The 68260-nt window shown below is 55.1% G+C and overlaps 3 protein-coding genes and 1 pseudogene across 4 annotated transcripts; 1 reads left to right on the forward strand and 3 right to left on the reverse strand.

The window, feature by feature from the left end:
* Positions 1-1845: 1845 nt before the first annotated feature.
* On the reverse strand, positions 1846-8483 carry LRRC8E (leucine rich repeat containing 8 VRAC subunit E). The gene is made up of 3 exons (XM_054583364.1): positions 8413-8483; positions 5019-5161; positions 1846-4181 (listed from the first exon to the last, which is right to left on the reverse strand). The coding sequence occupies exons 2-3, from the start codon at positions 5154-5156 to the stop codon at positions 1938-1940; spliced, it is 2382 nt and encodes a 793-aa protein (XP_054439339.1). The 5' UTR covers positions 5157-5161; positions 8413-8483; the 3' UTR covers positions 1846-1937.
* Positions 8484-14414: 5931 nt separating this feature from the next.
* On the forward strand, positions 14415-18082 carry PRR36 (proline rich 36). The gene is made up of 8 exons (XM_054583351.1): positions 14415-14685; positions 14801-14900; positions 15129-15241; positions 15335-15761; positions 16037-16187; positions 16294-16524; positions 16627-17104; positions 17269-18082. The coding sequence occupies exons 1-8, from the start codon at positions 14415-14417 to the stop codon at positions 17781-17783; spliced, it is 2286 nt and encodes a 761-aa protein (XP_054439326.1). The 3' UTR covers positions 17784-18082.
* A 2487-nt stretch (positions 18083-20569) lies between these two features.
* Positions 20570-50577, reverse strand: EVI5L (ecotropic viral integration site 5 like). 2 transcript variants are annotated; one of them, XM_054583340.1, is made up of 20 exons: positions 50423-50577; positions 39259-39442; positions 36771-36960; positions 36100-36324; positions 35899-35973; positions 35094-35219; positions 33546-33689; positions 33330-33419; positions 32152-32249; positions 32008-32068; positions 28231-28284; positions 27312-27344; positions 26187-26327; positions 24448-24576; positions 22982-23122; positions 22717-22872; positions 22469-22615; positions 22291-22386; positions 22112-22207; positions 20570-21975 (listed from the first exon to the last, which is right to left on the reverse strand). In XM_054583340.1, the coding sequence occupies exons 2-20, from the start codon at positions 39393-39395 to the stop codon at positions 21697-21699; spliced, it is 2418 nt and encodes an 805-aa protein (XP_054439315.1). In that variant the 5' UTR covers positions 39396-39442; positions 50423-50577; the 3' UTR covers positions 20570-21696. The 2 variants fall into 2 exon arrangements, with proteins under 2 accessions (XP_054439315.1, XP_054439316.1); XM_054583341.1 differs by lacking the exon at positions 27312-27344.
* A 14358-nt stretch (positions 50578-64935) lies between these two features.
* LOC129078580 (ATP synthase subunit g, mitochondrial-like) lies at positions 64936-65248 on the reverse strand (annotated as a pseudogene).
* Positions 65249-68260: the final 3012 nt, after the last annotated feature.

Genomic DNA, 68260 nt, shown 5'->3' on the forward strand with positions numbered 1-68260 from the left:
GTGGGCGGGGAAAGCGACGCGCCGGCGCACTGAAGGGGAGTGTCTGGTGTCTGCTGCGCGTGCGCTGGCTGTTCTCCGGCGCTGTCGCGAGTTCCTAGGTTATGTCCTCAGTCTCCTCTTCGCTGTTCTTGGCTGGGCCCCTTCTGGCCCCGACTCCCTCTCAGAACTCCTTTCTCGCTTCGGACATGCTTCATTAGGAACTCTGTTTTGCTTAATTGCTCCCTCCTCGTCATAATTTGGCACCCGTGGGGAGCTCCTTCCATTTCAGCAAGCTCAGGGTTGGCCAAGGGCAGGTTGGAGAGGGAGGGGTAGGTCTCCGGGCACTGGGAATCCTGCAGCGTGACCCCCGACCTCGGCGACTGGGCCAAAGTCAAGGCAAGGGTTTCCCGTCATATTGGCCTGGGACATCTTAAGACTTTTCACCCCCGAGACGTCCCGCCTTCAGAATGTGAGCCCAGCTCCTGGACAATGCAGAAGACTGGCCGTGGAGTTAGGTGCTTCTGCCTGGCGTTCCTGCAGCCTAAATATTCCTTTAACAGGTCTGAAGGGCGCTGTGAAAATGTCCCCATCTGAACTCCTGGGTCCCCGAAGAGTAGCATGACTCTGTTCTTAAGGTGCCAGGAAGAGAATTGCATTTTGCAAACACGTGGCAAGTGGCCAAGCTCAGGAGGTCAGGGTCAGGCAGGCTGTACCAAGCGCCCTACAGACTCCTGGTCCAGCCTGGGGGACTCCTCTGGTGATTACTTACAGGCGAAGCAGATACAAAAGTATGGAGTCAGGAGGATAACAGGGAAGGTATAAGAAAGGGGGTTGTCCAGGAAAAAAGCTAGACAAGAGATGCCACGTAATTTCTCCAGATTATCTGAGGTCTCCAGAACAGAGACTTATACCCTTGATTGTGGTACCTGTGGCCACTTGCCTATAGTCTGGTGACATGGTCTAGACAGTGACGGGTGGACAAAGGACATCAGAAGGATAGTTCTGATAATTAGTATTGTTTATTTTTAAAAAATGTACCTTCCACAGCAGGTGTTCTTAACCTGGGGTCCACAACCCTTAGGATATCCACGAATAGCCCTTGGGGATCTGGAGGAATTTGTTGACTGTCTGAAATTGTTTGCAGAATTGTGCGTGAATGTATACACAAGCATTTTCCTGAGAAAGGAGGTGCTCAGCTTTCATCAGATTCTTGAGGATCTAGAGATCTAAAAAGGGTTCAGAATCCCTGCTGTAGATATCCAGATATCTCCTCTGTAGGTCATCATTTCCTAACATGCAGGCCTAGGACCACATGCATCAGAATTACCTGGATTGCTTATTTACAGGCAAGTTCCTGGCTTCCAGCCAAAGCTCCTGAGTGAGTCTTTCAGGGGTGGGGCCTGGGATGTTTCTGGGAATGTTGATTTTGATGCCTAGCCAAATAAGAGAACCTTGCTTCTGAATTCACGTGTCCATAGCAATCAACTTATATGTAAGGGCTTAACATCAAATAGGGGCAGTGTGTCCTGGTCGCTTGTATCTGTGTCCTCTTCTTGGCAGCGAGCCCCTGAGGTGAGCTGTTTGCGGGGTGGGGAGAGGATTGAAATCCTATTGGGACGTGTCCCCACCCTTTTTGTGGCACTGATTGAGCTGCACTGTCCAGAGGGAAGGCAGCCGTTCTGGCCCAGAGCTGGGGGCAGGCCAACCAGCCAAAGACAGAGGTGTGGTTTCGGTCTAAAAATCCTATGACTGAGTTAATCCCTCCGTGCCGTTCCACCCCGAATCCACAGCCTGCCATCTCACCAGATAAACCAGTCCCAGGATCTTGCCTGGGCCCCGCAGGCTGACATGTCAGCTCCTCCTCCTTGGCAGGGGCCCACCTGCCTTGAAGACAATGGTAGAGATTTTGTGACTGAAGCATCCAGAAAGCCTCTACCCCAACCTGCCCCTCCCTGGCTTCATTCCTCTTCCATCTTCTCCCGAACCTCTGCTGGCAGGCCCTCATAAAGGGTGTCCTCTACCAGAAGCCCCACCTTCTTGAGCCCTCTGCAGTTGCCCAGTTCTTCTGGCAGTGCCTCCAACCTGTTGCCCTTAAGCTCCAGGCGGCTGAGGACCCTGAGGGTCCCCACCTGGGGCGACAGCTGACTCAGGCGGTTGTGGCCCAGGAGCAACGTCCGAAGCTTACCGCAGCAGAAGAGCTCATCAGGCAGGGCCTCCAGGGCATTGTAGGAGAGAGCCAGGTGCTGCAGGTTCTGGAGGAGACCCAGCTCAGGTGGCAGGGAGTGCAGCCCGTTGTGGGTGACATCCAGCAGGCGGAGGCCAGAGCACATGCCCAGCTGAGGGGGTAGGGTCTCCAGTTTGTTGTGGCTGAGGTAGAGCTGCTCAAGGACCCGCAGTTTACGCACATGTTCAGGGACATAGGCAATCTGGTTGTGCCATAGCCTGAGTGTGACCAGCTTGCGACAGTGCTGGAAGCTGAGGATCTCCTCAATGGACCGCAGGTGGTTGTCCTTGAGATCAAGTTCCTGAAGTGCACCCAGGCTAAAGATGGCATGGGGGATGCGTTCCAGCCCACAGGCGACCAGCTCCAGCTCCCGCAGCACCGCCAGCTTCTTGAGGCTGTTAAGGGCCAGAAGGCGGGACCCATCGTTGTGCAGGCTAAGCCGCTGCAGGTGGCTGGCTATGTCGGTCACGCTGGCTGGGACCTTGCCAGCATTGCTCCGAAGAGACAGCACCTTGAGCTGCTTCAGCTCCCGGAGGCTCTCAAGGGTGGCAGCCTGAGCCAGCTCAGGGGGAAAGAGCCCCTCAAGGTGCAGCTCCTCCAGGCCGCGCAGCCCAAACACCCAAAGGGGCACCTCACGGAGCTCCTCGCATTTGATACGGATGACCTTCAGGCGGTCCCGCAGAAAGATCTGCAAGGAGAAGGGCAGCTTGGCAGGAGAGTGGAGCAGGCTGAGCTCCTGCAGGTGCACCAGCTGTGACAGGCTTGGGGGGAAGGTGATATCGGAGATGGCCTCCAGGCGGAGTGCCTCCATCTCTCGGAGCTCAAACACCGTGTCAGGAAGTCCTGGGAGCATGCAGAGCGCCAGCTCCAGCCGGCCCTTGGCGTTGCGCTGCAGTTTCTGCCGAAGTTTCTCAGGTGTCCACTCATGGTTGAGGTTGAGCTGCTTCAGTCGGCTCTCACTGACCTCAGAGAGGAAGACAGCAAAGCGCTTGGAGTAAAGCGGGTCATACTGGTCAATGAGGTGCAGCATGAAGGCAAAGTCGTTCTTGACGTCAGGAATGTCGTTCATGCCAGTCTCCTCCCGCACAGAATGGAAGGAGTACTCCTTGAGGGGCCGGTGGAAGAGCCAATAGAGTGTATAGAGGCAGGTGATCCCATAGACACACACAAAGGAGATGTAGCAGAAAGCCAGCTTGGAGAAGAGGTGGGCCTTGGTGTGGTTGCAGCAGAAGCTGGCGTAGCCTGTGAACCTTGAAGTCTCCACTGTGCAGGCCACCACGAAACTTATTTTCTCCACGTAGACGAGGTTGTAGACCAGGATGGCAAAGAACTTGCAGACTTTGAGCACTGTCTGCCTGATGTACATGGTATATAAGATGTCCCCCTCTTCCACATGTATGCGGAACTTCTTGACCTTCTCAAAGAGGGCTTTGGCCTGCTCGCCCTCCTTCTTGTCCAACAGGGTGACAGCAGGTGGCTCAGTCACCACCTTCTCAGGCTCTGTCAGCACCTTCTCTTTCTCACCCTCCCCTACCTTTCCTGGCCCTGCCTCAGGTGCCACGGTCACTGTTGCCCGTCCAGTGGTATGGCCTTTGCGGTTCTCCCCTGAGACCTCGGACAGGGCCCGCGTGGTCCATGGTGAGTCAAAACACTTGCCCAGGATGGAGGTGAAGTGTTCAATCTTGGAGCTGGTCCCAGGGAACTTGAACCAGAAGCTGGTGCAGACCATGAAGATCAGTGTGTGAATGACCACCAGGTAGGGGAAGTACTTGGGGTACCAGTGGAGGGCCTGCTCGTAGCAGAGCTGGTTAATGAAGCTGTACTGCTGCAGGTCCAGGTTGTTTTTGAGGCCGCTCACTTCGTGGAGACTCCCCATCTGTTCAGGGGCCCCCTGCAGCAGCAGTTGCTGACATGGGGTCTCAGATAGGTTCTCCTGGGGTTCATGACTGGGCAGACAGATGATCTTGTCCTGCGTCACCTGGGGATAGGGAAGAGGATGAAAGAAGGTGCGGGAAATTGGGAACTGGGAGAGAAGTAGGCTGAGATGGGAGGCCCTGATCCTTGACTGTCCCCAACTGGCTGCGACTTGTAGGGTCACTAAGCCTGAGCATCGGTCTTTGTCTGAAAAAAAAAAAGAGGTTGAATTGTGTCCCTCCTCAAAAAATGTTGAAGTCTTTACCCCCAATACCTGTGAATGTGGTGGTGTTTGGAAATAGTCTTTCCAGAGCAGGGAGGGTCCAGGTAAGATGAGATCATTAGGGCTGGCCCTAAGCCAATATGACTGTGCCCTTTTAAAAAGGGGAAGTTTGGACACACACACACAGAAGGAAAATGCTATGAAGATGTTGGAAGAACATCACCTATGAACCAAGCAATGCTTGAGGCCACCGGAATCTAGGACAGGCATGGGACGATTTCTCCCTGACAGCCCTGGGAAGGAACCAACCCTGTCAAAACGTTGATTTCAGACTTCTAGATTCCAGAACCATAAGACAATAAATTTCTGTGTAGGCTACCCAGTTGGTGATGCTTTTTGACAGCCCCAGCAAACTAATACGGTAACCGCAGGTCTTTCTAGGTTCTAGGGAAGTAAGTATTACACTGTAAAAGTATGGGCTGCTGTAGCTACGCGAAGGACTTTGGTGCTGCTGCCAGTGGTGGAGGGGATGGGAAGGCATCAGAACTGGTCCAGAGTGCAGGGGTCTCGGGTTTCCTCCTCCTTGGGGTAAGAGGAAGACTTCCGGAATTCCCCAGGCCCCTCCTCCGTCCCTCCAGACCACGCCCAAAGTCCCGCCCCTCAAGCCCCTCCCCTTACCTGAAGAGTGCAGCCGAAGACCCCAATCATGAGCATAGCCACCGTGAGGTATTCGGCCAGCACGTCCCACCAGGGTTTGAGTAACTTGAAGGCGGGCTGCTGCTCTGAGAAGTGCTTGAACTCGGCCACTGGAATCATCCTGCCTATGGGAGAGGAGCAGGTATAAGTGCAGAGACCTCAGGCCGGGGCACCCGGTGGTAGGGCCGGGAGAGGCCAGACAAACCCCTCTGCTCTGGATCTGCGCTCTGCACTGCCCAAATCTGGCAGAACCCAGGAGCTGTGCGTCCTCTCTCCTGCTCCCCCAGACCTCACCTCCTTCCTGGAGCCAAGCCACTGCCGTTCTCCCGGGACCTCTGCCCCAGTTTGAACCTGCTTGCCCTCCCGGAGCTCAGGAGGGGCTGTCCATCCACAGGGCCGCTGTCCCCCAGCCAGCCCGTGTGTCCTTTCAGAACCGGGGCATCTCCTCCCACCCCTAACTCAGAGCCAGGAAAAACTTCCTCTGCTCTCCAGGCTCCAGACACCAGCTCCCTCCACCACTGGACCAGAGGATGGCCCAGGGCTCAGGACTTCCGGGGCGTGGGCTGCCACCTCCTCGAGGGGAGCTTGGGGCACCACCTCCAAACTCTAACCGGAAAAGCCGGCTGGAGCCTGGCTCTGGTTACAGGCCTCAGGGGCAGGGAGTGGCAAAACTGGAGGCTGGTCAGCCCTGGGGCTGGGGCGAGGGTTGGGGTGGGGGTGGTGGTGACTAGGACACCTGGGTTTCTGGAGGGGCTAGTGCCCAGGATCTGAGGCAGGAAACAGACACCTGGGCTCTGAAAGGCAGAGGCAGGGGGTTGCCAGGGCAGGTGAGGCTGTGGCGGAGGATCAGGAAATGAAAAACTCTGGAGAGAGCCAGCGTGACACCTACGACCAGGACAGGACTTGGCTGCCAGGCCCCTGGGCAGCCAGCCCACTGTCTGTCCCTTGGTTTCATTTTAGACCAAGGTATCATTATTCCCGATACAGATGGCCAGGTGCAAGTCACACGAAGGCCACAAGCTGGGACCCAGCAGCCACCCTCTTCTTCCCTCCCTGAGGCTGGAGGTGGAGGGAGAGGGAGGCAGCAAGGCCACCACTGCCTCTGAGGGGGCTCCTAGGCTGCCCGCCCCTCCCAGTGTCCACGGTCCCCAGTATACAGCCCTCATTTCTCCCAAAGAGTTTCTGGAGCCTGCTGTCCTCATCCTGATAGCCTCACTGAATGCAGGTGGGGCAGGCAAGGGAGCGCGCAGGCCGCCAGCCGGGTCCTCCAGCCCTCTATCCATCTCTAGGGGGAGCCTGACCCAGTCCCACACCCGGCCAAGTGCCCTGACACCTCCATACCTTCACTTTCTGTCCCTTCTACCCTTGAAAGCCTTGAGGTGACTCCTGGGTGAGGACTAGGTAGGAGTGGGTGGGGGTGGAGGATGCAGGCCCCACCCACTTGATCCCATCAGAGACTCCCACCACTGTACCAGATGGGGATGAGCTAGAAAGGAGTGGGCACATGCCTGTTCACTGGCCCCCTGACTCAGGACTGACTCACCCCGCACCAGGCACACGCGAGGAGCTGCACAGAGAACACAAGATCCCTTACACAATGGCTCACCCTTCAGGCTCAGCTTTATGCTGACCAAAACGAAAAGCCACGTAAAAGTGCCCCAGTGCGTTCCAGTTGGCCTTCCCAGGGAATCTGACAGAAACACACCCAGAGCCTCTTAACAGCCCCCAGTGGCCAAAAGCACAAGGCAGCCACCTAAAGGGTCCCTGGGGACACCGGTGCACGCGGGCAGAAGGGCACGCACACAGTGGAGGGGAGGCCAGGACCAGGGAGACACCATACGCCCTTCTCCACTCCCTGCTACCCACTGTTCCCCCTGCCCTGGCTATCTGTCCCCGCAAGGGACACTGCTCAGCTGCTTAATCGAAGAACAGTAACTCTGGGGGCTGTAGCAGAAATGCCACACGCAGAGTCAGGCACTAATTTCCTACCTGAGCCTCTGCCACACTTCAGGATCCATCTCACAACAGTGGAAGCTCCCTTCTGGGGTCCACAACCAAAGGCAGCCAGGCAGAGACCTCCAGTTGCTCAGCAGATGGCCCGGTGGTTCCCATGGAACAAGGCGCATACACAACACCATCAGAGGCAGACACGAGACGTTATCATTATGTGTCTCCATGACTCAAACTTGATTGTCGCAACCTGCCATTAAGCTTCCACAGACACAGTGCTGGCCCCCCTCTGTCTGAATAGGGTGGGTGGGAGGATCCAGAGAACCGGACCTTTGGGATGGGGAAGGACCCTAAGAAAAACAGTGGGGCCACACACGCAACTTAAAGCCACCCGATGCTCTCAATGCCCTGGGAGCATGAGTGTTGGAAACCCTCTTTCTCCAGGCTTAAAGGGAGAGGAATAACTTGCTCAAGTTTTCACAGTCACAAATGGCATTTGAGGCCCAAGCCCCAGGTTCCACCTGTCTGATTGCATCCACTCTGTTCCATTCTGGGAGGAAACCTTTCACAGACACCAACCAACATCTCTGCCCAAAGACCCTCAGGAGCGGGTGCGGGGATGAGATGAAGGACGGCTGCTCTGAACTCCAGATTCCGGAGAGGCAGTCCGTCGGCCGAGCCCCGGGGCCAGGCCCCCTTCCCAGCCTTAGCTCCCACACCTGACTCGGTTCTCCTCTCTCAGACCCTCCCCAAGCTCCCAGATTGTCTCCCAAAACATGGCAGTGGTGGGTTCTCCTGGTCCAGCCCCTGTCCCCACTCAACAGTCCACACTGAGGGGCAGGGGAACACGGCAGCCGTCGTCAGCCCGAACAGGCCTTGGAGGGCACGGGGTCCAACATTTGGCTTTTACACAAGGGAGAAACTGAGGCTCGGTTTTGGGGGGTGCCCTTTAGTAGCATATCTTGGGTGGAGGTCCCGCACCTGGCAACTCCCGACCCAGTGCTTTTCCAAGCTGCCTTGCCAGGACTTGGGGGTCTGGGGAATCTTTAGGTTCAAGAGTCCTGGAGGGGGCAGCCTGGTGAAGACTCCAAGTGGTGGTTCTGGGGCCTTGAGGGGCTCCCAGAGATGAGTTGTTGCTGTTGTCTCGCAGCCAAGGAGAGGGGAGCATGAAGAAGACCTCCGCCACCCCAGCCCAGGGGTGGCACCCAGCCTGCTGATCCTCACTCTGTCGTTGTCCTGTCCTGAGCCCTCGGCCCGACCAGGGCCTAACCTCTTCCTGCCCCCACCTCCTCCCCAGCTCCTTCGCAGCCGGGCGGGTGGCGGTGGGCCCAGGACACAGTGCAGCCGTACTTGGGGCAGTCCCCCCGTGGGCCCGACCCTCACCCTGCAACCTGGTTCCCAGCGGTGGAGAGAGCCACCTACTCACCGCTCCGGGCGGAGCTGGGCCCAGCTCCTGGGTCCCTGCTCCCGCAGAGTCAGTCCCGGGCCAGGCTGGGTGAATCAGGGCGGGCGGGCAGCAACCCGGGGCCGCCCCGTCCCGCCCCGCCCACCTGACGTCTCAGCCCTGCCTCTCTCCCAGGTGTCCCCCGACTCCGGGCGCCCGGGAATCGCCGAGAAGCGGGACCCTAATCCTGCTCTCCCCCGGTGGCCTGGGGGACGGCCCTAGGAGCAGGGTCCCCGAGCTCTGGGCTCGGCTGCCGTCAGGAGGCACCTGGCCTGGGGCACACGTATGAGGTGGATTGGAGGCACTGCGCACCGGCCGGGCGCTCTCCTTGGAGCCAAGCTGTGTAGACGCGGTCAGAAAGCGTGGAAGGGCCTCCTCCTTCACCCACCCCAAGGTGCAGCCACCTGGCTTTGAGGTCTAACCAGGGAACCAGTGACCAAGGTCCAGGGGAGAAGAAGAGGGTTTCTCGTTCCTGCTCCCAGCACTCAGAGGAGCCGGGCAGAGTGGGGTGCTTACCTGTCACACCCGCCCGGACTGGAGGCGGGCTGTCCACCGGGGGTTACATCTGGAGTGAGCTGAAGCCAGGTCTTTGGGTGCTCTGTGGGTGGGTGCAGGGGTCAGAGGGCTCCGGGAGATGGGGCTGGCGTCCAGGCTGAGAGGCCGTCTTCTAGAAAGAATGACTCTGTCTCTCCATGTCCAGCCTTTTCTCCCCCCGCCCCCCGCCCCCAGGGAGGACTGGGCTGGGTCCTAGACTCGCCAATTCCCAATTCAGCCTGGAGGTGCAGGCAGTTGAACCTTGGTCTGTTTTGTCTACAGAACAAGGAAGGGGATCTAGACTAGAATGGGAAGGGGAGACCCCACCCGCACTGGGACAGCCCAGTCAGAGGCCCCAGAGTTCACCAGATTAGACACCTCCTGAGACCCTGAAACCTTGGAGGTTGGGACTCCCTACGCTTTAGGTTCCTCTGCAAAACTCTGCAATGGGCGCCCCTTTCAGGACTCCACCTCCATTAAGCCCTGGGCTCCCTCTGAGGTGCCATCTGAGACAAAGCACTTTCTGCCTTCCACTCAGTGGCCTCTTCCTGCTCCAAGAAGGCCCTTGATATCCAGGTCCTGGGCTTGTTTCTGGCTTTGTTCTGGAATGAGCACCCAGCTTGGCAGACTTATGCAAGAGTCTGAGTTCGCTGGGCTGGAAGCCCCGTTAATAACCCCAGGCAGGAGTCTCTTCTGCTCCCCGTAATGTCCCCAACACTTGGAATGGTGCCAGGCACCCAGTGGTGGGCATTCAGTTCACGATGGATAGGTGGATGATTGAGCTGTTACCTTAATTCAGGCTCTTCTGATTGCAGACAATGAGACAAAGAACTGGATGCAAATAGTTTATCTCAGGGGTGATCCCAGCCATCACCGATGGTGGGGCGGCGGGGACATGACCGTGGCAAGGGAGGGAAGCCAGGAAGCCTTAACGAGGGGGCATCAATGAGGGTGAATGAGCAGGTTGTCACTGTGGGAAACTGGGGCTCCTTCTGGGGAATGCTGGGAGATGGTGGGAGGCACCTCCTAGTTGGGGCGCTGATGTCCAGGCCTGGTTTGCCTTGGCTGAGGGCTGCTCTGGAGAAAGGGGATGGAGGGGCATTCACTCTTGGGTAGTTTTGACTTCCCTGCATGTGGGAACCATGGGTGCTCAGGTGTTACAGAGGGGCCCTAGGGCGTCTGCCATAGGTATCGACACTCAGGAGGAATGGCTGGGTCACGGGACACGCATACTCCCAGTGCTTTCCAGTGGTTCTCCAGAAAGACTGCCCACTCTATGTCCCCGCTGGGAATGCGGGAGGTTTCCCATGTCAATAATACCCAACTTTAAAAAGCATTGTGTTAAAATACATCTAACAGAACTTAGCATCTTAATCATTTTTGAAAAGATTTTATTTATTTTTCGAGAGGGGGAGAAAGAGAAACATCAACATGTGGTTGCCTCTTGTGCACCTCTTACTGGGGACCTGGCCCGCAACCCAGGCATGTGCCATGACTGGGAATTGAACCAATGACCCTTTGGTTTGCAGACCAGCACTCAATCCACTGAGTATCTTAACCATTTTTAAGTGTACTGTTCAGTGGCATTAAGCGCATTCACAGTGTTCTGAAACCACCACCCTCATCCATTTCTAGAACTTTCTCATCTTCCTAAACTGAAACTCTGTCACTGTTAAACATTAACTCCCCTTCCCCCTCCTTCCCAGCCCCTGGAATCCACCTACTACTCTCTGTCTCTATGGATTTGACTCCTTAAAGAACCTCTTATAAGTAGAATCATACAATATTTCTCCTTTTGTGGCTGATCTAGTTCACTGAGCATAATATCTTCAAGTTGCATTCATATTGTAGCCTGTTTCAGAATTTCCTTCTTTTCGAAAGCTGAATAATCTTCCATTGTATGGCTAGACCACATTTTGTTGACCCCTTCCTCCATCGACAGCACTTGGGTTGCTTCCACCTTTGGTCATTGTGGAGAATGCTGCTGTGATATGAGTGTGTAAACATCTCTGGGAGTCTCTGTTTTCACTTCTTTTGGGTGGGTTGCTGGATCATATGGTAGTTCTGTTTTTAACTTTTTGAGGACCCTTCATACTGTTTTCCACAGCAGCTGCACCATTTTACATTCCCACCAACAGCGCTCAAGTTTTCCCATTTCTCCACATTTTCACCAACACTTGTATTTAATACTCGGCTTCTAAGGTTTTGTGAACCTGAGGTGAGTGGTTAGCTATTGCCATGTAACAAATCACCCCCAAGCCTACCAGCCTAAAACAACAGGTATTCATTGCCTCACAGATTCTGAGAGTCGGGAGTCCAAGAGTGGCTACAATGGGTGGTCCAACAGTCTCTCTCCCCCAGCAGCTCCCAACAACCGCTGTTTTGCTTTCTGCCACCAGAGATTAGCTTGCATTTTCCAGAATGTTCTATAAATGGAATCATACAGTGAAGTGTGTGTGTGGCTTCTTTTGTTCAGCAGAGTATTTCTGAGATTTGTCCCTGGTTTGAGTTTCCTGGTACTGTAGTCTGTTGCTTGTTACTGCTGAGGCATATTCCATTATAGGGGTTGCAGGGTGTGTTTGGTTTGCATAATGCATCCCCTTGTTGATGGACCAAATCTGAGGAATGTTCTTATGTGAGGGCAGAGTCCAGGTCTCAGTGAAATGCAGGATGCACTGACTTTCGCCTTGGAGGGACCCTCGTCCTGCAGAAGTCAGCAGGTCAGGCCTCAGAGCGGGCAGCTGTGACTCAGGAGGGCACTGCAGCTGAACAGACGAGCAAGCAAGGCGGGGGGCCCGGCTGCTGCCCTGCCGGGAGGGACTCACACAGGCGACCCTCAGTAGACCTGGGGATGATATGAGGCCCGGAATGATCCAGTCCAGAGGGCAGCATCCTGGGGGCTGTGGGGAGCATCTCTCCCAAGCTGGAGGGAGGGCTCCTTGAAAAGATGGATTTTCAAGGTTGGCTTCCACCACACAACGCAAGGCACTCAGTTCTGACCCTGGCCTCTCTCTCTTCCATCCCCTGAACCTCAACTGCGGATACAACCCCTGACTTGAGAAAACACAAACCCCTGCTTTGGGCACACCTGAAAGTTTGGGGTTGGTCTCAGCCATTTAACACCAACGTGTGCCTGGCCCTGCCCCGTGGTTCTTATCGTGGTTGCAGGGAGCCCCACAGGGCCTGGGAATTACATGACATGCCTGGGGCCACAGTGTGGCTCTGGGTGTGGAGGGGAGAGGGAAAGCGGCCTGCGGTTCTTTCACTGGGGTAGAGGGTGGAGGCCTTGGGTTTCATGAGCTCCTGAAGTCACTCTTTATTGGTGAATTTAAAGCGTGGAAAGAAAAAAGGTCAACCAAGATCTTTAAAACAAAGGAGCCTCAGTGGGGGAGGTAGCCTTGCTCTTCATGTGCTGTGTGGCTGGCAACATGTTGGTTGGAGGTGGGCATCCTTGAGGTGTATTCCTCTGCAATCGAAGTTTAATCAGGCCCCTGCATTACAAAAAAAGAACCCCCCCCCACAAACTTGCATGGCTCACATACACCTAGTTAGGTCCACTCTTCCCTCCCCCGATGGCAGGCTCACCCTGGTACCAAGTGCCACTCTCCCTGGTCCTGTGCTCAGAAGCCCCCTGAGTTCAGGGAAAGGGCGAGCTGCTCCTGTAGTGTGCGTGTGTGTGTGTTGGGGGTGGGGGCACACACACGTGATGGGGAAGAAGGGACGGGGCATAGGGAGCTGCTTCTTTGGGATGGGGATAGAGTGGCTGAGCGTTTGGACAGATGAGACATGGGGCAGAGAGCACAGTATGTACGTGGGGGGAACAGGAAGGTGTGGGAGGGCGCCCGGCCTCAGTTGGCCAGCATAGGACACCTGAGGATGGCCACCTCCCTCTGAATACTCCCATGCCTTCCACACCACAGCCCCCTACCAAGCTCCTCCACTGAGACCCCTGCAGGAGCTGAAGTCACCAGAATGAAACAACCTACACCCCGCTGGCTGGGCTGGGAAACCTCAGGGGGAATCTTCTCGGCTCCTTCAGGCGCCTGTTTTGACACCTCCCAGCCTCTGACAGTGTTGGTTTCCCAAAGCCTCGCTCTGCTCGGAAGCCTTTACTGACCTGACCTTGCTCCTTCATGTGACTTGGGAGGGTGCGTAGGGTGGGTGTACCTTGCCCTGCAGAAGACTGGGTCACCTCTCACCATAGGTTTCTCTCTCCCTCCTGACCTTCCTTCCTTCCTCTCTTCCCCCAAATTCAGGGTTTGCCCCTTAATTCCCAGGCCGCATTCTCCCAGTAGTCCTCTCCACCACCAGGTAGGGGGGTTCCTGGGGTCTGGGAAAGCCTTTGGGTATGAGAGGGGCGGTTGCCTCCGGGGACTCTGGGGGACCTGGCCTCCTTAGTCGCGAAGACCAGGACAGTGACCAAGGAAACCGAACACCCGGACTGGTCGATGAGGCCGAGGCGCGATGGTCCCGCCCCCTGGTTGCCAGGGCTGTGTGTGTGTGTGTGTGTGTGTGTGTGTGTGTGTGTGTGTGTGTGGTGGTGGTGGTGGTGGTGGTGGTGGTGGTGGTGGTGGAGGTGGAGGTGGTGTGGTGGGGAGGCCGGATCGGTGACCTCAAGAGATTCCCTCCTCCTCCTAGTCCCCTTGGGTTGGGTCGCGGGTACTCAGGCGCAGCCGCCCCTCCCTCCAGCGCGCTCCCGCCGCCTCCCTGGTCTGGATCCGGCGCGTGCGCCCCCCGTCTCGCAAGCCCGCGGTCTAGGGGCGGGCCCGGCTCCCTGCGCCACCGCCCGCAGCCCCCTCCCCTCGCCTGCTTGCTGCTCGCGGCCGCTTAGGCGCTGCCACACAGCCCCACCCTAGGCGACCCTGCGTGGAGCAGCAGGAGACCCGAGACGGAGGTGAGCGCGGCGCTAGCAGGTGGAGTGGGCGCGGACTGGGGCTCTGCTGGGCGAGGGGGATGAGCTCCGGACGCAGTTCTTTGTCTCCCCGAGCCCGTGCGCGGGCAGCTGGGGCCGCTCCTCCTCCCGGCAGGTGCCGGCGTCCCTCGAGGCTGGCGAGGGGACCCGGGCGTTCGCTCTCGTCCCCCAACCGCATCTGGAGCCTGTGTCAGTCCTCTGTCCCCGAGGCTGATGGTCTGGGTCCCTACGGGTCGAGGGGTAGGGTCGTGGATCTCCGGTGCTGAAAGAGAGCAGAAACAGGACAAGGGGGAGGGGTGGTTGGGACAGGCAGGGTCTGGAGGAGAGTGATGGGGGTGGGACTTGGGGACAGCCAAGAGCAGCTGGGCTGGTGAGTGTGTGGTTGGGTGGGAGGGAAGTGGATCGAGGCCGAGGTTTGCGCGCCCATGGGCGGCGAGTTGAGGAAGGAGCAGTGAGGTACCAGGACCCAGGTCCCTGCAGGCTGTGTACGGTGCAGGACCTGGGATGCTGACCGGTGTGTCTCCTCATCAGGTACGGGATGGACAAGAGGGACAGGGCCAGGGCAGGGGCAGCTGCGCAGACCGCGGCTTCTCGCCCTCCTGGCCTTCGGAAAACCCCCAAACCTCCAGGGTCTCCTCGACCGCCTCCCCCAGTAACCCCCGCGGCCCTCCGAGTTCTGGGAGCGGCAGGAGCTGTGGGGCGAGGGCCCCTGGCGGAGCGATCCGGGGCCGCCCGGGCAGCCGCTCTCCTGGAAGCCGCTCCTCCCGGGAGACCCGCGCGGACCGCTGGGACAGGTCCCGGAAGCCCAGGTACCCCAGCCCCTTTTCCTGATTCCGACCCCACCTCCCTGTTGCCCTCTCCTTCTGAGGGACCAGACTCGCTCTGCTTTCTGGGGCGCCGCTTTGACTCAGCCTCTTCCAGCAGCCTCCAGACCCCCAGGGGCGGAGAGAGGGGCGCGGACCCCCGCCAAGAGCCCTGGCCCAGGCTCCATCTCTAGCCCGGGACGTGTCAGCGGGACCACCAGGTAACACCTCCCCCTCCCCCGCCAAGGGTTAGCGTCACTCTCTGGAATCATTTCACACATGGCGTGGGAACACTCGCAGATCACTGGGCGCGAATTGGGGGAAAGCCACTCAGGCGTCAGAGAGCCCGTATGCCCCATTTCGCAGATGAGAAAGTGTGAACTTTGGAGGTTAAACAAGGAAGGGGGGCTTTGCCCTGAGCACGCCCCCCTCCCCACCCCCGCCGCCAGGCTAGGCCCGCTTGGGCAGAAAGGGCTCCGGCCCTCAGCTGAGGAACCTATGGGCAGAGGAAAACTCCCAGAAACTTCCAGAAGGAGTGCCCTGAGTGCGGGGGCACGGAGAGGTATGTGACCTGGGGAGAAGTGGGGTTCCTGGGCAATGAGGAGGACCAGCCTGGAAGTATCGATGACCCTTTGGCCTTCCGCTTTGTCCCTAGACTCTTCTGAGCCCACCACAGGCGCCTCTTCCCCAGCCATCTCCAGTCGGTATCGGGGTGTGGGTGCTGAGGTGGGGCCCCCCCGGGCAGCTGCGAATGCACGGCCGCGACCGCCGGCCGAAGTCCCCAGGAAGTCAGTGAGCAGTGCCCCGGAGCAGCGTAGTACCGCGGAGCCGAACCCCGCTGCCAGGAGGCGACCCAGTTCCGGCGGAGGCCTCCAGAGGCCAGCCTCGCGCCCCCTGGGATCCGGCGCCACCCCTTTGTCCTCTCCAGCCCGCTCCCGGGCCTCGCTGGGTGGAACATCCCGGACGCTGGGGCACCCCTCGCAGGCCAAGTCGAAAGGACTGCAGGCTCAGCGTCCCCCGCAGGCCGCACCCCCAAGGAAGGGCGCAGCCATCCTTCAGAGCCTTTCCCCTCCTTTGGCCGGGTCACCTCCACCGTGTCCGACCGCACAACTGGCACCTCCTGTCCACAACCCAGCCACTCTGCGGAGCACTCCTCTCTTTCCACCGACCGCGCCTCCCTCCCAGGCCCGTACCTGTCCGTTGGCCACGCCCTTCCCACTAGCCCCTCCTCCCTCTGCTCCACCCTCTCCACAGCCCCTCCCCACTCCGCCAGCCCCACTCACACATCTGGGTACATCCTTTCCTGAGGCACCCGTCTCTCCCACGGCCACTTTTCTGCCTTCATTCTCTCCTTCAGGTTCACCCCCTCGGCAGAGTACGTCCCCCACCCAGGTCTCTATGGCTTTGCACCCTCTTTCAGCTCTCGCCTCTCCTTTGACTGCACCTCCTTTGTCAACTCCTCTGTCACCCGCCACGCCCCCTCTACAAGCGCCTGTCACTCAGGCAAGGTCTCCGCGGAACTTACCCTCGCCCGTAGCCACGGACGCACCGCAGTTTTCTCCTCTGACCACGCCCCCTCCATTGGCCTGTCCTTTGTCTCCGCCCCCCCCTCAGGCCACGCCCGAGGTACTGGCCACACCTCCCACGCAGGAGCCTCTTCGGGCCACATCCACCTCGCAGGCTCCTCCCCTGGGCACACACCCTCTTCAGGCCACGCTCTCTCTGGTCCTGCCCCCTCTACAGGCCCCACCTTCTCTGGCCTCAACAGCTCTGCAAGCCCCACCCTCTCCTCTGGCCACGCCTCCTGAGCAGAGTGCCTCTTCTTTGGCCACACTTTCTCTACAGGTCACTCCCTCTTCTCAGACCCTGCCCCCTCTACAGGGTTCTCTTTCTCTTGCCTCATCACCTTTGCAGGCCACTCCCTCACCGGCCGGGTCCCCTTTGCAGGCCATGCCTTCTTTCCTGGCTATGGCCCCTGCGCAGCCACAAACTCTGTCCTTGCCTCCTCTGCAACAAGACCCGCCCTCTCCCATGGCCACCCCCCCTCCTCCGGCTCCCCCTTCTCTGGCCTTGCCCCCTCTGCAGGCTCCTCCCTCTCCTCCTGCTTCACCCTCTCTTCAGACGCCACGCCGGCCCCCGACCCCGGGTCCCGATGCCCCGATCCCGGGACCACGGCTGACGCTGGCGCTGGCCTCAGCCCCGCCGCCACCGCCCTCGCGCAGCCCGTCCAGTACGCTGAGCGGCCCGGACCTGGCGGGCCACAGCAGCAGCGCCACAAGCACACCGGAGGAGCTGCGCGGCTACGACAGCGGGCCCGAGGGCGGCGCTGCAGCCTCCCCGCCCGCCGACGCGGAGCTCGCCGCCTGCCACCCGGCTGCCTGGAGCCGAGGTCCCGCTCCGCCAGTGGCCGTCCGCGGCACCCCGGGTAAGCAGCCCTCCAGCCCGGCGGAGCTGTGCCGTTGGCCAGGTACCGGAATGTGGGTGGGCGGGGTCGGAGGCGCGGCTGCGCATCTAGGGGGCGGGGCAGGCGGGCGGGGGCAGGGCTGGGCTCCACTCTCCCTCCACCTAGCTTCCCGCTTCTCGCTGCAGGAGTACCCCTGCCTTGGCCTCCGGCTGCTGGGTCCGGCTCTGCTGACGGCCTGTGCACAATCTACGAGGCTGAAAGGCCCGAGTCGACGACCTCCGCCCCGGGACCGCTGGATCCCGGGCCCGGGCCCGGCGCGGGTGGTGGGAAGGCGGCGGCCGGGGCAGGGGCGGGGACGGCCTCGCGCGGCGTGAAGCCCGCGCGCCTGGGGGAGCTGCCGCTGGGGGCTCTGCAGGCGAGCGTCGTGCAGCACCTGTTGAGCCGGACGCTGCTCCTAGCGGCGACCGAAGGTGCCGCTGGCGACCGCGGCGGTGGCCCGGGGACTGCTGGGGGTGGTGGCGGCGGCACGGCGGGTGCCCGGACTGCGCTCAGCGATGCTGAACTGGGTCGCTGGGCCGAACTGTTGTCTCCCCTGGACGAGTCCCGCGCCAGCATCACCTCGGTCACCAGCTTCTCCCCGGACGACATGGCTTCCCCGCAGGGTGACTGGACCGTGGTGGAGGTGGAGACCTTCCACTGAGCCTGACCACAGCCCCGCTCACCGCACTCCGCCCCTGCCTCTGCGTCCGCCCCGCGGCTACGCCTCTTTGTCTTAGATGCTGGTCCCCTCCTTCTGCAGTCCGAATCTCCGTGCGTTGGTCTCAGCCCCTTAGAGCGATGCCCTAGAATTTTGTCCCAGGTTCGCGACACATTTACACCTTCGGCCAAGGTCCTCCCCTCGAGCTTCGCCCCTTTGGCCTAGGACATGCTCGGGCTTTCCCTCGAGCTCCGCTCCCTCCCTAGGCTTAGGCCCCATCCCGTGTCCAGTGTATTGTCTGCCGCGCGCGCAATAAAGCTGGGACACGGCAGCCTGTGCGCCTTTGCTGTCGCGGGCGTGGGGTGGGGCCGGAGATGCCGAGCCCGGTCTCGCGCGGCATGTCCCCTCCCCACCACGTGCGTGAATGTAGGTTTTTGACTCTCTGACCTCTAGTGGACACTTTAGGCACAGGAGGGACCCAGGCGAGTCCACACCACCGAGTGGGTAAGCTAGTGCGTGGCCAGCCTGGACGAAGGACTCACGCTCCTCTCACGCTGGGCCGGGGGAGCCAGCACTCCTGGGGAGACGCGGGAGACCGTGGGAAGGGCCGCCCCTCCCCACACCCCTCCCGCGGACACCCTCTTACCTTAGGAGGGAGGGGTCGCCTGCGACAGCTGGCCTCTCTCTTCCCTCCCCGGCCATCTTACCCAGGGCGCACTGCCCTCTGCTTGGGAGGAGGCTGCAGCGCAGGGAAGGCCTCAAGCCGGGCAGGAGCCTCCTCAAAACGCGCGGGCACAGGGAGGAGGGCCCTCCTGGGACAGGATGGGGAGGGACCTGTGGGGAGGAGCAGCCTCTTCCAAGGCTGAGTAGGCGACCAGGGTGTCCTCACAGCACCCCATCCTCTCCAGGTGTCCTCGCCATGCCCCTTCATGGCTCCCAACCCACGGGCCTCACCTTTTGTCCCCACTTAGGGTGTTCTCCTCAAACCCCTCCAGCCAGGCACCTTCACCTGTGCCCCACAATCAGGGGTCCTCACCAGAGCCAACCATGCCTGTCCCCCATGACCATAACTCCTTGCCCTTCCTCCCATAGCCCAGCCCCCCCAGCCCTGGACTCCTCAAGCCCCAGCCCAGGCCCTTCTTTGCAAGTGCTCCTTCAGGAAACGCCCCCAGGCCCTTCCTCTCCTACTTCACACCAAGAATGATGGAGGCCTGGCAGGGACCACCATCCTGGGACAGGTAAAAGGACAGAGCCAGACTCTGTGCTGGGCCCTCAGCCGTGTTTCTGCCCCTAGACCCAGTTCTCACAGTCTGCCCTGTAGCCAGGTTCCTGTCAGACACAGCTCGCCCAGTCCTGCCTGTTCCTACCCTGGATGTGGTGGCCTCCCTGCTTAGGGTGTGAGGAGAGACGGGCCTTGTCCCAGCGGGCACTGCTTCCACCCCTGGGAGCAACGTGTCCTAGGCACACCGCGTGCTCCCTCACTCAGGCTCCAGGTCAGTGGCAAACCAGAGCTTCCTTTTCTAGTTGAGCCATGGCAAGGACCCACGAGTCTTTCTTTCCAGAATGCGAGACATGCCCAAAGGCAGGGGCTGGCTCGTAACCTACTGGGCAGCCAGGGCGTCCAGGCCAGCCCCAAGGGGAGCGGCGCAGAGCCTCCAACAGTTCCCCCGGGGGCCCCGTGCCACCGAGGGGTGGGACTTACCCTGTGGGAGCAGCGGAGGCAGAAGCCAGTGGGGTCTTACTGTTAAATCTGTGTGATGGGAATGGTGTGTGGGCCCACAGGAGCTGTTGAATGGTGGGACAATATGTGGACTATGTGCATAACTAGCACCGGGCCCCGCTGCTCAGCAGGCCCCCTCCCTTGAGGGGAGCCCCCATTCACTTCCCCACTCCCTGGCTTGGTTTGGTCTTTGCCCTGGCCTCCTCGCTAACCCCCTACCCGGTGGTCCATCTGATGGTGCTCCCCTCACCTAAGCCCCGCATGGCTGCCCTCTGTCCTCAGTTTCCAACTGCAAACTGGCTCTTGACTGGCAAACCCTTTCCTGGTCTGGCCGTGCCCACTTTCCCCTGTTCCTTCTATCACCTGCCTCCTCTGGGCCCTGCCATGTCTTACCTTTACGCCTTTGCCTTTGGAGCTGGCTCTGGCCCCTCTCCTCCAGGAAACCTCCCCTCTCTCCTGCCCATTCACCTAACTGGGCACTTGTCACATCAGCATGAAGCCTCAGCCCCCATCCCCACACCAGTGTCTGTCACCTCCACTACCCTGGGGACCACTTAGAGACAGGCACGGGGCAGAGCCCCTGGAGGGCCTCAGGGAGTACGTGCCGAATGAACACAACTGGATCCTAAGACTCCAAACTGCGCCCCTTGTCTCGGGGGAGGCCCAAGCTGCGTGGCCCAGGAGAGAAATCACACGCCTTGTCCTCGCAGTCTCCAGAGCTGCCCTTCTGAAAATGTCAGGCTATCCACATCCGTCCGTGAGCCTGACACCCGAGACCCTCTGCGACCCGTTCCCCGCATGCTGACCATCTCTCCCCCACCTCACACTTTTGCTCACACTGAACCAGCAAGTGCTCCTCCCTCCTCATGCTGCGCCCCAGCCAGGGCACCTCTGTGGCCCCGCTGCAGGCCCGCTATGACCTCTACCTCTCTGGGAGGCTCCCAAAGCCGAGGACAGTCTGCTCCCCTCCTACGCTTTGCTGGACCACAGGCTGGGGCCCTGAGGCTGCTTGCAGTCCCCTTCCTCCCAGGCCTGCCCCACTCAGTGTCCCTTGTCCGTCACTGTAAATACACTTTATTTTCTATTCCCACCTGGGCGACATGTGGAGTGTGAACAGGCAGTGTGCAAAATGGCGGTGGGCAGTGTGGGGGGCACGTGGGAGAGCCCTGCGATGCCCACCCTGGTCCCCAGGCTTTGTAACACTGAGAAGTGGGCGACGGGGACGGGGGCACCGAACATGACTTCCCCACTCTGGGAGGGGCCAAGGGGGCCGCTCTGTGAGGCTGCTCCCGGCTCCGGGAGTCCCGAGCGCGTCAGGATGCCCCGGGGGGAGGGGTCTGAGGAGCCTAGTTGGACTTTGGCACCGTTCTTGGCTCTGACTCTGCAGAGACCACGGGACCACCATGAGGAGGGAGGCATGAGGACGCCACTGTTCTGAGCAGCCTCCTCCCCGGGGGCCCGGCCCTGGCTGGGGGTGGGGTGGGGCTGGGGCCCAGGGAAGGAAGGGAAGTGGAGGCTGGGGACCCCCTGGGGAGGGGGCTAACCTGGGTGGGGAGCCCCGCCATCACTGACCGATAGGGGGTGATGGAGGTGTCTCACAGAGGAAGATGTGGGACGCTGGGGACGGGGTCTCATGACTTCACTGCTGCCCTGGCCTGGTTCCCTGGCCATGCACACCCCAGGTGGCCCTGCACACAGTAGGAGCACTTTGGTTTCTGCTCAGGGGCCACGAGGCCTGCATTGGGCGGGAAAGCCCAGCTTGGCCATCTGTCCCTGGCTGCCAAGGGTCCCCAGGGCCATCGTGGGGTGTTGCCATCCAGCCCCGAGTGGCCCTTTCTTCCTCAGTCCTCCTCCTAGGCCCTTCCCAGCAGGGCCCCCTTGTCCCAGAAGGAGGCTGGGTGGGAAGAGGGAGCTTTCTGCTCTCCAGTCCCGGAACCTCTGTGTCCTCTCGTGCCCTTGCGTTCAGAGGGGCAGACCCTCCAGGTAACTGGACCTGGAGGGGTGCAGACCAAGGTGGTTAAACAGTGCTGGGGAGGGTAGTGCGACAGGTACGCTGAGGATCCTCAGGCTCCAGCTCTGCCCCCTGCCCCCTGCCACGCCCCTTGGGGGTGGGCGCCGTTTGTTAAGTGTGGCCCTGGAGGCCCAGGGAGGCGCCCCCCAACCCCCCACCCCAGCTCTGGGCTCAAGGGCAGGGCCTCAGTTTTCCAGGCCTTGACTATAGGGTGTGGCCAGCTCATCGGCATCGCTGTCCGAGCTGCCCTCACTGTCCTTGGCTGGCCGCTCCAGCCGGCGGAAGAAGCGTGCGTCGCGAGGGGACAGCGGGTAGAGTGCGTCCTGCAGGGCTGCGCCCACACCCACGCCCAGCAACTCCTCGTCGGACGATGGCAGAGAGTCCTCATCCAGGTGTCGTGCCAGGCCTAGCCCGTCAAAGGCCAGTGGGTCCTCGAAGGGCGGTGGGCCTTTCAGCAGCCGCACCTAGGGCAGGACCGGCACGTTGGAGGTGCGGACCCACGAGCCGCTGGGCACCCTTCTCTCCTGCACCCCGGGCACTGACTTCTGGCCAGTCACCAGCTGGGGACACACAGGGCTCTTGGGCCCCTCCCACGCTCACCTCAGCCTTCAGCTCCTCGATCTGGTCCTTGAGCTCGCGGATGTACTGGGAAGAGTCCGAGTGGTTCAGCTGGCCCTGGATGCGGCCCTCCTCCCTCTGCGGGAGAGCCAGGGTGCAGGGGTCGGGCAGCATCCTGGCCCCAGCCCGCCCACGCCCTGCCCTGCCTGCCCGCCCCGCACCTGGATCTCCAGCTCAGCGATGCGTTGCCGCATCTCGGCCACCGCCGCCATGCTGTCCGCCTCTCGCAGGCGCACGGCCATCACCTCCTCCTTGCTCTGAGGGCAGTGGGGAGAGGGCAGGTCAAGGGCGAGGCGGGCAAGGGTGGGGGTGGGAAGGCGGGATCCGGGAGAGGGGCACCTTGCACTCAGCCTCCGCCTGCTTGCGGCGGCTTTCGCTCAGCTGCGTCTGCAGCCCCTTGTTCTGCGCGGCCAAGTACTGCAGCTTCTCCTGCAGCGCTGAGCGCTCTGCCTCCACGCGGTTCAGAAGGTTGCGGTGGATGTGGTCCTGGGGGATGGAGGGCGTCACGTACAGGCGGGGGTCACGGCAAGGCCAAGGGCCCGACCGTGGACACCAAGTCCCTCCCTGAGAGGGCGGCTGCGGCCCACCTGTGTCTCAAGCTCTACCACACGCTGCCGGAGCTCACGGCCCTCGGCCAGAGCCTGGGCCTCGCGCAGGCGCACGCTCATCAGCTCGTCCTGCAGCTCGCTCAGGACCAGCTTCCGCGGCGACTCCTTCCAGCGGCCCCCGCGGGACAGATGGGCCTGCCAAGAGAGGCTGGTGGTCAGCCCGGGGGTCTCCGAGGGCCCCTAGGCTCTGAGGGTGGCTGACCTCATGGTTGTAGGGGTTCCCGTCCTCTGGCCAGGTTCTCACCTGCCAGGTGTCTGAGAGCTCCTGCAGCTGCAGCTTCAGCTCCCTTGCGGAGGCGACGGCCTGGCCCTCTCGCACCTTGAGGGCCTTCAGCTCCTCTTGCAGCCGGGCCACATTGTTCTCATCAGGCAGCGAACTGTTCCTCTGAGGGGGACGGGGTAGTCAGAGCCTAGGGCAGCTGGCAGCCACGCAACCCCTCCCTGCAGGCTGACATGCCACCTGCCATGTCTTCGGGCCTCTACATTGGGCAGCTGGCTGGGAGAGGGTGCACCCAGAATGCAGAATACGTTGGGAAGGTGGACCAGGCCCGTGGGGAGCAGATCCTCACCTACAAAATGGCTGTAAGAACGGCACCTGGTCTCTCACAGGACTGGCTCAGGGCAACCCCATAAAGGGTAGGGCCTCGGTAGTGTTTCTGGTGAGAACACCAGGCAGGCTGCGTGAGGACTGGCGCCTACCCACCTGGGAATCTGAGATCCACCTCCATGGGGCCCATGACCAGAGCTGGGACCTGCCCCAGCAGAGGCTGAGAAGACCGGGCTTCAGCACCCTGGATGCTGCCTCCTCCCAGGCAGCCCCTCTTCCTGGGAAACCACTGAGGGTCAGCCTAGGCCCTGCCCTGGTCTCCCAATGGCTCAGGGATTGGAGATTTGCGTTCTGGCCTCTTGGAACAAAATCCAGCTCGCTGCCCTAGGACTTCATCAACCGTTGTTTGGGTCCGGGAGTCAGGAGAGGAAGGCAGGATCTACTGGGTGCACATTTCCCTCTGAGGTCCAGGGAAGCCCAGCTCTGGGCTGGCTGATAGGGACTGAGACGCTGTGGCAGAGACACCTGGGAGAGCAGGCTCTAGGAGGGTGGGGCGGCTGCTGCCCTCTTCTGGCAGCTTTGTGGAGGCTGAGTCAATATTGAGTGGGACAGAATTGGGGAGGGACCCAGGAGGCCTGGGGCCCCCTTCCGGGCTGCAGGCAGGAGTGGCCCTTTGTTGTCCCCTGGGTGTTGTCCCTCTTGGAGGCTGGGCGGGGGGTGAGCAGCCCTGTTGGGCTGGGGCCTTCCTTTCCTCTCTCCCTCTCCTGGAACCCAGGGCCTGAGGGGACGCACTGCAGTGGTGGGCTGGGGGCTGCCCAGGAAGCCTGGAAGCCACTGCAGCGCTGGCCCTGTGTCTGGTGCGTGAGGGCAGGGGTTCCTGGGGTGTGTGTGTGTGTTTGTGTGTGTGCCTTTCGGACTTGAGGTCTGAGGTGAGGGCTCCCTTCCGGTCTGCCCAGACCCTCCTGTGGAGGCCATGGGGGAGGTGGTCTTGGGTTCCTCAGGGACTACTGAGGCAGGTGGATCTGCCACCAGGACACCCCGCCCAGGGTCCCCCGGCAGCCCCTCTCCTTGGTTCAGGTCTGGTCATGGACCTCCTTAGGCACGTGCAGCACCCCACCTCCCCTTCCCCAGAGTCCCCCCAACACCGGCCTGCCCAGCCCCACCTTCTCCATGTCCAGGACCTTGTCCTGCATCTCCCGCAAGGCTCCCAACGTCTCTGTCTCCCGAAGCCGCGACTGCTCCAGCTCAGTCTCGAGGTGGGCCACAAAGTCCTCGGTGAGGCGAGGGTTATCCTGGGGGCAGGTGGAGGGCTGCGTCAGGCGCCAGGCTGCAGCTGGGGGGCAGGCAGCCTTCCTGCTGGCTGGCTGGGAGCCCAGGACTTGCCCCCTGCTTCCCAGAGCCCCTGGGCCGGGAGGAGACTCAGGCTGTGGGCAGACAGAGGGGCGAGGAGAAACCCTGGATCCTCTTCTTGTGCCTCCTGCCCTCTTTGGAGGAGAGCCGTGCCCCACCATGGGAACCCTGATGGCCATACCTAGCCTCCTTCCTGGAAAAGTCACACAGAGGGAACCTTCTGAAGGGGACCTTCCATGGCCTCAGGATAGCCCCGAGGGGTGTTATTGGCTGTTCCCGGGACTGCCGGACTTGGGGTGGGGGGTGGCTTCTCCAAGGCGCTCTTCCTGCTGCGTGGTCGGTGGCCTGGCCACGCGGTGGGCTATGGCAGGGCAGGACTCAGGGCTACGGCACTCCCGTCCCTCTTTCTTTGTCTTCTTCCCCTCCCGTCCCCCCATTTCAAAATAGGAAAGTATGGGAAAAGCGTTTGCTGGGGTACTTCTTGCTCAGTGCTGAGGCTTCTCAGACAGGTGCCACCTGGGCCCCCAAAATGAGACCTTGCTGGTGGTTGAGGAAAGCCCCTGGGGCTGGAGCTGGGGCCCCACCTCAGTGCCCTGTGGCCTGGCAGGGCAGTTCTCTGGGAGGTTACACGGGCGTCCTGCCCAGTACGCAGGCCTGCTTGCTGCCCTTGGTCACTTGGAGTCCGAGACCCATGGGTGCCAAACTGCTGAATTAAGGCCTGAGCCGAGGTCTCCAGGCCTGGGTGAGGGGGTCTCCCAGGAACAACACTTCCTTCTCTCTACCCCAAGTTGTTTCTTGGGCACCTTTGGTTTCTGCAAATCAGGGACCCCACCTTGCTGCCAGGCTCAGGCCTGGATCGCAGGGGTCTGAGGAGCCCATAGCATCTCCCCCGGCCCCCCAGGCCACACGCCCCCGCGAACACTCTCAGCTTGGGGGCTGCGGCTGCTGGCAGGCGTCCGATAAGGAAGGACACCTGCTGGGTCGAGCTGAGGGAAGGCTCTAAAAGCCACCTCAGGGAGAAGCCGACTTGTGGCCCAGTGCCCTGGGCTGCGAGCCCTCCCAACCCTGCGTTCAAGATCCCACAAGAGACTTGCATTGCCGCCTCATTCCCACCCGCCAGCTCCGAGTGGTGGGCACAGACCAGGCTCTCCTCTGAGGGCTAAGCCCTGGGCACCGGAGGAGGGAGCCCCCTGTCCTGTCCTTTGTCCTAGCTCCTACCTGCACGGCTGGCCCCTGGGGAAGCCCAGTGGCCCTGAAGACCTTGGGGAGATGCCGAGGAATCACAGTCCCATCCGTTAAGGTCGCATGCCTGTGTCTGCAAGGGGGCCCTGCAGGGACAGCCTGGTGCCTATGCTGAGACCAGAGGCGGGGGAGGCTGGTCGCCTGTCTCAGTGCAGAAGGCCAAGCACCCAAAGAGCCCTCAGGTCAGGGGCTGACGGCTGCGGGAGAATATGCCCTCAGCCCTGGGTGCTGCGCCCACCCGCTAGTTAGGAACCAAAGGGCTGAGCCCCAGCCTGCAGCGGGCGGTGGCAGGCGGCTGCCCTCCCACTACCTGCTGCTCCTGCAGCTGCCGGATGGTGCTCTGCGCCCTCTGCAGGTCCTCGGCCGCCGAGCTGCACTGCTGCCGCACCACCGCCAGCTCCCGCTTGATAACGTAGTTTTCCTCGGCCTCCTGCGCCCGTGTCACCTGTCCCTGAGCCCAGCGAGGACAGGGGGCGGTGAGAGGGAGGCCCGAGGAGGGCCTAGGTGGCGCAGGAGAGGGGGAGGCCTCCTTCACTCAGAGTCTGGGATGGGCGCCCCGCAGGGCCTGGGGACAAGAGGGAGGGGTAGGCAGGTACAGGACACCAGGAGGAGCCTGGAGAAAGACGCACCCCCACCCGGGGCCGGGCTCTGTGGGGGTGAAATGGAGATCGGGGCTCCAGGCTGGGGTTGCCGACAACCCCGCCCCCTCCCGGCTCCTGGCACTTGGCCCCTGTCCCGGGGGAGGAGAAGCAAGCCCTTATCCATGGACGAGGGCACACCAGACCTGAGGCTTGGCCACTGAGGGCGGGGCAGCTGAGCGCCGGCTCCCGGGCAGGGCGGGGAGGTGGAATACGCCCGTCCCCTGGCCTTCCCCAGTACTGGACCCTGGGGCCTCTCCCTGCCAGGGGCTAAGATCCACCCCTCCAGCCTCATCCCCCTCGCCCCACCCAATGTGGGTCCCCCCATTCCAGGCTCGGAGCCACCAGGTGGCAGGCAGAAGCTTCCAGGTAAAGCCGTTCAAGATGAGGCAGCAGCAGAAGCAGGTGAATGAGAGAAGATGGCGGGACTTGCAGGCGCAGCAGAGAGGAGCCAGAAGAGCCAGAAGGGGAGGGGTGTGTGTGTGGGCGGTGGGGGGCGCAGCGCGTGCACTCGGTAAGGCCTGTTTAGATGCGCCCTCAGGGCCCCTGACCCCACCCTGGAGGGAGGAAGCTCTGTCCCTGTGCTTCCTCAGAGACACACCCACGTTTGCAGACATGCCCACAGCCCCCTCCTCTAGAGGGACACCTCTGTCTCTCAGAGAAGCAGTCCCCGGCCACCCCCATGCATGGTGCCAGGCCTGCCCCCCTCGCCCCGGGGATGGCGGTGACCAGGGAAGAGCCCGTTATTGGCTGTCATGTGTAGAGACTAGAAAGAGCGAGATGAAAAGCTACAGTACCTGGATTAACCTATCAGCCAGAGCAGCGCTCTCCTACCCGGCGAGGGGGATCCCAGCAACAGGGGGAGGAGGCAGAGCGGAAGGCACGGGGACAGGAGAGGGGGAGAGACAGACAAGAACCACTTGTCACTAACGCAGTGGACTATCTCTAGAAGCAGGGGAGACAGGAGTGAGACCCGAGAACCAGAGAACCAGCAGGAGAGGACCTGGAGGTAGACCAGAGCTAGAGCCAGCTCCTTCCAGGAGAGGGGTCTGTGTGTGTGAGCTGAACGGGGAGGCAGGGGTGCCCACAGCTGCCCCATCCAGGGTCAGCCAGGCCTGGGCCAACTGGGAAAACTCAGAAAGTTTCATTTAGAGACTGAGCAAGAATGGACGCTTTGGGGCAAGGCAATAAAATCCTGCGGACAACCTGTGGTCAGTGGGGGGGTCAAGTGAAAGTGAGCGTGGAGCAGGAAGTGGGGGCCCCCCCTCCACTTCCATCGGTAAAGAAAAGTTTGGGGCCAGGGTCCAGATTGTGGTACCCCACCATGGAGCTGGTGGCAAAGACCACTCCCTACCCCGCCACTCCCTTCTCCTTCCTTTTGGGGGCAAGGCTTCCAGATTACAGGGTAGGTGGGGCGCCTTGTGGCCCAGTTCTGGGCACCTCAGTCAAAGCAGCAGTCCTACCTCCCCTTCTCCTCCCTGGCAGCCCCGGAGGGCACCGGACACAATCGGGTTGTGGTGTTTGCAGGTACCTGGGTTATAACTGGACCCCCCAAACCCTAAGCTAAGTTTTCCCTCAGCTCAATTCTATGGCAGCTCAAATCTTGGGGGGCTCATGGCGGGACCTGGAGCAAGGGGCTGGCTGGCCCTCTGGCTGCTGGGTCCTGCCTGGGGCCTGGAGGGTTCAGAGCCACAGGCTGTTGGCCACACCCCTCACCTTCTCCAGGGTCTCAATCCGCTGTTTCAGGAGCCGGTTCTCCGTTCGAAGCCTCTGTGTGGGGAGAGGGAAGAGCACATCAGATCCTGCCTCCGCTTCTGTACAGAGGTCTGTCCCACAAGGGGCCGGGACACCTCTGGGCAGGACAGAGCCAGAGGCTTACACTCCGGGCCAGTGACCCCAGAAAACAGAGCCAAGCTCCATTCAGAATGGCTCATTAATTTTTTTTTTTTTTAAACAAGCCTTGGATCAGCAAGAATAATGTGAATGCTTTCGTGGATATGCACCGTGTGCGGGATGCATGCGTGTCCTCCCTGGGAATCTGTCTCTGTCCATGCCTGGGCCTGCCCCCCCCCCCCCAGGGGAAAAGCTGCTGCATTTAGGGAGAGGCTGCTATCAGACGGCCCCCTACTCACTGCTCTGCCCCCAGCCCCAGGGTTCCATCTCAGCAGACAAACTCCTCTCAGAATTTGGGTCCAGGGAAGGCGGTCTTGCTGAACACCTATACTTCCTTTGGCTCGACAGCTACATCTCTGTGACCTACTGACAGCCAGCTAGCTGTGCCTGAAAGTCGTCACTTCCCCCCAGCTAGGGGGAGGCTGGCTCTCTTGCTTTTACCTTGCATCCTGCCCTGGTGGATTCTCGTTAGATATTTGTGGGTTTAGGTTTCCCTACAGCCTTTTGGGAAGCAGGTGAGGTTTTCGTATGCCTTGTATTGTCTCTACCTATGTACCTGTTAAGAAGCAGGTACACAGTTTCGATCAGATTAGTGAGGTCCTGCCTCCCTGTGGATCACACAGAACATTTCCTGGTTTCCTCCAGGGAGGAAAGGTGATGGAAACATCCAGAACATTCCTAGGAAGCACTTGGTCAGAGAGAAGGCAGACTTAACTGATGGCCATTGACTCATGACATGGATGGGGAAACTGAATCGGAGTGGGGCAGTGTCTTGCCTGGGCCTCCCAAGCTGTTTCAAGCACAGGTCCCTGTGCCTCACAGTGATCTGGAATCCAGAGTCTTGACCCATGACCTTTTGATTTCTCTGATGTCTCTTTGGCATGTAAGCACAGCCATGCTTGCAGGAGCTGGATGGGCCCTACTGAAAGCTCACTTCTCTCTTGCTTACTTGAAAGGGAAAATGAGAGAGGGGGGGGAGAGAGAGAGAGAGAGAGAGAGAGAGAGAACAAGAACTATGGGAGGGGGCTATGTGCTAGTTGGACTTTGAAGAAATTTTTCTGTATTTTTGATGCTTTGACGCCCTGCAGCCTTCCTGACCCCGGAGAGACCGCCCCTCCGGGGACCAGTGAATTCCTACAGAGAGTGAACAGTCTCCTTGCCAGGGCAACCCAGCCAATCCAGAGTGGCCCCCCTCCCCGCCCCCCGCTTCTTATTCAACTCTCACATATCAAGCCAACATTTCCCTTGTCCTAAGTTGTGACAGGACAACTAGGGACCACCCCTATAGCCTCTGAAATTATTCAAATTAGTCAACCCTAAACTCACTCAAACTTGCCTTGCCCATTCCTCTGTGGGAAAACCACAGTAAAGCCTCAGGCCTCTGCTCTCCCCCTTGATCCCGCTGCCTCCTGACCAACCCTGGTGCTTCCCCATGTGGCCTGCATGGCGTGGTGGCCCCGCTTCTCAGGATCTGTGAGCAACACTGTCTCCTTTCAAAGGCAGTTGTCTCTGTGTTGGTCACCTTACCATACCTGGTTAAAACAAATCCCAGGTACATTTTAAAACAGGCTAAAGGCAAAAGAGCAAAGGGCAGGGCCAAGGGAGAAGGCTCCTCCCTATGTCCCTGATCGATCAGGTTGCCATTCCTGAGAAAGAGAGATGCTTAAAAATTCAGGACACAAAACTGTTTCTGGAAGTCTTACAAACAGGAACAAATGATGCCCTCTCTCCCCCTCAGGTAAGGGTGGCAGGGGACCTGAATTCTAATCTAGCTTCTGCCTCTGCCTTTCCAGAGGAGGCGGGGATGATGATAGCAGCGGCGGTGGTGATACTACTACTACTTTGAACCGCAGAGCAAGCGTCATTCCCACTGTGCACAAGGGGACACTGGGAGGTGTCAGGGAGGTGAATTCACCTTCCCGGGCCACACAGCTGGTCTGTGTGTGGTAGAGCTGGGGTTGGAACCCTCGCCTGTGGGACTCCAGTCCCAGCCACTGCGGGATTCTGCCAGTCCATAGACAGGGCAGAGCCAGGCTGTGCTGGGGTCTGCGTTTCTGTCTGTGCTTCTACCCCACCAGCTGAGGGCCCTCAGTCTCCACTGTGATTGGCACAAAGTAGGTGCTCAGTTCAAGTTTGTTGAATGAATAATTCAAATCACGTGTGGAGGGATGCAAACAGAGGGAGAGAGGGTGGGGAGACTGGGTTCAGAGACTCTGCACTCGCAGGAAACCCCTCATGATATTGTGAGTTATAGCAAGAAATACGTGTTTGGTCTTCCATGCAGTCCTGGCCTGCAGCACCTAAAATCCTGGGAATTCCCTAACTGAGGAGAGAGAGGAAGGCATCTTTTGTTTTATGTTAACGAGGTGACTTTGGAAAGCCCCTTGGTCACCTAAGGATGGGGGCTGGTTGCCAGGGGACCCAACTGTGTCAGAGGGTAGGAACTTTCAGTTCCTTGCCTGAATCTCTGGGGAGGGGAGACGGACCGGAGGTTGAATCAATCGGTGATGGCCAACGACGTGATCAGCGATGCCTGTGTAGTGAAACCTTGTAAAACCCGACAGGCCGGGCTGCGGAGGGCTTCCCGCCGGTGAGTGGCTGGCGGCGCTGCGAGGCTGGCGCACATGGGGGGGGCCCGGCAGCCCTGAGCCCTTCCCCACACAGGCCCGGCGCATCTCTTTCATCAGGGGTTCCTGCCTTGTATCCTTTATAACAAAGTGGTGACCTAGTAAGTAATGTTTCTCTGAGTTCTGTGAGCTGCTCTAGCAAATTAAGCGGCCTGAGGGGCTCACAGGAACCTGTGATCTGCAGCCAGTTGGGTCAGAAGCACAGGTGACAGCCGGGACTTGAAACTGGCTTCTGACGGGGAAGCAGCAGCCTTGTGGGACAGTGACCTTAGCCTGTGAGCTCTGACGCTGCCTCCAGGTAGATGGTGACAGAATTGAGCTGAATTACCGGCACCCAGCTGCCGCTGGAGAATTGCTTGGTGGTGTGGGGAGAAACCCACAATCTAGAGTTGGTGACAGGATTGTACCCTCAAACCTAGTAGGGCTGGCTGGCCAGGCATCAGGGGAGCCTGGGGCCATGGGTGGGTGCCATACCCTGGCCTGCCCCCCCCAGCCCCTGCCTGCCTTGGAGCTCCCCCCTTGCTCTTGACCTTGGGGCTCCCCCAACTGAGGGCAGCCTTCCTGATGTTCCCCCAGCCCCTCAGGCCCAGAGCTGCTTGGGCCTTCAGCACTCGGTTTCCCGAGCCTGCAGCGGTCCACCCCGAGCATTTCACCCAGAACACTTTCTAGTGCGCACACTCCGTGCTTCTTGGTTCACTGACAGTCTCCCCACTGCATTGGGAGCCCCATAAGGGCAGGTCCACTTTGACCACCGTTGGGTCCCCAGAGCCAGGTGGGTCCTCAGACTGGTGGGGCAGTGAGTGAGGGGCAGCTGGTGGAGGGACACCCCACCCCCCCCGCCCCGCCCCCAGCCTGAGGACTGTCTGGGTGCCTGTTGTCCTGGGCAGGGCCGCCCCCTAGTGGCTGCCTGCCTCTTGTGTGGGGAGAGACGCTCCCCAGGGCCCTGGTCCTGTCCCCTGCCCCAGGGACTCACTTTGATCTCAATCTGCTCCTCCATCTCCTTGCTCTTCATGGCAGCGTACTCCTTCTCGAGCCTGCAGAGGAGAAGGCTGCCGTGGGCACCGTCCCGCCCTCAGGGACCCCATTCCGGCCAGCACCCCAGCTGCCAGGTACTGACCTCTTCATCTTCTTAGGGTTGTACTTGACCTGGTAAGCCTTGAGGATCAGCTTGTCTGGGCAGCTGTCGAACTGATGGGGGATCACCCTCTGGAAGTACTGTGGGGACACAGGTGGTCAGTGACAGTCGGGGGCAGAGGGGGACGCGGAGCCCCCGCTGCGCCTGCTGCCCCGGAGGGAGGGCGGGCGCGGGTCTGCCTGGGGTGTCACCATGTACACAGGGCAGTGCCCAGCAGGCCTGTTGTGGGTGCTCTGTCATTGTGGAGCGAGCGTGAAAAGGAGGCGTCTGGGGAGAAGCCACCTGCAGCCATGACTCCAGTTTGCAGGGAGAAGGCCGGCTGCGGGAGCCCCTGAGGGCGAAGGCCCAGGGGTGGGCTGAGGTGCGGTCTGAGCACAGGACACCTTCACGGAAGAAGGGGGCGGCATGCTGTACCCCAAGGCAGCGAGGAGACCGAAGAGGTGCTAGAATTGGGACAGCAAGGAGCAGCCTGGAGGGGAGACCCCTCAGTGGTCCACCTGCTTGCCTGGGGTCCCCTGAGGCCTCCACAAAGGGTTAAGTGTGAGCCACCAGGGGACACAGCTTGCTGTTGGTTGGGGCCAGGCCGGCTCCTGCTCCCCAGCCCAGCCGGCCCCCTCTGGCAGCTGGAGACAATGAACACTCGTGTTTGTGGACACAACCGTGGCCTTTGTGCATTCTTCCCCGAAGAAGTAGCAGCTGGAGGACACTGGGAGGGGGCAGGGGCCTGCATGGGGGGGCCATGGCAGTGAGAAGCAGGCAGGAAAGCCAGGGGCAGGGCAGGCCAGACCCCTCACTCCTTCCCATGCCCTCACTTGGCCCAGTTGCTGGGGCCATAACCACACCCGAGGCCTTGTGGTGTGGCTAGGACAACTATTTGCCAGAAAGGCTTTGAGGGACAGAAAGCTGGGGCAGAAGAGGGGGATGGGATCTTCCAGAGCCAGAGCCTGGCCCTGCCTCTCTCCCCACTGCCAGGCTGCTGGCCTTGGACTGTGTCTGGCAGAGCCTGGGGCTCCTTAGGGCCCACCCTGGTCCTCCACAGAGGCCTCAGGGGTCACAGGGGACAGGGAAGGACCAGGCTGCTCAGAACTCCAGGCCCTCCCATCTCACAGGCGCCCCTGCTGGGGGTGGGCAACCCCGCCCTTCCCTGGGCCCCAGCATACCTGGGACATGCCCTCCATGTCCAGCTGCATCAGCTCCACCTGGTTCACCTGCAGCAGGGCGAGGCCCACCCTGAACACGATCTCCAGGCCCTGCAAAGGCGGCGGTGACAGTGCTTCTTGGGCCCTGCGCCCCCGGGAGCTCCCCCGCTCCTCCCCAAGCCCTGGCCCTTCCCAGGCCGGCCTTTATTTCCAGTGCGGGGCTGAAGGGGTCCTGACCTCATACATGAAAATGTCGAAGACACGAGTGGCGACGGACAGTGGGAAGGTGGTCAGGAAGAGCGTGAGGAACCAGGATGAGGCGTACATGGATGTGTGGAAGCTCTGGGAGCGGAAGTGGGTGTTCAGGTCCGGGAGCTGCTCCTGAGGGTAGGGGGAGGAGGCCAGCACTGTGAGGACGGCACCAGGCACAGCTGTCCGTGCCCATGGGCTCTCTGGGTCTTGGCGCCCCTGCCTCCAGGAAGCCTTCCTTGATATGCTTGGCTCCCTTCCTCTGTGCACCCTTGGCACTGTGTTTGGGTGAGGCTGAAGCATCCTAGAAACACTGAGTAGCATGAGGTGAGGACACAGGTAGGGGTGGTGAGAGGAGCAGCAGTTCCTGGGTGCTGGGTGTGCACCGTGGGCAGGAACTGGCTCGCCTGCTCTCCTCCCAGCTCACAGGACCCTCACAGCCAGCCGACAGAGAGCTTCTGAGGCTTGGGGGGTGGTTTACATCACTCCCCGAGGCCACCCAGAGAGTTAGCGGTGGAGTGCGGCATGAGCCCGCTGCAGCTCAACCTGTATTCTGCAACTTGCCAGGCGCTGTGTCTCCCCACAGCCCCCTCACGATGCTCTGTGCCTGGCAAAGCTCAGGGGATGCCAGTCTGATTGCCCTGAACTCCAGCCTGCTGAGAAGTGACAGAAGCTGGGGAAACAGGCTGAAGAAAGTGTTAGGACCCCCTGGATGTCCTTCACTGGCAGAGGGACTCTGGCGCCCCCCTCCCCATAACTTGCCCTGGGCTTCCTTGTAGACCCAGGGGCTCCCTGGTGCTGCCCAGCTACTTTGCTGGGGGAGCTCACAGCCACCCAGCCTGGGCAGGGCCACTTCTCTGTAGGCTCTGGCTCCCTGCTTGTTGACACTACCAGGTCCCCTTGATCAATAGCACCCCCGAGTCCCCTAGGCCTGAGGGGCTTTCATGACCAGGCTCATCCCAGGGTCCATCTCCTGTCCCCCTCCACCCCCCCAACCCCAGCGGCTGTGTAGTTTCACAGCCCCACCTGCGACAGGCTTCGGAGCAGGCCAGGCATGTGTGTGTGCATGTGTGTGTTCTTCACTTGTATGCACCCTCAGTTCTGCCTGCCAGCCAAGAGTGGTCCCCGGTGGGGGCTGCTGTCTATCAGCGGAAAGGTCTGCAGCTCTCCCCTAACCATCAAAGGCAGGCAGATGACACTTTCTCTTCTGCCGCTGCTCTGGGAATAGACAAGGGGGCTGTGCATGTATCTGGCAAGAGCCAGCCTGACCCCTCGGCCCTCGGGCTCTGGGAGCCCAGAGCGCTCAGGAGGCTCCACCCTCAATGGCTGGCCCTGCCCGGCCCCGGGAAGTGTGCTTGGGGGCAGTGCCACATGGCCCCCTGGGGACTGGAGCCTCTTTCTGAGCTGGGATGTCTGGACCTGATTTTTCAGCCCTGGAATTTTCAGTCAGAGACCCACTGGGACGTCCTGCATTGGTGCCTGTGGCTGTGCGCTGCAGAGGCGGGGACGGTGCCGGGCCGCCCCGGCCCCACTCACCTGTAGCATGTACTCGAACTGGTAGATGCAGAGCCCCAGCTCGGCCATGCTGGGCTTGAAGAGCTCCCGAAGGCGGTACTCCTGCATCAGCCGCACAAACACGCAGAAGGCCTCCTCCTCAGGCATCTGGGGGATGGGCAGGCGGGCAGGGGGCTGTGAGTGCGGGCCGGGTGGGAGGGGACGCTCGCGGCTCTACTCATGGCCCCAGAGTACTGTGCTTGGCCTGTTTCTGTTCTATTTACGTCTGTTGGATGTGGACTATGGGGGCTGCCTGAACCCTCACAATAAACCTCCGGTGACCCTTGTTTCCTGAGGGGGAACCTCCTGAGGCTGAAGTGACCTGCCAAAGGCCACTTGGCAGGAAACGGTGGAGCTGGGACTTGAGCCCCTGGTCTGGCCACCTCCAGAGCCCACAGTAGGGACACTCTCCGGTCCACTTGCAGTGTCTCTGTTCTCCCCTTCCTAAGCCTCCTGGATTCTCTGGACAGAACCCCCCAGCCCCATAAACTCCACACTGGCCAACTTAAGTCCCCCCTGGCGTTCCCTGTCCAGCCCTGGGAGGTGACTGAGTAGGAGAGCCGGCCCCCCCATCCCCTGGGCAGTACAGCAGACAGGACAGGCGGCCAGCCCCTCTGTGCTCACCCACTGGGGGCTTGGGCTGCGCGGTCAGAGGCCACAGGGGGAGGAGGATGGAGGCTCTGACTGTCGGATACTGGATGGAGGGTTTCATTCTGCTTCTGTCCACCTCCTGGACGCAGAGCCCAGATGAGCTGGCCCCTGCCGTGGCCCCGCCCCGGGCACCTACCTGCATGAGGAGCAGGCCGACGATGAAGGCGCTGCCCTGGCAGTAGCCCACCTCCCGGTCCACCAGAGAGTACGCCTGCAAGGGGACATGAGCGTCAGAGCAGGGTCCTGCCACGCTCCTGCCAGGGCCGTGACAGCAGGCCTCGTGGACAGCGCTTTTTCACATGGGGTGAGGGGTCCTGGGTGGTGGGGGAGGGCTCACCTTCATGACATTGAAGAGGACCTCCTGGCCCAGGCTGTCCTGGCCCTTGAAGAACTCATGCTCTGGGTAGGTGCGGGCAATGTCCCTGCGGATCAGCTTCTCGCACGGAGAGGACATCTTGAGCAGCTCTGAGTACTGGTTCTTGACTGGCATGTTCGTGGCGCTGCACAAGAGCTGCCACACGATAGCCCGGAAGTGGTGGGGGATGCCCTTGTGAATCAGCTCCTGGGGACAGGGTGGGCGGCAGGAGGCCAGGCTGGACACGGTCCCAGTGCAGCCACCTCACAGCTACCCGTTCCAGTCCCCAAGATGGGGCTTGCCCACGCAATGCGTGTGGCCCAGAGCTCGGCTGCACCTCTGCACTGCAGACGGAGCTTACGTTGTTTAATGTGCTACCCCAGTCTGTCACAGAACAGAGTGGGGCAGGAAACAAATGGGTCCCTGAGCTGTCAGTGCGACAGCTACTTACCTGGCCAGACCCCTCCATACTCTTTTCCCTCCCTCTGCCCTGGCAAAGCCCCTGAAAGTGCCTGCACACCTCCACTTCTGTCCCTCTGCCCGTGCGGGGGCCCTGGTGCTGCTGTCTGCTGGCTGAGTGATCAGGCCGGGCTGCCTGCTCTCTGCCCCTACTGTCCCCCCGGCCGCCCACCCACCTCCACTGTCCCCACCACCTTAAGCAGCTTCTCCTTCCTGCGACGCCACTCCTCCCACTCGTTGGCAATTCGGCCCCACAGGATCCACGTGTCCTCCTCCAGGTGGCTCAGGTTGGAGGAGGCCGAGGAGCTGGACACGAGCGAGGAGCCGCTGTTTCGCCGGGAGCCATTCATGGAGCGCATGGACTTGGAGTCGGCCTCCAGGAGCCTAGGCAGGGGGGCCGGTAGAGGCAGGTCCGGGCTGCAGGCACCTCCCACCCAGGTCTGGGCTTCAGTGGCTCCCTGGGGACAGGTGGCTGCTGAGGAGCCTGGCTCCTCCTCCTGGGGATTCCAGAGGCTAGCAGGGATTGGGTCTAAGTTGTTCTTGCTGTGTGGTACTTGCTGAGTGACACTGGCTAGAGATTTAAGCTCTTTGAACTGCGGTCCATCTCCTTGGGTCCTTGCAGAGGCTGCCATTTGTTTGTCCCATTCCGTGCCCACTGGGCTGAGAAGCACGTGGGTTGACTCACTGGGTCTTGTATGACCCCTGAAGGGCAGGCTTTTGTTATGATCTATGTGTTATAGATGAGGTGCAGAGAGGGTGAGCTGCTGGCTGGGAGCACCTGGCTGGGAGAAGCTGCATGAAACCTGATGTTTTGACAGGTGGGTCCTGGTGGACTCTGGAGGGCCAGGCCTAGCTAATCTTGGAGACAGTTAAAGACCCACCTCCCATTGCTCTTCCCTGTGAGAATCACTGAATCCACAACCTACAAAACTGCCACCTCTTCTTTACCAGGCTCTCACACTCAGGCCACTACCCCGGGGCCTGATCACCACAGGGTCAGGCGCCAGGTAACCAGAGCCACGCCTATGCCCCAGAGTCTGTGGAAGTTTTCCAACAAGTCCAACCCAGGCCTACTTACCCTACCTCCCCCATCACTGTTCTCCGAAACCACAATGGAGGCACTTGCCCAAACTGCCCCTGGCTCCGCCTGCCTTTGGACTGACCCTGGCGCCCCCCTGTATGGCCTGCATGGTGTGCCCTGCCTCCTGCTTCTAGGGGACTGTGAGTGACAAACTGTCTTCTCAGTGGCAGTCCTTTCCCGATCTGCTGGCCTTGCCATAGCTGAATGATAATAAACCTACATTTTATTTTTTAATATTTGAAAACATTTTCCTTTAATTGAAAGCTATATTTCTGGAAAAATGGGCTAAGTTTTGAAAATAAGAAAACATCATTGATCAAAATTCTAATCACAATTAAGTTAATATGGTAATTTTTATTACAAACTTATCTTGCTATATGACTATTTATGAAAAAGGACAAATCATGTAACAGGTTCCCTTCAAAAGCTCAAAAAACCATGATTTGTAAGTACTTTCATTTGTGGCCTCTGTTCTACTAGAAAGGTTCACTAAGCACACACTGAGAAAGTGTTACTATTTTTAGTCACCTTTCATTTAATAAACATTCCCATTCCAACTCATGAATATAATCGTTATTCTTCTACAACACTATGGAAAATTGAAAGTACTTATGTGCCAAAGGAGGAAACCCAGAGCAGAGTTAAAGGGCTTGAAGGTGTACTGCCTGCTAAGCACCCGTATGACTCTTTTTTCTGAAATTTTTTTTTTCAATTACAGTTTACGTTCAATATTATTTTGTATTAATTGCAGGTGTACAGCATAGTGATTAGACAACTGTACACTTCAGAAAGGATACCGTGGTCCCGCAGTGCTGCCCGCCCCCCGGCCCCACACACAGGCAGGACGGCCCCGCCGACCGTGTGCCCTGTGGTGCGCTTCACGCGCCTGACTGTTTGGAACTATCAGCCTGTACTTCTCTATCCCTTCATCTTTTTCACCCAGTTACCCAAACCCCCTCCTTCTGGCAACCATCAGATGTTCTCTGTATCTATGTATCTGCTTCTCTTTTGTTTGTTTACATTATTCATTAGATTCCACATATAACTGAAATCATATGATATTTGTCTTTTTCTGACTGACTTATTTCACTTTGCATAATACCCTCTAGGTTCATCTATGCTGTTGCAAATGGTAAGATGTCATTCTGTTTAATGGCTGCGTCATATTCCATTGTGTAAATGTACCACAGCTTTTTTATCCACTCGCTTATTGATAGGCACTTGGGCTGCTTCTAAGTCTTGACTATTGTAAATAACGTGGCAATGAACACAGGGGTGCATATATTCTTTCAAATTTGTGTTTTGGGAACAAACCTACATTTTAAAACAAGGGGAGGGCCAGGGGAAGAAGGTGGGAAGCCTGACTCCGGAGTCAGAGGCTGGACTCTTGTGTCCGACAAAGGCTTGAGAAACACAGCCAGGTTCACAGAGGGACTCTGCCTCTCGAAGCCTTGGTCTCATTTGAATGGGGAACTGTCTGTCTACCCAGGGTTGAGAGGATGACATTGCCTCTGGTGGGGGGCCAAGGCCACCCTCAGAAACTTGTTTGGGGCTCAGGCTGTACCGTGCACCCTCTCCTCCATCCCCAGGCCCCGGCTCACCGGTTCTGTTCTTCGAGCTTGGCCAGCAGCTCCAGCTCATCAGGGCTGAGGTTCTCGGAGTCGGAAGTTGGGGAGCAGGTGGGGGCTGACAGGGCTTCCTGGGATGAGGAGTCGGGGCTCAGAGTGGGGCTTGCCATGGTGGGCAGGCTCTTCAGCTGCAAGTGGGGCCGGGTCACAGCTCTGTCTGGGGGCCGGAGACAGACATGGTCAGCACCGGGTTGGGTCTCCACCCCATCCTGCTGGCTCTGGGCCAGCTGTGCCTGCTGCTCACCTATGAACTTTTCCTCTCTGGCTCCCATTTCTGGTGTGTACACTTGGTGCATCCCTCGTTCCCATGCACGTCAGCCCAGCTGACAGCTGCACCAGCACCTTCTACTCCAGACACTGACTACCGGGACCCTTGCCTGTGTCCTCCAGGTGCCTGGACAAAGACAGTAGGACCACAACCGGGCCCAAGCTGTCATGTTGTCCAGGAAGGCCAAGACTCAACTTCAAACCCCCGAGTCTTCAGCAGAGCCTGAGCCAAGGCTCCTGCCCCTCAGGACCCCTGCTGGGACCTTGAGGTGCAGCAGCTCCTGCTTCAGGGGCCCTACCTGACAGTCTTGGCCCCTGTCCCCTACCGTGACCTCTCCTGGAAGGCCTGTCTCAGCATCTGACCTTCCCTGTCTCATCAACCAAAGTGGACTGCTGGCACAGCCAGAAGCAATTATTCTCTACTGTTAATTGTCTGGTGCTGCCAACTGCCAGAAGAGTCGACTCCTCTTGGGCTGGGAAGCCAGGGACACACCAAAGTGCTGGGAATCTGTGCCCTGGCGGACACAGAGTGAGAGCTACACGCTCTGACCGGCATCCTGATCTTGGCCTGCCGTGTGCCTGGCAGGTGTTGGTCCTGTTCTTCCTGGGGATGGCTTGGCCCCAACCTCCTGGGGGACTCCAAGGACACTGGCTCTTGGCTCCTGCCAGTTGCCTTCCACTAGAGGCAGCTCAGCACCATACCTAAAGCTAAGGCTCTGCACTCAGACAGACCTGTGCCTAAAGGGTGGCACCCCCTCAACCAGCTGTGTGGCCTTGAGCCAGTCACTTGGCTCCTCTGGGTCTCCACTGACCTCAGAGGTTGACTGTGAGAGTTCAGCAGGCTACTGCAGGTGACGTGTGAAAACAGTGCCTGATACATAGTGGTCACTCCACAAACATCAGCCATTGCTATCCATCCTGGGGCCTAGATTGAGGGCTAGCTAGGAGCCAGGGCTCCGGGGCTCTGCTTTGCCTGGTGCGGGACACCTGCTGGGGTTGGCTTTCCCTTGCGGGAGGTCCTAGGGGTCAGGAAGAGCTAGTAAAGGGAAGGCTGCTAGGAGCTGGGGATGGCGTTCCCTCTACTCAGCCACGCTGCTTCTGGTAAGCCCAGGTTAACGCAAAGGGTCTACGAAGACTGGAAACCCCAGGGTCACGGAAGCAGGAAGCAAGTCCTGCCCCCCCACCACCACTGTGGGCGACTTCTTCATGCCCTCCCCTTCCCCAGGAGTCCACGATGTGCCCTTGGACCCCACCTGACCTGGCTCTGACAGCTCAGCCTGCACAGGGCCCATGCCTGGTACCTGGAGAGGGAGAAACTGGTCCACTAGGAGCAGGGGGATAGTGACGGGATGAAAGCGGACCCCTTCATACCTGCCCAGCCACCTCAGGTCACTGGGCACCTTCCTGCAGCCTGGACTCAGCCGTCAGCCAACACCCAAAGGCTGGCTGGACTTGACCTTGGCCATGCACTTGCTTGTGGCCTCCTTCCCCCGTGCTGCCCTGTCATGGTGGGGTGCCAGTCTTCTTTCACCTCGTGGGGGGTCCAGACCCTGCCTTCCCAGGGCCACTGGTTCTGTCTCTGGCTTCTGAGGGCTCCGGCTTTCAGTGAGTGGTACAAACTCTAGGTGGGAGCTCCTGGGAGAAGGAGAAGACCTTTCCACCTCATTGCCCAGCTGGCCAGGGACCTCCTGCTCCAAAGATCAAGCCATGTGTACCACCTAGTCAGGAGTTAATCATTCCTGAGAGGGGGACAGTGGGGGCTGCCCCAGGGCCTCCTGCAGAGTCAAAAGAGTCTGTGGACAAGAAGCACTGATCTGGAAGGATCTCTCTGGGTGGGGAAGGGCTGGAAGCCGCATGGGTTTCCTCACTTCAGAGTTGAGAGATGGGGAGGTGAGGATTGGCACCTCAGAGGCACAGCTGGATTCAGGGCTTCAGAGATCACATGTGGCCAGGGTCATGACCTGGGACCTCTCTCTCCTTACTGAGACCAGGGGATCCAAGCCTCAGAGCGTGCTGGCCCACCCCTTCCACTAAAGAGTAGGAGAGAATGGTTCAGGTCTGAGTTTCTGATAAGAAAATAAAACACCGAAAAAAAAAAAGCCAGGAGCCATCCACTCAGCAGAGTGTGTTTGGCTATTTGTCATATAGTAATGTGTATGGCATTCAGGAAATAAAATTGATTAAATGTACAGGGCTGAAATTTACAGTCTGAGAGGCAGAAACTTTTGATCCCTCAGGAACTTCCTCTTGACTCATCCCCAGACTCTTTAAACACTGCTTTGCCCTGGAAGCCATCTTCTGATGAATGCAAACACACCCGGATATACAGGCGGATGCGCACTCACACACTCGGATATACAGGCAGACACGCGCCCACACACTCGGATATACAGGCAGACATGTGCCCACACACTCGGATATACAGGCAGGCGCGCGCCCACACACTCGGATATACAGGCAGACGCGCGCCCACACACTTGGATATACAGGCAGACACGCGCCTCACACACTCGGATATACAGGCAGACATGTGCCCACACACTCGGATATACAGGCGGGTGCGCGCCCACACACTCGGATATACAGGCAGATACGCACTCATATACATTCACATGTATACACTGTCTCACACCCATACATACCCATGCACACTCTTGCACGCACACACATGCGTACTCTCTGCACTGACGAGACCTTGCCGCCCTCGGGGTCAGACTGGGATGGACGCTGGCTTGCTGCCGTCCTAGCTTTGTGGGCAGCCCCGCCTCCTTCTCCAGAGTGCCATGACTCTTACCGGCACAACCATTTCTTTCCTGGCACTTACTGGGGGCCAGGCGTGGTTCTGGGCATGGGAAGTGGAGTGGAACAAGGCGGTGAGAACATAACTCCACAGGGCACTCAGCCGTCCCTTCCTTGCTGGACGGGCAGAGATGGAGAGACAGGCAGCTCCCCTCTAGGGCTGAGGGACCATGCCTCTAAAACCCACACACAGGCCCCCTCTAGGTCTGGGATCCTAGCCTCTCAGCATCCTTAACTTCAAAGCCCTTTGCCTCTGCTCTACCTCAGCCTCCCGAAGGGGGATCCTGGCTCCTGCAGGGTGGGTGGTGGGCCACCTAACCCTGCTCCTGCTGGCACCACCATCCGCCTCGCCCCCACACAGTGGCCCATGGTTTAGGAAGCGGGAAGAGACTCTGCTGGTGAGCAGGGGCAGGGGGCATAGGGGCAAAGTCCCAACGCTGGACATCTCCCACCTCCCTTTCCCTCTCAGGGGCATCTGGACACTGTCAGCCATGCCTGCTCCTTCCTGAAGTCCTCTCCCATCTAGTTTCCAAGAGGCCAGGCTCCTGGGTCTCCTGCTTCTCTGCCCAGGGCTTCTCAGCCTCCTGCATGGTGCCTATTTCTCTGTAGGCTTTGCCTTGGCCCTTGGCCCTTCACGCCCTTGGTGATTTCACTCTCAAGGCTTAAATGACCAAATATATGTCAGCAGTTGTGACACCTCTGTCCTCAGCTTTCCCTTTCTCTTGAGCACCAGCCAAGATCGCCTACCGGCTCCCGAACATCTCCATCAGACCCCCGGCCAGGGCAGGAATCACCACTGTCTGGGACCCTTCTACTGCAGGGTCCCCCACTGAACCTGGTCCAACCTAAGAGTCGAGAAGTATTTGAGGACTTGAACCAGCCTGTCTGCCCACCAGTATTTCCTGGGTGCCTACCAGGCTGACGGCCTGCTCTACCTCAGCCACCAGAAGGGGGATCCTGGCTCCTGCAGGGTGGGCGGTGGGCCACTTAACCCTGCTCCTGCTGGCACCACCATCCGCCTCGGAATTCCTGTAATTCCGACAGGAATTACATATACTTTAGTTAAGAGAAGGTGAGGGATGGAGCGGGCTGGCAGAGGAAGCTGGCGCAGGAGCAGTGGGGAAATGTAGCTGCAGCTCCAGGAGCGAAAGTGACTAGGCAGTCGTGCAGCAGCCAGAACGCCACAAGGCCTTGTGGGAGAAGGCAGGAGCCCTACTGGGTTTGCATTTTAGGAAAACCCTCCTTGCCCCGCAGTGGGGAGACGTTCCTCCAAGCTAGCTCTCTCCTGACTAAAGCCAGCCCCTCCTCCTCCTGCAGGTGGGTCTACCTGGGTCCACGATGTTGCCATCTATTGGCTCAGGCTAGGCCTGGTACTACCCTCCTGGTGCTTTCCTCAAAGCCTTTGGCCACTCCCTGCTGTGACATGGAGAGCAAACATTTCTGCACGGTACACACAGCCCAGCCAGCCTCACCTCCTCTGGCATCCTGGTCCCTCCACACTCAGTCCCCCAGGAGCACCTCCTTCTTCCCACCTGTCTTTGCAAATACTGTTCCCTCTGCCTGGAAAGGCATTCTTGAAGACTTTGGTTTGAGTCTTTTTCTGTGAAATCTTTCCTGTCAACACCCTGCCTCCAGTATCCTGGCTCACTTTTCTCTCTCTCTGTCTCTCTGAAAATACCTACCCCCTACACCCCACATCAAGACATATTCTCTGGCTATTATAAACTTCTGCACTTGCCTGCCTGCTCTACTGGGTCATGAATATTCTGAGTGCAAGGGCCTGTTTTTTAAATTTTCTACTCCAAGCCCATAACGCAGCATCTGGCATTTAGTTAGGTGCTCAATAAACGCCTGCTGAATAAATGACAACAAAAATTTCTGTGCTGCTCAGCCAGGTGATCAAAGTCAACAATGATAGTATTAAGTCATGTTGCGAGCATGTGTCCTTGATAGGTTGAGACGCGCACTTCACCACTGTGTCTTTCTCTCCAAAACACATCACCCAGTTTAACTATGAGAAAAATGTGTGACAAATCCAGATTAGGGGACATTTTAGAAAATTCCTGACCAGTCCTCCACAAAACTGTCAAGGTCATCGGAAACAAGGAAAGCCTGAGAAACTGTTCCAGCCAAGAGGAGCCTAAGCAAGTGTGATGATGAAATGTCATGTGGGATCCAGAATGGGGTCCTAGAACAGGAAAAGTATAGTAGAGAAAAACTAAGGAGATATGAGTGAAGTGTGGGCTGTAGTTAATGATCAAGTATCAGTTGGCCCATTAATTATAACAAAGGTACAAGGCTAATCTGGGATGTTACTGGTTGTGGGGTCTGCAGGAACTCTCTGTGCTGTCATCTCAACTTTTCTGTAAATCTAAAACTGTTCTAAAAAATAAAGTCTATTTTAAACATAAAAAAAGTGATCCAACGCCAGTGTACAAAGAAAAGTAAAGGAGAGCCCTAACACATGAAAAGTGTTACCTTGAGCAGGGCACTCAAAGGGTCCCTCGAGTAGTCTGCAGGGGAAGAATTCAAACTTGGATTTCCGACTCCCGGACTTTTGTCCTACAGCGACCTGCTATGCTGCCACTCTCTCTCCCTTCTTTTACTTTAGAAATAATATACATGAAGCACTGAGTATAGCAGGCAGTCATTATTTTTTAACAAGGGAGAGAGAGTAAGCGCCATCTTTTAGAGCTTGGTGTTTTCAGAGACAGGAATAAAGGCCCCAAAGTTTCTTTTAATTCTGGCTCCCTCCTCCCCTCCCCCTGGCTTATTGATCCGCCATCTCCAATGATTATGGAGACACAATCATTTCTGAATCTGAAGCCTTGAAAGATGACAGCTGACCCCATTTGTCCAGCAGACCACCACAGTGCTGCCTGGCTCCAACTCTGAGGAAAATGGCCTGGTGTCTCAGATCATTTTTTTTTTTTTTTGGCAAGGTGTAGGCAACTGATGGGCCAGCTGCCCCTTGGGTAACAAGGACCGCAGTTAGAATTCAGTGGTCACTACCTGTCCTCTCCTTGTCCCCAGTTCTAGCTGCTCCTCCATATTATTCTTATCCACATCCATGTATCATGACTGTGTGTGTGTCTAACTGATCCCAGAGCTCATGGCTTCCGGTGAGAACTTCAGAGCCAGCAGCCTGGGTTCAAATCCTTCCTCTACCACTTTCTCTCTGTGATCTTGGGTATGATGCAGTTTGCCTCAGTTTCTTCATCTGGAAATGGATCTAATAATAATAATAGCAACTACCTCACAGGTTTTAAAAATTAAAAAAAATGATTTGAGAGAAAGAAAGAGAAACATCACTTTGTTGTTCCACTTTTTTATGCATTCATTGGTTGATTCTTTTATGTGCATTGAATCTGCAATCTTGGCGTATTGGGACAACGCTCTAACCAACTGAGCTACCTGGACAGGGCTACCTCACAGGTGTTGTTGGAATACCTAAGCAAAAACCAGTCAAGTGACTGAGACAGCAGTGGGCCCATGATATTTATTCCCTGCTGGAAAAAGTTCCATGAGAGCAGGGTCTGTGCAGCCTACTCCTGGATCAAAGCATCTAGTGTACCATCAGGCACCCAATATTTGTGGAATCAATAAACAAACCTCTCCTCCTCAGTAGACCCAGCCCTCATGCAGTGGCCCTGTTTAAACATTAAATTCAGTAAAAGTATAATCATCATTATTTTATTTTATTTTTAAAATATTTAATTAATTTATTTTTAGAGATGGGGAAGGGAGGTAAAAAGAGAGGGAGAGAAACATCAGTGTGTGATTGCCTCTTACATGCCCCCTACTGGGGGCCTGGCCCACAACCTAGGCATGTGCCTTGACTGGGAATTGAACCAGCAACCCTTTGATTCGCAGTCTGGCACTCAATCCACTGAGCTATACCAGCCAGGGCTATAATCATCATTATTGATAATAATTGCAACAGCAGCAAATACTTTCTGTCTAAAATCTGAGGGTCAGACCATTACAATCTGTGGAGTCCCTTCTCACCTAAAAAATAAATAGTTTACTACCCTGTATTGTCACCAGTTTACTTCTTGTCGCCAAAACAGGTTCATTCCTAGCAAATCTCTCATTTCTTAATATCTAGGGCTCCTGAGAATAACAAAGGAAAAAAAATGTAGAGCCCTCATAAGCCTTCCAGGGACAGGTGAATAAAAGCAGCACCATCTTGCGAAGGTTCTCAGCTCTTCAAAAGCCAAGACGGCATTCCTGCTACAAAGGCTCACTGGTGTGGGGCAGGGGTGAGGGGGTCTGCCCTCCCTTTGGAAGCTCTCCAAGGCTGACAGATGGACCTCTTTCTGCAGAAGAGCTCCAGGCCCTTTTTCAAAAGCTAGTAAGTAGAGAAGACTGTCAGCTTCTAAAACCAGCCAAGCATTTACTGAGCATCTCCTATGTGCCCTAGACTCGTCTGGGATTCAACCATGAGCAGCTATGCGCCCTTCCCTCATGGGACTCGTGGGGTGGTGTGGGAAACAGACACCAATAAAACAATCTCACAAACACATCCAGTGCACTGAGAAGTGGAAGAAAAGTATAGTGAGTCAATCTCTTCCTAGCTCTGGTGGGTTAGTTCTCCTAACTAACCCCCTTCCTTCCACTGTCTTCATTTGGCTTCTAGAGCATGTGTGCTGCGGGTTGCCCTGGGTGGTGGGGCTTGTTGCCTTTCCAAACTCTTTTCCAGCCATGGATCGCTATGACCAGGGAGTATCCACGGTGTGTGCTCTGTGGATTGCCTTTGAAACACAGAGGCTTATAGGATGAGGCCCCCCAAATGAGGCACGCTTCCCTGAATGTACCACGCTTGCTCTTGCTTGCTGGGCCTCTGTCCAAGCACTCTGGCTGCCTGGAGCACTTCATACGTCATCCCCGCTCCACCTTCCCTGGCACCCCAGAAATGCACAGGGCCCCTTCCTGCACTCCCGCAGCAGCGTGCCGTACAGAATTCTGTCTTGTGCTTCCACACAGGAGGCAGCAGGATGTGATGGTAAGGCATGGTGCCAGAACTCCAGTACTTCCAGGTTGTCTGGAGGATTAAATGAGATACTATGCAAATGGTGCTTGGCACAGGGCCTAGCATGTGCTGTGGGCCTGATCCGTGTGCACTACTGGTCATTGCTCTCTCACGATGTAGAGAGGGTCTTTAGATGCAGAGCAGGTACCGCCTTTGACATTTTTTCAGACCCCAGTATTTAAGTTGATTTCTGGTATAGGGCTTCTCCCAGAACAATCAGCTCCTACATTCTGCACTAAGAAGTTGAGATCACATTCCCCCTTGGTCCCTGCACCCATCAAAGCACATACAGAAAGACACAGACCTGTACCCCAGTCTAGGGTAAAAGTGCATCAGTATTGTTTGCAAACCCTCCCTGGGAGACTTCTTGTGTTTTCCTAAGGAGTTTACAGTCTCCCCTGGGGAGCCCTCCCACCCCACTGCCCCCATACAAGGTCCCACCCTGGGAAGGCTGCGGGGTGTGTTTCTTCTTGCCTCATGACCTTCAACAGTCTTTTCATTCACTTTCTCCCTTTAGCAAGTGGGCAGAACAAACCTCTTCCTACCCAGTGTCAGAGGTCCATTGGGGGTGAGGGTGGAGGTGGGCACTGCCAGCAAGCAGGCCCCCTACTGCCCTCTGTCTCCCAACACAATAGACCATCTCTCATCCCTGATTCAAGCCGGCTTCCTGTGGGGCAGCTTGGCTACAGAGAGATGGTCATCATCTAGTGATGTATCAACAAAGTACAACCAGGGTACCAGGGTAGCCAGTGATTCTGCTAGCGCCCTTAGATGGGTGACTGCCCTGGACTTCATTGACTTCTGCATGGTGCCCAGGGGGATATTCAAAGCCACATCCTAACCTCACTGGCTCCCCATGCAGTACAAAGTCCTGTTCTAAGAATTTGTGTACCACCCCCGCCCCCATTTTCCAGATGGAGAAGTTGAGGCCCCACGCCAAAACGTGCTTTTTTCCAGGGCATCCAGAACCCAGTGGTGAATATCCACATGGAAATCCGGTCCTGTTTACCTGGGATTTTCTAGGGATGCTCAAAGGAGCCTAGACAGGCAGTGCTGAGACTGGACTGATCTGGAATCCACATGGGGGGACCCGGGGCTCCTCCTTACTCCCTGCAGACTGGCTATGCCAGCTTGCCAGTTCTGTAATCTGCTCTCCTCTCTGTCTCACCTCATTTCCGTGCCAGGGCCAAGCCACCTGTAGGTCCTTCCAAACCACCAGCAGTCAACCGCAGAAGCTCAGGGGAACCCACAGGTTGGACCCAAGGGCAGGGGTGGTAGGGTGACAGGGTGGGGAGGAAGAGCCAACGCAACCCAGAAGGACACTTGGACACAGGTCATCTAGCTCCATCACAGCCCAGCTGAGGGAAACACCAGCCCACTTTTTCTCTTTTGAAAATATTGCTTAACAAAGAGCTGTCTGCTTCTGGCAGGCCGGAACCTAGCCCCACAGGGTCCCAAATGCCAGGAGAGGAGGAAACTGTTTCGTTTTGTTATAACATACTGGTTGTGGGTGAAACAACTCACAGGGACTGTCGGGGGTTGCCCCCGGACAGCAGCACTGGCCCTGCCATCGGAGGCCAGCGGGTGTGATGGGGTCAGCATGCTGGTCCTGCCAGGCTGGGCAGACGTCAGGCCCAGGGCCAGGAGCAGTCTGAACCCCCCTCCCTGCCAGGGGTGGCATAAACCAGGGGGACAGGCAGGGATTCTTTTAGGGGGACTTTGGTAGGAGAGAGAGCATCCTTCCCTTGGAACAAGGGCAAAGTGGGGAGAGATGCATAAAGGGGACGAGGCCTGCAGCAGGTGTCCACAGGGGTTCTGGGAGATCCCGGGCCACCCCACCGCCGCCAGGGGCCCGGGGGGCTGCCGGCTCAGGCAGGTTGCTGCGGCTGGGCAGACTGGCTGCCCGGGGCCGAGCAGCCCGCGTGTCTGAGTCACAGCCCGAGGTGGGGGCGCTGGGGGCTACAGGAGGACCTGGGAAGTTAAGGTCCAAGAAGGGTCGCTCAGGAGCCTGTGTGAGTGTGTGTACGTGGGCGGTCCCGACTGCCTGGCCTGTGATGGAGGTCCTGAGTTTCTCTGTGTTATGTTGGGGGTCCAAGTGTCTGACTGTGTGTATGTGTACACGTGCATGTCAGGGGCTCCTGAATGCCTGTGTTGGGTGCCATGATGTCTGTCAGGATGGGGTTTTTTGGGGCGGGTGGTGCTTCATGAGTATCTCTCTGTGTGAGAACTGTTGGCTTCCAGGCGTGTGCGCGCCAGGCGGAGCTCTCAGAGAGACGTGTGTCTCTGGGTGGGCAGCGGGGCTCCTAACAATCGGGGGGTAGTGCTGAGCAAGAGACGAGTGTGGACTTCCAGGACGCAGGGCTCAAGATGATTCAGGGTCAGGCGTGCGCGTGGAGCTACTGGAGTGTGCAGGGAGGACCCCAGGAATGATTTTCAGGGGTGCTGGGGGTGGGAGAGGGGCCAGCAGGCTGAATCCTGATTTACAGGGACGAGGCGGGGGGTCCTGTGGGGTCAGAAGGGAGGGGCAGGGAGGGCCCTGAGGCTGGTATCCTTGTGGGTGGGGGCAGGTGTAGGCCGGATAGGATGGCAAGTGAGAGGAGGGACGTGGTGGCAAGGGTTCTGCAGATGGGAGGGATCCTAAGGGACCAGGAGGGGTGGTGTTGTCCTGGGCCTGCGGGGACAGGTCTGCGGGGTGGGGGCTGGGGGAGGTCCTGAAGGGTCCCTGGAGGGGCCCTGAGGTCAGTAAAAAAGGTGGGCGAAGGTCCCCGGCCTGAGGGGACTTCTCAGGATGGCTGGGGTGGGGGTGGGAGGACTCTCGGGAGGGTCCGGGGAAGGGCCCTGAGAAGTCGGGAGGCGTCAGGAGCAAGGGTGGGCGGAGGTCGGAGCCCGAGGCTGACGGCCAGGGTCCGTGCTGGGAGTGCAGAGGGCTCCCAGCGCGGGTTCCGGGGCGAAGCGGCCCGACTCCCGGTCTTGCCCGGCCTCCGCGGGCCGCAGCGCGGAGTCGCTGGCCTGAGAAGGCGGCCCACATCGCCTCCCTACCTGCGCTGAGCGCGCCGCCATCGTCGTGCCGAGCCTCGCAGTCCCGGGCCGCGCCGCCGGATCCCTGCCGCGCCGCTAGCACCGCAGCACGGGCCCGGCCCCCTCAGCCGCCCCCCGGGAGCGCTGCGGCCGCCGGCTCCGCTGCTGCCATTTCACCGGCTGACAGGAGCCTCTGCCCCGCCTCCGAGGCCCAGTCAGCCAATTCACCGCCCCTAGTTACCCTGGCTCCGCCCACAATCCAGGAATGACGGGATGTTAGGCCAGTCCGTGAACATTCCGTGAGCAGCGTTCTGTCTACGGCCAGAAGGGTGCCGCCTCTGAAGACAGAAGCGAATTAAAATGAGGAAAGCAGTGAAGGACTGGTGCTTTTGCCTATCGAAATATGGAATTCTCTTGATCAACACTTGGCGAGACCAATAAGAAGGAAAGAGGGGTGTGTCCCCAAAAGAAGGCTGCGGCCTTGAGGAGCCCAGACTGAGGCAGCAAGGGTTTGGCTCTAAGCCCCGCCCAAAGCCGGGCTTTCTGCCCAATAATGAGACGTCCTGAGATGTTCATTATCGTCTGCCCCTCAAACCAAACCACTACAACTGCTGGGAGTCTATAAAGAAGATTGACAACTTAAGGAGGGCGGTGAAGTAACACTCTGTGGCCAATGGGATCGTGAGATTGGCGTGCGGTTATCCTCCTGGAGGTGGGGCTTGAAACCTAGATTGAATGGCAAAGGGGAGGAGCTTAGGGGGCGAGACCTACACAGTAATGAGGCGGGGCCAGATAAGGGAGCGGCTAATGGGTTGGGTTTGAGGAGGGGCGTGGCCAAAGGCTGACGGGAAGGTGACGGGGCGCGTCTTCTTTGAGCTCAGCTGTGTGCTGGAGGTAGAGCTATCGGGGGGTGGAGATCACACCGAAGACCGGTCCCCTGCCCTAGTCTATCTAGGCCGGGTTAAGTGTCTTCTCTGAGACTCATAGTGCCTTATGTTCCCCATTAAAGCTCTGATCAGGCTGTGTTATCACTGCTTACACGGCCCTCCCATCCCCCACCCCTGATGGCTGCCTTGGGGAAAGCCTAAGTCAGGTCTCGAGGGATTTCCAGCATTGTTGAGTAGGGGCCTGGCATGTGGGAACTGCTTATAAATGTTTGATGACCGAATGATTAAGTGAATGGTGGACCCAAGACTCTAACAGCGAAGGGATGGGGGAGCTACTCAAGCTGGGGAGGACATGCAGAGAAGGTGACTGACAGCCTGCAAGACAGCAAAAAGGGCATGTACCCACCCCAAGATGCAGGGATGGCCTCTGTAGGGGTGGGGCAGGGAAGGACTCTGTCACAAGAAGGTGACATAAATTCAGAATGGGGACTGAAAATCGGGAATAGGAGGGCTGGGTCCCAGAGTGGACATTTCTGGACCTTCTAAGGTATAGCTCTCAACCTTCTAAATAGCAGGGAGTTCTGTTTGGTTCGGGGAGTAATGACTGACATCCCTTTGCTTCCTGTCCCTGTCCATCTACCTCTGCCATTCTACACTCTGTCCCAGCTACATGTTGTCCCTGTCTACACTCTCTCTGCTGCTGTCACTGCTCTCCCTCTGCCTCTGTATGTCTTCTCTGTCTCCCTTTCTCTTTCTCTACATTGTAGCTATGAAAATTCTGGAACTGTTAAAAACAGCCCCAAAACATTATTTCTAAAAACTTGAGCGGTAAAAATAAATATAATGCATTATGTCTCCCTTACAAGCCCCTCCCTCATTTTTCTTTTCCTTCCTTTCCTTCCTGCTTTCCTCCTTCCCCCCTCCCCTCCCTTCCTCTCCTCCCCTCCCGCCTGCCTTCTTTCCTTCCTTCCTTCCTTCCTTCCTTCCTTCCTTCCTTCCTTCCTTCCTTCCTAGAAAGAATAGATCTTTATGTCCCTTCTTTAAAAGTCAGCTATGACCCTGACTGGTGTGGCTTAGTGGGTTGAGTGTCATCGGCAAACCAGAAGATTGCTAGTTCAATTCCCAGGCAGGGCACATTCTTGGGTTGCAGGCAGGTCCCTGGCTGGGGGCATGTGAGAGGGAACCAATCGATATTTCTATCTCACATGGATGTTTCTCTCCCTCTTTTTCCCTCTCCCTTTCTCTCTCTCTCAAAATAAGTAAAATCTTAAAAAAAAAAACCCAAAGTGTTTAAAAGTCAACTTATGTGTTGGGCATTCTATAGTCCTGACAAAGTTACAAGGTGACTTTGGAACTGGTGAGTTTGAAGCTGAAATTAATTTATGGCCATTGTCCCCCGATTTCTGGGTAGGCCTAGGAGGGGGTCACAGATCCCGTGGACATGGTTGGAGGTGAGATGCATGGTGCTGAGTCAGGAGGGCAAGGGTGGCATCAGGATACGGTGAGGGCCAAGTAACTGGCAAGGGACAACCCCTGAGCACGGAGGACTGAGGAACCATCCTAAGTGCCGAAATCTCGGGTTTGTCCTTGTTTCCAAGGGTTGTCTCTCAGGAAAGAAAGTGCGAGCCTGAACTTCCGAGGAACACCTGGATGTGGGGAGGTACAAGCCTGGGTGGGGTCCAGGGCCCCCCAGAGAGAGGTCATCATCAGTTTGTTTCTGGGGTCTTGCTGGGGAGATAGGGACATCTGGTGTCTAGGGGATAAAATCAAACCCCTGGAAGATGCACAGGACATTTGACCCTCTCATTCTTACACTGCCATTTCCACACAAAGGGTGGTTTTATTCTGGGGACACTTTGACTCCATTTTTATAAGCACAGTGGGAAAATACATCCAAGAAATTTTTGTTGGAAAAGACTTTTGAATCATAAACTGCATTTAGCCAATTAGATTCCTGGGTCACTTTTCTATTCAGTGCAGTTATACCATTCCCAAATTTTTCTCATTTTTACTTGACTGAAATACTTTTTATCAGGACCATTTTTTCCATGTGATTTTTGCAGTAAACATTTGATTAACCAATCAAGCTCTTTTTGTCCAGTTTTTACCAACTGTTGTTTCTATCACTGTGTGTGTGTGCGTGTGTGTGTGTGGCTGTCATTTCTTTGGAGTCGAGTTTTGCATATTTAAATTTATTAAAAGACTTTTTTCACTTAGTATTTAGCCATAACAAATTCTAGCACGATCAAAAAATGTTTCTGGATTAAACCTTGGACTCAAAATTCATTTTTTTGTGAATATTGATTAATGCGAACTTAGACCTCATCCTTGTCTCACAGAGAGCAAATGAGGTGGCAGCTCTTGCGGCTCTCCTCGCACGAAGGGGCAGAGTCTGTTTGCCCATCACTTGACGCTGAGCTGGCTTTCTCACTTCTTCTGACCAACGAAATGCGTCAGAGCTGTTGCTGGGCTAGTTCTGAGCCTAGACCTTAAGAGGCGTTGCAGCTTTGGCTTTTTTAAATACATTTTTTAATTGTGGTAAAATATATATAACATAACACTTGACATTTTAAGTGTACAACTCAGTGGCATTAATTATATTCATAATGTTCAATCATCGCTATCTATTTCCAAAACTTTTTCATCATCCCTGAGTGGAAAATCTGCCGCCATTAAACACTAACTCTCCATGTTCCCTCCACTCAACCCTTACTAACCTCCATTATACTTTCTGTCCCTGAATTTGCCTATTTTAGGCACCTCATATAAGTGGAATCACACAATATTTGCCATTTCATGTCTGGCTTATTTCACTGAGCATAATGTCGTCCAGGTTCATCCATGCTGTAGCAAGTACCACAAATTTATTCTTTTTTATGATTGAATAATATTCCATTGTATATATTTTTGTTTTTTTCCTTATTCACTCATCTGTTGATGGATACTTGGGTTTTTTCCTCCTTTTGGTAATTGTGAATTATGCTGCCATGAACATGGGTACACAAAGTACTGTTTGAGTGCCTGCATTCAATTCTTTTGATTTACACCTAGGAGTGGAATTGCTGGATCCTATGGCAATTCCGTTTAGCTTTTTCAGAAACTTTTATACTATATTCTTGCAGTGGCTGTATCATTTTACATTCCCCCACAGCACATGAGGGTTCCAATTTCTCCACATTGTCACTAATACTTGTTAATTTTTTAAAATTATAGTTATTCTAGAAGGTGTGAAGCGTTATCACATTGTGATTTTGATATACATTTACCTAATGACTGATAATGTTGAGCACCTTTTCATGTGCTTATTGGCCATTCATATATCATCTTTGGAGAATGTCTACATAAGTCTTGCCGATTTTTAAACTAAGTTATATGTCCTTTTGTTGTTTCTCAGTGCAATAGTTCTTTATATGTTCTAGATTCTAAATCCTTATCAACTATGTAATTTGCAAATATTTTCTCCCATTCGGCAGGCTGTCTTTTCACTTTTTTGATAATATCCTTTCATATACAAAGGTTTTATGAGGTTCAATTAATCTATTTTTTTTTGTAGCCTGTGCTTTTGATTCCATATCTAAAAGTCTATTGTGAAATCCATTGTCATGAAGATTTACCCCTATGTTTTTTTCTACTAGTTTTATGGTTTTAGTTCTTATATTTAGAGTATTGATCCATTTTCAGTTATTTCCTGTATATGGTGTGAAGTAGAGGTTGCATTGCATTCTCTTACATGTGGAAATCCAGTTGTCCCAGCCCCATTTGTTGAAGACATTATTCCTCCCACCACCCATTGAATGGACTTGACACCATTGTAAAAAATCAACTGGCCATAGATGTGTGGTTTATTTCTGGACTTCCATTCTATGCCATCGGTTACACCCTTATCCTTATGCCAGGACCACTCTGTTTTGCTTACTGTAGCTTTGCATTAATTCTTGGAATCGGAAAGTGTGAGTCCTCTGGCTTTACTTTTGTTCTTAAAGAAACATGATATTAGCTGCTAGCCTTGTGAAAGAGGTGGAGCAGGAGCAGCTTGGAAGGTAGGAAGAGTCCTAGATGGAAACAGGGTTCAAGCAGGGAGGAGTGGCCACCCCTATCATGGGTAGGATCAAGAAAAAATGAGTTTGTTGGTTTTCTCAGGGGGAAGGTAGATACTGTCAGTGGTCATTTTTGGAGAGTGGTGGGAGGTGGAGCAGCCAAGAAAGGGGAAGAGGGAGGAGATGAAGGCAGGAATGATGACAACCCTTTTCCGAGAGGTTTGGTTACACCTAGAGAAGTGAGGAGGTTTCCCTCCAACGAGGACAGAAGCATAGCTATGTTCCTGGATGTCCCCTTGTTCCAAGACATGAGGCACCTGCAGCACCAACAATGGAGCCTTCCGGGCTGAAATAACAGCTGACCCAGGAGCGGGGCAGGACTCTGGGCCCACCCCCCTTCCAGGGCACTCGAGGGCAACAGTGACTAGAAGGGGCTAAGGCTCAAGGTGAGGAAAAAAAGCAAACCTGGAGGACCATTAAGTCACTCTCGGAACCTGTAAAATGTTGGACAGATGGGGGAAGGGCAGGATGCCAGGCAGACGGTCTGGCCAGTGGGAAGCCAAGGAGGCAGGAAGGTATGCTCTCTGCTCTGTAAACCTGTGTTGAAGCCACCTCAAGCCCCTAGATGGCGCTGTCCAACCTGGCAGGAAACCCAACAAGCTACCTGAATTTTTTTTTTTTAATTTTATTTATTTTCAGAGAGGAGGAAGGGAGGGTGAAAGAGAGGGGAAGGAACATCAATGTGAGAGAGAAACATCAACTGGCTGTGCACCCCAACTGGGGACTGAACCTGTAACTCAAGCATGTACCCTGACTGGAATCAAACCGGAGACCTTTTGCTTTGCTGGATGGCACCCAACCAACTGAACCACACGGGTCAGGGTCAGGCTGCCTGATTATTGATTCCCGCCCATAGCCCATGGGGGTCTCCTTCTGGTCTGTGGATGTTAGCTGAGGTTCTGGAATGCTACTGTGGGCAAATTTCTGAGAGGCCAGTCCAGCCTGGCCCACATTTCAAAGAAGGAGAGACATGCCTCTAAAGCAGCAGGTGGCGCTTGTCTAAACAAATTGAGGTAAGTGGGGTCTGACCGGCCGCAAGTCTTTGGGGAAAACCTTCTGCTGCCAAATCAAAGCTTACAGAGTGTGACAAAGTCTGTGCAGTCCAACAAGTTTGGGAAGGAAGGCTTCCCGGGGAGGTGGTATTAAATGATGTGACTACGTGTGATGCAGAAATTAAACGGGGCAGCGGAATGAGCCAACATTCGCTCACTCCCTTTGTTCACTAAACATTTGTTGAACTCAGTCTGCCCATGTGCAACTCATAGTTTGGAGGGTGGGACAGATGGAAAGAATGTGGTTTCTGTATGGCATGTAAAGAAGAGGTTAGGGGAGCCCAGAGGAATCGCTGACCTAGTGTGGAGGGGATCCAGGATAGCTTCTGTGATATAATAAGAAATATAGATTATTTGGTATTTGTGTTCAGCTCCCTGTACAGAGCTCCTGAAACCCTTGTAATTGCCTGAGTGATAGAATGTCTTTTGTTATTCATAAGAATTCTCTTTTGATCACACTAGCGTTTATGCTAATGAGATGACTTAGGGTAGAGTCCCTTTGTAGCCTCAGGTCAAGTGATTAGAGGGTTGGAGATTAAACACTATAAAAATTCTTGAACATCCATGGCTGGTGTGGCTCAGTGGATTGAGTGCCAGCCTGCGAATGACAGGGTTGCTGGTTCCATTCCCTCTCAGGGCACATACCTGGGTTGTGGGCCAGGTCTCCAGTGGGGGGTGTGTGAGAGGCAACCACATATTGCTGTTTCTCTCTCTCTCTTTCTCCTTCCCTTCCCCTCTCTAAAAATAAATAAATACATAAAGAAAATTTTAAACAAAACCCAAAAGAACCCTCTATTGAACAGTGAGTTGATGAGCTGTTGGTGAGGTACCCACATGCAAGAAGGTGGTGCATCCCCAGTTTCCTGGGCACAGAAGTCTTGTGCTTGGGACTCCTCTGGACCTTGCCCTACATACCTCTTCATCTGGCTGTTTATCTGTATGCTTTAGCATGGCCTTTATAATAAACCAGTATATGTAAATTTAGTTAATGTTTCCTTGAGTTTTGTGAGTTGTTCTGAAAAGTTATTGAACTGAAGTGAGTGTCATAAGAACCCCTGATTTATAGCCAGTCTGTCAGAAATATGGGTGGCCTGGACTTGCAATTGGTGTCTGAAGTTGGGAACAGCCTTGTGGGACTGAGCCCTTAATCTGTGGGATCTGTTAAAGATAAGACAGCGGTCCCAAAATGGAGTTGCTTACGCTAAGTCCTATGTCACTAAACCAAGACTTAAGTTAATGAAGATTTCAGCTCTCCCAGAAATAGAATCTTTTTTTTTTTGAGTTTTTTAAATTGTATTTTTCTATGACCATTTAGTCCCCTTATACTACCCCCTACCCCTACAATCACCACACTGTTGTCCATGTCCATGAGTCCTTTTTCCTTTTTACTCGATCTCTCTACCTCCTACAATTCCCGCCTTAGCTGTCATCCTGTTCTCTATGAGTCTGTCTCTGTTTTGCTTGTTAGTTCAATTTGTTCATTAGATTCCACATATGAGTGAAATCATATAGGATTCATCTTTCTCTGACTGGTTTATTTCACTTAGCATAACATTCTCTAGGTCCATTCATGCTGTTGCAAAGGGTAAAATTTTCTTCTTTTTCACAGCTGAGAAGTATTCCACTGTGTAAGTGTGGCTTAGTTGTTTTATCCACTCATCTACTGATGGACACTTGGGCTGCTTCCATATCTTGGTGATTGTAAATAACGCTGCAACGAACATAGGGGTGCTTATGTTCTTTAAATTAGTGTTTTTGAAACAGAACCACTCTGGTTCTATTCCTTTGGGTTCTATTGCCCACCACTGAAAGACCGTGACTCCCAATGCCAGAGTGTTAGGAAAAAGAAAGAAACTATTTATTCAAAAGTTAGACAGATTTAGAGCAATGGTGGAATTCTGCCATTAAATCCCACTCCCTCTAAAAACAGAAAGCACCCGTAGTCACACAATCCGGCCTTCCCTCGCCAAACCAGGTCAGTCAGGGGTCACATCTCTCAGGAAAAGAAATAGAAGTCTGTAGTTGAGCTGGGTAGATTCTATTGGTATTCTGGCCTCTTCCAGTTGTCCATGCTTGGCTAGGCTGCTGCTCGTAATCCAAAACTGCATGGTCCCTCCACATGGTGAGCTCGTGGGGGTCCTTCTGCCTCCTTTCAAACCACGTGGTCAAGACTGCATGCCTGCCCCGTGCCTGAATTTGAATCCCAGTGTGGATATTTCTTCGTAACCCCATTTCTGACTCCTCCCATACTGGGTTACATCTGCCCTTCCCCGTAGCTCCTGCCCTTCTTGGCTGCCATTGTTAGTAAGGGCAGGCGTGGCCCGTGAAGCGGGAGCTGCCGCCAAGCCTCTCACAGGCGCAGCGAGCCTCCACATAACGAGTTAGAGTCACACCCATCTCCCTGGCTCCAAGTGCAGCGGGCACAGCTAGTTAACATTACTAAAACACTGGCCAATTCCTTTAGATATGCAAAGTAACTCTCAATGGCCCTGCTCCCGCTTCCCTGTCCCCCAAGGATATTAGCCGGGGGTTTTCTTATATTCTGGGGCACCCCAGGTTCTGAACAGCTGTTACATTTTGGGTTGCTTCAGATATATTCCCAGAAGTGGGACCACTGGGTCAAGGGGCAGATCCATTTTTAATTTTTTAAGGTATATCGATACTGCTTTCCACAGTAGCTGCACCAATCTGCATTCCTACCAGAAATGGCCTGATCAGCACTAGCCACTCCTTATGGGGAAAGAAACTTCGCAATAACCAATCCACTCTTTGTCTTGTACAACTTCCTTTTTTCTGTTCCCGTCTGCCTCTAAAAACTCTTGCCTTGCATTCCAACTGCTATATTGAATGCTGTCTGTATTGAATGCTGAATGAATCATTGAATAAAACCAGTAAGATCTTTAAAGTTCCACTCAGTTGAATTTTTTAAAGATTTTATTTATTTATTTTTAGAGAGGGGGGAGGGAGGGAGAAGGAGAGGGAGAGAAACATCAGTGTGTGGCCGCTTCTCATGTGCCCCTCACTGGGGACTTGGCCCACAACCCAGGCATGTGTCCTGACTGGGAATTGAACCAGCGACCCTTTGGCTCTCAGGCCAGCACTCAATCCACTGAGCCACACGAGCCAGGGAATTTTTTTATTTTTCAATAGTTATGATACTGTCTCCAGATTAATAACGTCAGAATTAAATTTGTGGGGCAGCCAGTCAGTGAGGGCTGAGAATTGTAGAACTGCTTGGTGATATAGGGAAACATGCCAGAGCTTCCAGAAGGAGGTTCAGCTCTAGGGAAGAGGTTGCACTCTGAAGGATGATGTGTTGCAGCAGAGAGGGAATGGGGTGGAGTAAGGAGTGTTTCCGTTGGAAAGGTCAACACATGCAAAGATCAGGAAATGAAAGAGGATGTGACTTCCCTAGAGGAACTGAAAGTTTTTCAGCAGGAATCTAGGGTCCCAGGAAGGAACACTGGATGGCTGGTCTTGGATCCAACCCCAATATATGGAATACCAAGTGGAAGGGCTAATAATGAATGTGGTAGGAATAGCTCACGCAAGAGAAAGTATCATTTTTGGCCTTCCTGAGGGGTTTGTGTTCTGGTTCTAATGATGTGTCTCTAGAGATGGAAAAGCCACCACTGCCTCAGGAAGTTCAGCTGGGCACAAAGAATATGCCAAATCAGATGGTCCTGGCTTTGGACTCCAGCTCTGCCTCAAGCTGTGCAGCCATGAGTAGGTATCCTCAACCCTCTGAGCCTCAGTTTCCCGCTATGTGAATTGGGAACACAGACTGTCTTAGTCTGTTCAGGATGCTATAACAAAATACCATAGACTGGGTAGTTTAAACAACCAACATTTAGATTTCACAGTTCTGGAGGCTGCAAGTCCAAGATCAAGGCCCCAGCAGATTCCATGTATGGCGAGAACCCACGTCCTGGTTCAGAGACAGCCACCTTCTCACTGTGTCCTCACAGGGTGGAAAGGCAATGGAGGTCTCTGGGTCTCTTTCATAAGGGCACTCTTCTCATTTATGACCTGGTCACTTCCAACATGTCCCACCGTCAAACGCCATCATACATGTTGGGGATTAGGTTTCAATGCAGGGATTCTGAGAGGACACAAGCGTTTAGCCTACGGCACAAACCCTCCTTGCAGGGCTGTCATGAGAAAGGACAGGTCTTTAGCACCAAACAGATGCCCAATATAAGTTGCTTCTCTCCCCCTTTAAGGAAAAAGAACTCCTCCAAAGGACCTGTAGCATATTTCCCAGCTAGCTCTCCTGTGCTCTGTTCCACCAGCACCAGTCACTCTGGTTGTGTCACCTCTTCTCCATCGACAATGTACTAGCAATAATAATTCTGTTAGTCACTCATTTAACGAAGACTGATGGAGTGCCTACTACGTGTTGGGCAGTGTTCTTGTCACTGGGGATATAGCAGTGAAGAGAATAGACTCAGGCTCCCACCTCTGAATAGCCCAGCCCCTGGCTCTTTTTATAAAAACAGTTGGCCCTTGATCAATGCAGGGGTTAGGGCCACCAGCCCCCCACACAGACAAAATCCATGTATAACATTAGACTCTCCAGAAAACTTAAGTTGTCCGTAGGTATCCACGGGGGTTGGTTCCAAGATCCTGTGTGGATACCGAAATCCACAGAAGCTCAAGTCCCTTACATAAACTGGCATAGATCAATGCACACAGTCAGCCCTCTGCACCCGTGGACTCCCACCTGTGGATCAAAAATAGTACAGTGTGGGGTGCCGCTTTGCGTGGTATTGGGCACTGTAGACTGGTGCAAGCTGGGGCCTGGGAGAGGCTCCATAAGACTTGGCTGGAACACTGGTAATGCAGTTGGTAGGCAAGACTCGATAATAACTCTGAGGGCTCCTGAGGGAAATTAGGCCTAGAAGTAAATTACACCGCTTGAAGCACGCTTCGTTTCTCCCTCAGGCTCTGTAACAATCTTATACTAGATAATCAGCTGAAGGCTGGGAAAAAAATTGACAGAATTCCTGGACCCTGACCCAAATCCCATCTGGCGCCGTAATATTTGCTCACCTTGGACCCAAGCAACTCGGTGTGTTCCTGCCATTGTCTTCTTTAAACATCATCTGTTCTCTGTAAGCTTAAGTTACTGATGTAATTGGATTACCTATACATTCCTGCTACCTGTTCCCTGCTTATAACCCTCTTAATAAAAGTCATTGAGCACAGGGGCTCGGGGCCTTCCCCACTAGAGGGAATTGCCTTCCTCTTTCCTTGACAGGCAAATGGTGTCTGGAACAACTCATTCTTCCATCTGCGGCGAATTTGGGGAATTCGTGGGCTGGAGTCCCCAATAGTACAGGTATTAATTAATTAATTAATTATTTGTATAGGTTTATTTCTTTTATTTTTTTTAAAGATCTTATGTTTTGTTACTTTTAGAGAGAGGGAAAGGGAAGGAGAAAAAGGGAGAGAAACATCAACGTGTGGTCGCCCCCTCACGCACCCTCCCACTGGGGACCTGGCCTGCAATCCAGGCGCGTGCCCTGACTGCGAATTGAACTGGTAACCCTTTGGTTCGCAGGCCTGTGTGCAATCCACTGAGCCACACCAGCCAGGGGAAAATAGTACAGGTATTTATTGCAAAAAGTTCACGTATAAGCGGACCCATGCGGCCAAACCTGTGTTGTTCAAGGGTCAGTTGTAATTTAGTGACGCATATCCCTGCTCACTCACTGAGATGATGTTTTCATGCAACAGTGGCAGAGTTGAGTAGTCATGGTAGAAACTGTATGGCCCACAAGATCAAAAAATATTTTTGAAAAATATTATGAAAAAGAAAGAAACTATTCAAAAGTTAGACAGATTTAGAGCAATGGTGGAATTCTGCCATTAAATCCCACTCCCTCTAAAAACAGAAAGCACCCGTAGTCACACAATCCGGCCTTCCCTCGCCACACCAGGTCAGTCAGGGGTCACATCTCTCAGGAAAAGAAATAGAAGTCTGTAGTTGAGCTGGGTAGATTCTGTCTCTTTGGGTCTTTTCAGAAAATGTTTGCCAACCCTTTGGCTAGAAGGTTGCATTGTTGGGGAGACAGATAGTTGACAGACAAACAAATTTTGAGCCTGAATTTGGGCCCTTCTCTCTCCTCTTTGGATTTCCCAATTCTGAGAGGCAACACTATCAACCCCCTGTCCCATTTTTTGAGCTTGTTTGATTTGGGGACACAGAGGTGAATGAAAAACAGTGTGCTTTCCTGGTTTGAACCCAGGTTCCCCATTTATAAGTTGATGGATCATGGGCAGGTACAGTAATCTCTGAGCCTGTTTGTCATAGATACAATGAGGACAATAGTATCTGTGTTATGGGAATTAACTGAAATCATGTCCAAAATGCATTTAGAACAAAAGAAGTGTCAAGTGGTAAGATTTCTGCTTCTGGTTAGAATGTAGAAAGAACAGAAAGACCCACACTTCTGTGGTGACAATTAGAAAAACCTGGAGGAAAACACATGCTTTACTTCAGGGCTAGTTCAGAGTGGTGAATGCAAGGAAACCTTAATGACCTGGATTTCAGGGGTAAAGTGGGCCAATTTTATAAGGGGGCAGGCAGATCCTGGCTCTGAGCATGGGTGGGGAGTATGGATGGAGAGACTGTTAGGGGACAGAGTAAATAAGCGTTTAAAATGGAGCCCTGATCAGTGCGGCTTGGTTGGGTGTCATCCCACAAAGCGAACAGGCACCTGTATGACTCCCGGTAAGGTTCATGCTGAGGTTCATACACTCCTAGTCGGGGGAGGGTATGACAGGTATTCGATCATTGATGTTTCTCTCACATCGATGTTTTTCTCCCTCGCCCCTGCCCCCCCAAATGGAGGCCACGGGAGTTTTAGAGTCCAGACCTGGTGAGGAGGGCCTCCATGCGCGGGGGCGCCCACTCCGGGCTGTGAGGGCCCACGTCAGGTGAGAAGGGCAGCAGCACGGGGCTCTGTCTGCCTGGTTGGGGGGGGGGGTCAATGGCCAGGCACAGCGAGGTGGCATTTCCGCAGGAGAGGGTTGGCGATGGAAAAGGAGATTGGTTATATATAGGGAGATCGATGGAATAAATCAGTACATTCAGGATAATGGGAACTGGGTTTTTCCCCATCAGAGAAGGGTGTTACAAAGATGAATGGAGTGAAAATTACAATGAACTCCGCTCTATTTAATTGGAAGTGTTGGTATAAACTCATGTTGTTTTTTATAACAAAACACATCTTTTTAAAAGATTTGATTAATTCATTTTTAGAGAGAGGGGAAGGGAGGGAAAGAACCATCAGTGTATGGTTTCTTCTTGCATGCTCCCAACTGGGGACCTGGCCGCAACCCAGGCATGTGCCCTGACTGGGATAGAACCGGTGACCTTCTGGTTTGCAGGCCGGCACTCAGTCCACTGAGCCACACCAGCCAGGGATAAACACATGGTTTTAAAAATACATAGAGGTGTGTGTGTTCCCGTTTGTCTACTGAGAGGTCCTAGGATCAGCGATACTCAAATAATAGTACGTACACTGAACATCAGGTCTTGGTTTCCGAATTCCATGTTGTACTTAAAAGCACCCAGGGCTCTTTGGGAAATCTGGCTGATTCCATGGTTGGAGCAGGGAAAGCCTGGACCATCTAGTTGGACCAGAAAGGAGATACTAGAGGAGATCATTGAGAGGGTGTGACTGCCAGTCAACCTGTGAGTTGGGCTTGCACAATCTGGCTCCTCCCCCTTCCCCTGTTCTTGGAATGGATGTCCACTGTTCGCACAGTGGGAGTCATTTTCAAGGGCGCATTCTTGAGAGAGCAATGTATTGTTGAAGACATCTGGACAGTATATGTCACTAAACCCAGTTAAGGCTTCTATACAAACTTTTAAGATTCTGGTGGGCAGGGACAGAGGTCTGCTCTTTTGTGGTTACCCAAGACCAACTATACAAGTAAGTTTCCTTGTTTATAAAACCTGCACCGCACTGATCTGGAGCGGTTCGCCTTTTTCTTTGGTTTCTCCTCACCCTCTGTATGGGGGCCAGTTTCAGATTTCACTGTGGACATCCTCAAATTTCTAAACCAACAGGAAGGAAAACTGATCAGCAAAAAACTTACAGGCATATGTCAAAAGGACATAGAAACCAGTGTGGAAAGACTTCCACTGGTCAAATTAAAGGCAGTTTAAGCATTTAAAAAATCCAGGAAAAGAAAAAGAAGAAAGAGGATTGACAAAAATAGCAGAGTAAAATTTTCCTTTCCATAAAAGCAATAAAAAAGAAAATAGCAAAGTTTGTCAGAATCAACATTTTTAGAAATTTGGAAATCAACCAAAGCTTACAGTAATTCAGGAAGCATTTAGTCAAGAAAAATAGCTGAATCTCAGTAAAGAGTTCTGTGGATTTTTTGAAATATTCTTTTCTTTATTCAAATACCATTCTGATTATTCATGGCCTAAGAACATTCAAATAATAAACCAAAAAGAAATAGATGTTAAAGGTTGGTATTCAAACATTATAGCCAATGATACCGTGCTTGCCTATGATCTCGCTGATGTAAAACCACATCCAGACCTCAGTGGCCACCAAACCATTCAGCAGAGCTTTCTCGACTGTGAGTTGTTTGAAGCTACCAGTTTGGGCGCTATTGACTATTTTTATCAAGCTCTGAATAGTTATCAGGATCTCAGCAGGGGTTGGAGGAATCAGTTCAATGTTGGCATACTGCCAAAAATGTGGCTACTCAAAGTTTAGAGTAAGTCACAGCAGCATTTACCAGCACTGGGGCCTTCTCTATGAGGTTATGGACAAATTGGGCCATGGTTGCAGTATGGAAGTTCTGTGGCCCACCGCCTGGCTGAGAGTGCTCTGTGGAATTTTAACTTACCTTAGTTCCATTTCCCCACTCTCCAACTCATAAGTAGCCGTGAAAAATAACAGCCTCCATTTCTGGTCCTGAAGAGAGAAGAACAGAGTGGGAGCTCTAACAAAGCCTCATTCCTAAGGAAGAGTCATTATTTGACGCGTCTTGTGGTTCCCTGTCTAGACCTCCCTCAGAAAGCTTGTTTGTAATTTGACATCACTAAAAGCATCTCCCCTGGGGACATTTGTCCAATATTTTAACATCACAGCTGCCTGAGGCAATGAATAACAGTTGGGCAAATAATAACCTGTCAAAAGTATTAAAAAGAAAAAAATTATGAATGAAATGTTTTTATGAGCTTTGAAAAGTTCCAACAAATTCCTAGGAATCTGGAAGGCCACATGCATGCACAGGGTTGTGTGCATGCCCAGGAAAGATCTGAGAAGGGCCTAGGCTCTCACTTCTGGCTGCCTATGAGGCTTGGTGAAAGCAGAAAGTAAAAGCTAAGGCAGAGTTGCAACCTTCCAGACTAAGTGCTTAAGTCATGTCCAAACACACAGCGATCCTCAGCAAAGACTGGGAGACTTTTAGTTTCAGACATTTAAGGAAATCTCTGTCCAATTGCTACCTAACTACTGAGCTGAGTAGTGATTTTAGTGGCCATATGTAACAGAGAATATAGACTTTGCAGAATTAGTTCAGAAAAGTCATTAAATAAACAAAAAACGACTTCAACAAACAGCAGTGTCAACAAACAGGAGGGAAAAAAATCTGATTTCCATAGCTGTCATATGCTATATTATTACATTATATTATTTGAAATGTCTAGTTTTCAAGAAAAGTTTATAAGATACATAAACAACAACAACAAAACAAATCCCACAAGGAAAGATTACACATACACAGGAGAAAAAGCAGTGAATAGATATTGTCCCTGCCCTGACTGGTGTGGCTCAGTGGGTTGTGTGCTGGCCTGTGAACCAAAAGGTCACTGGTTTGATTCCCAGTCAGGACACATGCCTGGGTTGCGGGCCAGGTCCCCAGTTGGGGACGTGTGAGAGGCCACCACACATTGATGTTTCTCTCTCCCATCCCCTCTCTCTAAAAATAAATAAATAAAAGTAAAAAAAAGAGAAAGAAACTGTCCTTGAATAAGTCCAGGTATTAGACTTATCAAATAAAGACTTTATTTTATTTTTTAAAGTATATTTTATTGACTAAGCTATTACAGTTGTCCCAATTTTTCCTCCTTTGCTCCTCTCTGCTCAGTTCCCCTCTTCCCTCTAGCAATTCCTCCCTTAGTTCATGTCAATGGGTTATGCATGTAAATTCTTTGGTTTCCCCATTTTCTATACTGTTCTTAACATCCCCCTCTCTATTCTGTACCTACCCAATTATGCTTCTAAATCCCTATACCTTTTTCCCCATTCTCTCCTTTCTCCCTCCCTTCTCCCAGCAGATAATGTTCTGAGGTATCTCCCTGATTTTTATTCACCTCCAAATGATCTCCATATCTATGATTCTATTCCTGTTCTAGTTGTTTGCTTAGTTTTTGATTTTTAGATTCAGTTGTTGATAGTTGTGAGTTTGTTGTCATTTTACTGTTCATGGTTTTGATCTTCTATTTCCTAAATAAGTCCCTTTAACATTTCATATAATAATGGCTTGGTGACGATGAACTCCTTTAGCTTTACCTTGTCTGGGGAGCACTTTATCTGTCCTTCAATACTAAATGATAGCTTTGCTGGATAGAATAATTTTAGATGTAGTTCCTTGCTTTTCACCACCTTGAATAATTCTTGCCAGTCCCTTCTTGCCTGCAAGATTTCTTTTGAGAAATCAGCTGATAGTCTTATGGGAGCTCCTTTGTAGGTAACTCTCTGCCTTTCTGTTGCTGATTTTAAGATTCTCTCTTTATCTTTAATCTTTGGCATTTTAATTATGATGTGTCTTGGTGTGGTCCTCTTTGGGTCCAATTTGTTTGGGAGTCTCAGTGCTTCTTGGGCTTGTATGTTTATTTCCTTTGCCAAATTAAGAAAGTTTTCTTTCATTATTTCTTCAAATAAGTTCTCGATTTTTGCTCTTCCTCTTCTCCTTCTGGCATCCTTATGATTTGGATGTTGACTGTTTTAGAGATGTCCCAGAATCTTCTTAAACTCTCCTCATTTTTTTTTTGAATTCTTGTTTCTTCATTCTGTTCTGCTTGAATGTTTATTTCTCCCTTATGTTCAGAATCATTGTTTTGAATCCTGGCTTCCCTCCCTTCACTCTTGGTTTCCTGTGGATTTTTCTTTATTTCCCTTAGCAGAGCCTTCATTTCTTCCCTTATGCTTTTACCATATTCAGTGAGATCTTTGAGCATTCTGACCACCAGTGTTTTGAATTCTGCGTCTGATAGGTTGGCTATCTCCTCATCACTTAGTTCTTTTTCTGGGGTTCTGTTCCTTCATTTGGACCATGTTTCTTTGTCTCCTATTTTGGCAGCCTCCCTGTGTCTGTGTACTAGGTAGAGATGCTTTCATTCAATGTTAGTGCACTTATTAAGTCATATGGCTGGGGGCCTTGGGTATTTGACAGGGTGGGGCAACCGTGGCTCCATATGTGGGGGAGGGGTCAAAGAGGGGACAATGTCTGTGCTAGCTGACTTCTGGGGGCTTGCCTGGCCCTTGTCCCATTTCCAGTCACTTCAGCCACTTCCTGTGTACGACTGGCACCCTTGCAGCTGCTGTTCTGGGTGTGGTTCCCAGGGTGGGTGAATTTGCGTTATGTACAGGCAGTTTTTTCTGCCACCCCAGCCCCCACTGGGTTTACAGCCAGAATTTATGAGGCTTTTTTTTTTTTCCTGGCACTGGAGCCCTGGACTGTATGGTCTGGCCTGAGGCTGGGCTCGTTCACAGGAATCCCCCTGATTTTTATTCATCACATGTGAATGTGGGGCTGCCCGTTCTGCCAGCTGCCTCCCCGTTTTGC

The sequence above is a fragment of the Pteronotus mesoamericanus genome, unplaced genomic scaffold, assembly GCF_021234165.1.
Source record: "Pteronotus mesoamericanus isolate MK-2021 breed Mesoamerican mustached bat unplaced genomic scaffold, CSHL_Meso_final contig_730, whole genome shotgun sequence".
Lineage (NCBI taxonomy): Eukaryota > Metazoa > Chordata > Mammalia > Chiroptera > Mormoopidae > Pteronotus > Pteronotus mesoamericanus.

What these genes read in the sequence shown, in the direction of transcription:
- LRRC8E (XM_054583364.1), bottom strand. Translation starts at nt 5,156, where the DNA reads ATGATTCCAGTGGCCGAGTTCAAGCACTTCTCAGAGCAGCAGCCCGCC. An exon ending in TCTTCGGCTGCACTCTTCAG is followed by an intron (nt 4,182 to 5,018) that starts GTAAGGGGAGGG and finishes CCCTATCCCCAG; the next exon opens with GTGACGCAGGACAAGATCAT.
- PRR36 (XM_054583351.1), top strand. Translation starts at nt 14,415, where the DNA reads ATGGACAAGAGGGACAGGGCCAGGGCAGGGGCAGCTGCGCAGACCGCG. An exon ending in CGTGTCAGCGGGACCACCAG is followed by an intron (nt 14,901 to 15,128) that starts GTAACACCTCCC and finishes CCCCGCCGCCAG; the next exon opens with GCTAGGCCCGCTTGGGCAGA. An exon ending in GGCCGTCCGCGGCACCCCGG is followed by an intron (nt 17,105 to 17,268) that starts GTAAGCAGCCCT and finishes TTCTCGCTGCAG; the next exon opens with GAGTACCCCTGCCTTGGCCT.
- EVI5L (XM_054583340.1), bottom strand. Translation starts at nt 39,395, where the DNA reads ATGGCAAGCCCCACTCTGAGCCCCGACTCCTCATCCCAGGAAGCCCTG. An exon ending in TCGGCCTGCTCCTCATGCAG is followed by an intron (nt 35,220 to 35,898) that starts GTAGGTGCCCGG and finishes CCCATCCCCCAG; the next exon opens with ATGCCTGAGGAGGAGGCCTT. An exon ending in TCGCTGAGCTGGAGATCCAG is followed by an intron (nt 22,208 to 22,290) that starts GTGCGGGGCGGG and finishes GCTCTCCCGCAG; the next exon opens with AGGGAGGAGGGCCGCATCCA.